The 71,224-nt window shown below is 36.7% G+C and overlaps 8 protein-coding genes and 1 pseudogene across 12 annotated transcripts; 4 read left to right on the forward strand and 5 right to left on the reverse strand.

The window, feature by feature from the left end:
* On the reverse strand, window positions 5,309-6,913 carry LOC18770040 (mitogen-activated protein kinase kinase kinase 1). The gene is made up of 3 exons (XM_020568252.1): window positions 6,858-6,913; window positions 5,955-6,138; window positions 5,309-5,650 (listed from the first exon to the last, which is right to left on the reverse strand). The coding sequence occupies exons 1-3, from the start codon at window positions 6,911-6,913 to the stop codon at window positions 5,309-5,311; spliced, it is 582 nt and encodes a 193-aa protein (XP_020423841.1).
* On the reverse strand, window positions 10,658-15,635 carry LOC18769284 (binding partner of ACD11 1). 4 transcript variants are annotated; one of them, XM_007202351.2, is made up of 8 exons: window positions 15,361-15,635; window positions 15,172-15,275; window positions 14,633-14,708; window positions 13,557-13,628; window positions 13,380-13,475; window positions 12,525-12,868; window positions 11,556-11,679; window positions 10,658-11,124 (listed from the first exon to the last, which is right to left on the reverse strand). In XM_007202351.2, exons 1-8 carry the CDS (start codon window positions 15,373-15,375, stop codon window positions 11,104-11,106), a joined length of 852 nt encoding a protein of 283 aa, XP_007202413.1. In that variant the 5' UTR covers window positions 15,376-15,635; the 3' UTR covers window positions 10,658-11,103. The 4 variants fall into 4 exon arrangements, with proteins under 4 accessions (XP_007202413.1, XP_020424386.1, XP_020424387.1 ...); XM_020568797.1 differs by having other exon boundaries at window positions 12,525-12,865; window positions 15,361-15,632; XM_020568798.1 differs by having other exon boundaries at window positions 13,410-13,475; window positions 15,361-15,631.
* On the reverse strand, window positions 17,269-19,575 carry LOC18769936 (F-box/kelch-repeat protein At3g23880). The gene is made up of 3 exons (XM_007202143.2): window positions 18,462-19,575; window positions 17,916-18,326; window positions 17,269-17,530 (listed from the first exon to the last, which is right to left on the reverse strand). Exons 1-2 carry the CDS (start codon window positions 19,573-19,575, stop codon window positions 17,917-17,919), a joined length of 1,524 nt encoding a protein of 507 aa, XP_007202205.2. The 3' UTR covers window positions 17,269-17,530; window position 17,916.
* On the forward strand, window positions 22,795-26,086 carry LOC18771805 (annexin A13). Its single transcript, XM_007203363.2, has 5 exons — window positions 22,795-23,881; window positions 23,951-24,166; window positions 24,289-24,378; window positions 24,516-25,381; window positions 25,526-26,086. Exons 1-4 carry the CDS (start codon window positions 23,399-23,401, stop codon window positions 24,723-24,725), a joined length of 999 nt encoding a protein of 332 aa, XP_007203425.1. The 5' UTR covers window positions 22,795-23,398; the 3' UTR covers window positions 24,726-25,381; window positions 25,526-26,086.
* Window positions 25,273-25,941, forward strand: LOC18770333 (inactive protein RESTRICTED TEV MOVEMENT 2). The gene is made up of 2 exons (XM_007204743.1): window positions 25,273-25,381; window positions 25,526-25,941. The coding sequence occupies exons 1-2, from the start codon at window positions 25,273-25,275 to the stop codon at window positions 25,939-25,941; spliced, it is 525 nt and encodes a 174-aa protein (XP_007204805.1).
* On the forward strand, window positions 42,618-43,827 carry LOC18770105 (inactive protein RESTRICTED TEV MOVEMENT 2). Its single transcript, XM_007203238.2, has 2 exons — window positions 42,618-42,773; window positions 43,338-43,827. Exons 1-2 carry the CDS (start codon window positions 42,662-42,664, stop codon window positions 43,706-43,708), a joined length of 483 nt encoding a protein of 160 aa, XP_007203300.1. The 5' UTR covers window positions 42,618-42,661; the 3' UTR covers window positions 43,709-43,827.
* LOC109950298 lies at window positions 46,795-48,344 on the forward strand. Of its 2 annotated transcripts, XR_002272608.1 has the most exons (3): window positions 46,795-46,925; window positions 47,257-47,305; window positions 47,777-48,344. XR_002272608.1 is itself a non-coding variant. In XM_020568845.1 (2 exons), exons 1-2 carry the CDS (start codon window positions 46,832-46,834, stop codon window positions 48,124-48,126), a joined length of 444 nt encoding a protein of 147 aa, XP_020424434.1. In that variant the 5' UTR covers window positions 46,795-46,831; the 3' UTR covers window positions 48,127-48,344. The 2 variants fall into 2 exon arrangements, 1 of the variants encoding a protein (XP_020424434.1); XM_020568845.1 differs by lacking the exon at window positions 47,257-47,305.
* On the reverse strand, window positions 59,908-60,407 carry LOC18771853 (stellacyanin). Its single transcript, XM_007202959.2, has 2 exons — window positions 60,305-60,407; window positions 59,908-60,212 (listed from the first exon to the last, which is right to left on the reverse strand). The coding sequence occupies exons 1-2, from the start codon at window positions 60,405-60,407 to the stop codon at window positions 59,908-59,910; spliced, it is 408 nt and encodes a 135-aa protein (XP_007203021.2).
* The window catches only part of LOC18770580, a 15,080-nt pseudogene continuing 5,537 nt past the window's right edge, over window positions 61,682-71,224 (reverse strand).

Consider the following 71,224-nt stretch of genomic DNA (forward strand, 5'->3'; position numbering starts at 1 on the left):
TGGAGACCACAAATGATACAGAATATGTCTCGTTAAAAACCTTGCCAGTAAAAACCCAGTGGGACAAAAACTGGTCAAAGGGAAAAAGAGTACATAATCATGTGTAACATAAAATTCTATGTATATTGACGCGCGTGCGACACTGCCTCGTTAAAACCTTGCCAGGAAAAACCCAGTGGGATAAAAAAACTGGACGAAGGAAAAAGAGTACGGTGTTTGAAGATCTTTATTGATGGTGCGCTCCCCTGATGCTTGGCAAAATATCTTTAAGTCATAATGTTGATCAGCTTTCTGAATATCGTAGTTGACACTGCTTCTGTGAGTCAATCTTGAGCGACACTGCCTCGTTAAAACCTTACCAGGAAAAACCCAGTAGGATAAAAACCTGGATGAAGGAAAAAGAGTACAGTGTATGAAGGTCTTTATCAAAACCATGCTCCCCCTGATGAATATCTCCCCCTGAAAAATTTAGGACTAGCTTTTGTCCAGTAAGCGACCATAAAAATTTTCATGGTATACCCTAAACCCTTGAGCGACACTGCCTCGTCAAAACCTTACCAGGAAAAAACCCAATGGGATAAAAACCTGGATGAAGGAAAAAGAGTACAGTGTGGAGCTGAGCTCTATCTGATCTAGTATACTTCCGGAAAAACATTTAAGGACCAACGGATAATCCTCATAAAAATGCTTCAATACTTTCTTAGTATAAGCAAGAATCTCGTTGGCACAATGCTCGATCCTTAAGTCGAGACAAATATTTCGTGAATTCTGCAGAATCTTTAATGTGTTGCAATCACATCAATGTACTCACTGAGGTAATTTATGCATATTAATATTTAGTACAAATTTTGTGCTTCAAGCACATGTCCTTTAGGGACTTGCTTTATGCAATTGTCAATCCTCTCAACGGATTTTGTCTAAAAGGGATTAAGCTTTATGACACATTATATAGCTTTAACCCAGCTATTTATACATCTTTTAGGGAATCGCTTCTGGCGATATGCTCCGTGCATTTAATAACCCTTAAAGATAATATGTTGGTCTCCGTAATTGTGTAATAAGGGGGGGGGCACAATTGAATCTGTAAATATGGAGAAAACCCAACATTCCTTGTTTCTGCCAGAAACAGTGTGTCATACAAAGTAGGTATATTCCCTTTTATTCCGAACACCCAAGTATAACTTTCAGTATTAACAAATTTTGGGGTTCGTATTGTGGGTTTGTTCTTTCACGTTCATTCTCATTTATAATGGAATTACCTCGTTCCATTTTGGCCAATGATATTGTCGACATTTAATAATTGAACGTGGTTCCAATCAACACAGCCCATTGATGATTTGAGTAGCTACTCCAAAAACAAAAAAAATTGTCATTCATCAATTCATGATCAAAAATTGTCATTCATCAATTCATGATCTCACCATTCTCATGTGCATGCTCATGCATCAATTATAAGCATTTCTTTTCTTTTGGGTACCCAAGCCACTTCAGGGGGCTTTTATTATGTGAGAATGTGGATTATAACCTCCAATGGAGCGTTATTTTACATAGGGCGTGGAAAATCTCCATTTAGGGAGTTGGAACATTTAGAACCCATATATCTGTCATGCTGCAGGTGTGCCACAGATTAATATATACATGTCAATTAATTTCTGGGACTTTAACCCATATAATTTGCTACGCATTAGGCGTGCATAATATCAATATTGACATGTCAAAGGATTGTCCTTTCGGGACTTCAATCCACATTATTTGCTACGCAACAGGCGTGCACCCATATATCTGTCATGCTGCAGGCTTGCCACAGATTAATACATACATGTCAATTAATTTCTGGGACTTTAACCCATATTATGGGACTTTAACCCATATAATTTGCTACGCATTAGACGTGCATAATTCCAATATTGACATGTCAAAGGATTGTCCTTTCGGGACTTCAATCCATATCATTTGCTACGCAACAGGCGTGCATCATATTGATCACTGCTATACCCATATTCTGTTCTTATGGGACTTTAATCTGTGGCAGTGTATTATCAATGTATCCAACTTGCAATCTGTAAAATTTGCATTAATAATTCATGGATACATACAAGCCATTCTTTTGGAACGGACTTATCTTCTCATTTGGTTACCTTTCAAGATAAAATATCAAATAAGCATATAAGCAAAAAATAACACAAGTATTGCTTACATCCTTAGGTGGGAGAAACTTTTCTCAAGTATCATTCAAGCTTGTATCGGCCCGGTAAATATAGCGCTTGATGATCTAGTTATATCCTGCAATAGTAAAATCACAACTCTTTTCTCTATCAAAAACAAATAATCCTCAGAGAGTTACAGAAAGAGAAAAAATGCAAAAAAAAAAAAAAAGAGAAGGTAAGCAATCAGGGAAGGAAGCTGGTGGGAGCAGACAATAAGCTCTCATATCTCCTAGTCTAGAAGGACTTCCGGAGATTAGAGCATAAGATCGCCTTCACAGTTTCCTGATGTAGCGGAAACGTGATCAGGGATAGTCTCGCTTCCTGAATGGATGATCAGAGATAGTCTTGCTTCTCGGGCATATTGAGTGCTTCACTGATAAGAAAAATAAGTAGATATCGCATCACTAGGTATGGAGAAAACTGGATGTCTTCTGCAAAGAAAATTTTGTTAGTAATACATTTATACACAAATACAATGAATAGGTAGAACCGGTGAATTTCAAATTAACCATAGAAAATTGCGAGATTCTCGGGATACTTTTGAAAAAGTAGCTCCGTGAAATCCGCAAAGTAAGATCGGCTTTTGACGAAAATAATACTTTGAAAACGCCGAAAGTGCCGACAAACATTAATGGAGGCCACGTGAAGTTTTGGAATCTGGGAAAGAAAATATGGGGATCCGAAAAGACTGTAGCCATATTTCCTCCTATAGATATTGCCTTTGCAAAACTTGATTGGAGCAACTGCGTTTCAACTTAACTTCCTTCATTTGCTGAAACTCTAGTTTTCTTAAGGCTTTCTTTGAAACCTTCTTAAGAATGGCTTCCTCTTCTTCCTGCCCAAATTATTTCAATTTAAATGATACTCCCACAACAACCAGTGACGCCCAAGTTTGGCGTCCATCCTTTGTATCCAAAAATCGTCATCTCACAGTTAATGATTCTGTGATGATGAATGATGCTACTGCTATCATAGTAGCTAGGAATTGCATTACTCCAATGGATGAAATGTTGTTGACAGGGAGATCAAAGGAAGAGGCTATTGATGATTCAATGGCTTTTAGCATTCAGAGTGCTGTTTCTGTTTCTAACATGGCTGATCGTTTGCGTGCCAGAGCAAACGAGGTTGAGAATTTAACAACTGAAAATTCGTCTCTCCAAAGAATGCTTCATAAGTCTCAACAGGAGGTTGAGAAACTTAAAGGATAGAATAATGCCTCGTTGAAACTGGTGAGTTCGTATTCTGTTGATACACTGAGAAGGCTAGACATGCTGCAGGTCTCCAATGAAAGAATTTTGGGAGACCATGAGAGGCTCATGGCTAAGCTTAAGAGGCGTCATCCTCTTCCTTCAGAGGCTTCCGGAACATAATGTATGTTTATAGATTTTACAGGACCTGCACCTTCATTGCAGGAAAAAATCTATCTGTTGTATGTTCCTGCTACAATAATTGCGCACGTTCTTAAAATTTGCACCTGTGGTTTTTACGTCTTTTCAAAATGACGGTTTGGAACCTTGTGCCTTATAGGTTCAAATAACCACATCAACTCTCCCAAATTTCATATTTCAACGTATGGTAGCCCGGAACTTTTGGCCTGGGCTAAACACAAACTCAAAATTTATTTGCCCTTTTCAAAATGGACATGAAATATGAATTGAGTAAAAGCCACGCTAATATCTCATATATTTGGGTTCATGAGCTTCCGGCCCAGATATAACAAAATATGTGGGGAGCCTCAATTCATCATTTTCTTATGCCAAAGAGATATGTGGCGTACCACAATTTGCAATAAGACCTCAAGAGTTGTCCATTTAATTGTTGGAACTTTAGGTTCTCAACACTGTTAGATTTTGAACTTCAGGCCAAAATCACATATTCTCATGGTATGGACATTCAATCCCCGTAGATTTTGAACTTCAGGCCAAAATCACATATTCTCATGGTATGGACATTTTTACAATTTTCTGTACATATTTCTGGACTTCAAGCCCTTACATAATTGTCCATATTTTGAGGAACTTCTGGCATCTCATTTAATTGCTCATCCATGAGTTTAAGGAGCTGCAGGTTCCAGTACATTTGCCAGTACAGTTATCATCCATGTGTACGGCATTATGAACCAATACGGTACTGTTACATCATTAAGGAACCCCAGGTCCTTATTTACATGTCAGGGATCAAGGACCCTCAAGTCCGATCACATGTTTACAAATATAGTACCGGAGAGACTGCCAGCTCTCATATTGACATCATCATCAAGGATCTGCAAGTCCTGATGTAATTGTATGATGAGGATCAAGGAACTTATGGTCCTGATAAGCATACTGTAAAAACTCATCATACAGCACATTTAATCCATATAATAAGTTGCTGGTAAATAAATTACTGGTATGGGCGATAAACCCGCACCATACATTTAAATAAAAGTAAAGGCGTGGGCGATAAACCCGAACCACCCTTTTAAATAAATGTAAATGTGCAGTAATTTAAATTCATAAATTAAACGTGCGTGTATGGGCACTAATTCTGCTCCATACTTTTAAATGAAAGTAAAGGCGTGGACGATAAACCCGCACCACCCTTTTAAATAAATACTGTCGCATGGGTAATAATCCTACACCATACAGTAAATAAAATAAATGTGCGGTAAAGTAAATTTGCAGTAAATTAAACGTGCTTGTATGGGCACTAATTCTGCACCATACATTTAAATAAAAGTAAAGGCGTGGACGATAAACCCGCACCACCCTTTTAAATAAATGTAAATGTGCGGTAAATTAAATTCATAAATTAAATTGTTAGTATTAGTAACGGTCTCCCACTGATAATATGTTTAGTATTACCGAGGGTCCATTTTTGTTAATGGTTAGTAAAAGAAAAGCAGATGAATATAATATGAAATAATAGAGAAGATAAGGAAGCAGAGATCTTATCGCTTATTCTTTCGGTGGGTCGGTGAGTTTTGCTGTTTTTTTTTTTTAAATAAAAGATGCTTCAGACCCCTTCTTTTTTTCTTTTTTTTTAAATTTAATTATTCTTTCTTTCGTTCGGTGGGTTTGCTTTTCTTTATCGGTGGGAATCTCATCATTTCGATCTGTCTGTCAAAGTTGCCTCTGTCTGTCAAAGTCGCTTTTCTTTTGTCTGTTAAATAATGCCTGTATCCATTCAAGATTAGGGTATGGAAACCGTCTGGTTAACATCTCCAATACAGTGCATCCAAGGCTCCATATATCCGCTAGAAGCCCATATCCCTGGTGTTTCCGATTAACAACCTCAGGGGCCATCCAGTATGCAGTCCCCTGGCTAGATTTGATGTTGTTCATCTGGATAGTCTTTGCCAATCCAAAATCTGCGAGCTTCACAGAACCATTTGCATGCACCAAAATATTTGCGCATTTGATGTCTCTGTGAATCACTCTTCGGTCATGAAGATACTTCAGACCCTGCAGGATCTGTCTTGTGAATCACTCTTCGGTAAGACGATACGTCTTCTTCCCCATTACTTTTGTTGAATAATCTGAGAAAGAGTTGGGGGGCTATCGGAGCGGAGGCTTCTGCCATTGCAGCTCTGTAAGCCTTGTGTTATTTGCAGAAGAGATGATGAGGAACGGTGGCCACACAGTGGTTGATACTGAAAAGCAAGGCTGGGTTTGGTCGGATCCGGACTGTTGTTCTTGAGGTAGCTCGGGTATGAATATCCCCCAACCTTCTCAGACACCTTCTCTGTTATTGATACACCCACTCTACAAGATCGGCGGCAGAGAAGAGGAGCTGGGAGAGGCGCAAGGCAAGACCGCCGTGGGTGCCGGGCATGCCCGGAAGGTCCTTCATTCGGACCCGGAGCGGGTGGGGAACGGCGCCGTCTGTGGTGGGTACATCTTCAACTGGGTGAACCGATCCATGGCTCACGTTCATTTCCTCTTGGGTCGGTCTTCAATTGTTCAGAACCATGAAACAATCATGGTCGTTCTAGATTTCGACTGGAGAGGAATTAGGAATCTGAGCCTTTTTTTTTTTTTTTTTGGTTCTCCTTCGCTCCCTTGGATTCTGAATTGTGTAATAGTGTTTGGAGACTCAACTGAGAGGAAAAACTTAAAAGTCAGTTCAGGAGGCGGGTATATGTTCACCGTTGACTTGACTGGCAGGATTTATGTTGTTTCTGGGTTTTCAAGAAAAGCTCTGCTGCGGTGTGGATGAGAGAGCAGAGGAAGGTGAGATGGGTTGGGTCTCTGAATTTAGAGATAGAGAAATCGTGCTGATAACGTGTTATAAAACTTGAGAGATTGGAGAGGAGATTGAGAGAGAGAGAAGGGAGAGTTTTCTCTTATTGAATGTGTCTCAAATTGTGTACATTTACAAGCAAGAAGGAGAAGATTTTATAGGCATCTTCAGGGGGCATTTTGGGGACTCTTCATGGGGCATTTTGGGGACTCCACTTTTACAACAAAATTAAATTACTACCAGTGCATGAATCAACAATAGTATAGAGATATGCAAGTACGAGGTAGAATAGGGTTGCTCTCTCGTTACACAAGGAGAGCCTTGCGTCCTCTCTAGAGTTTCATCTCCAGTCCATTCGTCATCCCACCACGTGTTCACGTCGCTTCTTCTCTCTTGCGAGGTCATCTCCTCGCGCTCAGTCGTGCTCACCTTCCTTCTCTTAGCCCATCGTCTTCAGTCGCTCGATCACCTTCCACCATCTTCATCGTTCTCGTTCCCTTTCTCTATGATCGTCGTGCACGTCTCATCACCCCCATCCTCCATACCCAATCACATCTGCACTCTTGGCATCATAACTGTGCACCATTTTGTCCCAGTCTGTCACCGTGGTAATCTTTCCCATTCTTCGGGGACTCGTTCGTTTGCTCTCGTCTTTTCCCTTTCTTGATGTTTGGTGGTTTGTCTATTATTTTGGTATATCTACGTATGTGGAAAATATTGAGCAATCCTTTGGTAGCCGCTTGGTATTCACGCCAGGTGAATAGGCTGGTTTGGTTATTGGTTCTTCTAACATTGCAGACACTTTTGTTGGTTTAATCTATGGTCTTGTGGCTCGGGTCCTTATAGATCAGCCCGTCAGTCGTGATGGCTTTATTAAAACCTTTATGTAACTTTGGAAAGGCTCTGTTGATTTCTCTATTAAGGAAATTGGTTTTCAATAGGTTTTGGGTTTGTTTTGTTTGTGATCGCGATAAGAAGCGGGTTCTTGATATGGAGCCCTAGGCTTTTCGGCACTAATTGATTTTGTTGGCTGATATCCCGAATCATGGGAATATGAACTTGTTGCTCTTGACTCTTGGTACCTTTTGGGTTCAACTTCATGGTGTCCCTGCCTTCTGTATGACTATCATTGTTGCTAAAGCAATTGGGGCTATTCTTGGAGAAGTTCTTTGGGTGGATAATCGTGATGGTACTTATTGTGTAGGGCATTTTATCCGGATTCATTTAAGGTTTGATGTCACCCAACCTCTTATCCGCCTAACACCTGATACATTTCCTAAGGTGGGTGAGCGAATAATGAATTTTAAGTATGAGTATCTCCCTGAAAATTGTTTTGCGTGTGGTAAAATTGGTCATCTTACTCAGGTGTGTATTGATAAGTATGAGCTTTCTCAAGGTTCTCTCACTCCATCTTTGTTGGCACAATTTTCCTCCGCTTTTGTTGATCTAGAAGGTGGTACCAACTTGCGGGGCAATTCTATAGGTTCTTCTGCACAAAGTACATTGACTCCTTCACCCCCACATAAGACTCCAGTTCATTCTCCTTAACAACTTGTGTATGTGTTGAGAGTGTTTGTCCCACATTGAAATGTTAAGGGACCTAGCCTGGGTTTATAAGGAGTTGGGCAACTCCCCCCATTGCCAATTGGTTTTGGGGTGGAACCTCAACTTCCTTCAGTATGGATAAATGATGTTTCGAGCGATTGTATTAGTTTTGGCACTCGGTCTTGGTGGTGGTCTTCTCGCGAATAGACCGAGGTAGACGACTCTATCACCCCCCACCCCCGGCCCACCTCTCCGCCATACATTGCTTGACCCAATGGCCTCTCTTCAATGTCAGTCTGAGAGTTCAGTTGCTGTGACGCGTTCTCCGCCAGTTTCCCTGAATGAGCCAGACATCTATGTGGCTCCAGTAGTTCCAACCTTAAATGATCCCATCTCTCAGGCACCTCTCCCAGCCCCCCAAAGGTTCAGCAACCTCTGATCCCTTTGATCTTATGCCCATAATTTAGTTCTCTGCCAGTCATTCACCAGAAAGGGATAGCGGCAGACCCAAGAAAGGGGAGGGCTCCCATTATGTCTCCATCAAGACTCATGCTAAGTGTAAAACTCCAGTTGCACTCGTTTTAGTTGGAGATATCTGGGTTTCTGGGGTAGATTTCATGGCTTCCAAGCCTTGTGCCTTGTTTTCCCTACTAACAAACCTATGGAGACTGGCCCTGTGAAGTCTCCTGGACGCTTTCCTTAATATGTTATGTGGGCATTCCTGGGCTTGGCATCAAGCAAATGCTCTTGAGCCTAATCCCCGTGTTCAGGATTAAGTGACTGAGGCCAGTTTTGTTATTGTTGCATGGTGTCTTCTTCTTTTCTCCCCTTCGTTGACCTTTGATTCTTCGCCTATTTCAAGAATGGTTTCATAGGAGTTTTCTTTGACATTGTTGACATGATACGACATTTTGGGGGGGGACCTTGTTATTTATTTATTTTTTCCTAGCCTGTTTGTGGAGCTAGTCTCGTCTTTGTGTTGCTCCTTATGTCTTGTTCTCCTTTCATCGTCATTACTCCTGGAAGTGATTGGAGATGGGGTACTTAGTGACTGTTTCCTTTTTCCTAGGGTATTGGTGTGCTCTCTGTCGGATGCTCTCACTATCTTGTGGCTGTGCAAAGGACTATGATTTCATAGCAAGACTCTTTTGATAGTTAGGTTGTGTTGTGGTGTTCTCGTCGGAGGTCTATGTGTCAGCCTATTGTTTTTCTTTTCTTGTTCTAACTTTGGTTCTACGTGACTGTTTCAGACTCTCTTGTTAGTCCATGACATGTGTGGTAGACTTTCCTAGCCTAAGGTTTGTTCCTCATGAAGGTTTTAACGAGGCTACTGTTTCGTGTTGTTCTATGTATGCTATCTTGATTCTATGAATGAATTCCATTTCTCCTATTAAAAAAAATGTATCACTTTGGTTGTCGTTTTTATTTTATTTTATCACCACATAATTCTGTTTTAACTCAAAAGACCTAAATGTTATTAGTAGTGGAAAGAAAAAGGAAAGTAAATATTCCTATTACAAGATATATTTCTAAGTATAAGATATTAGTACAAAAAAGAAAGTGTTTGGGACTGTGGAGCCAAGTTTCTGTTCATTCTTTCTTAAGACAATATCTCCATAAATGTGAGGGCAAAGTATCTATCAATTTTGTCTTGAGACCAAATGTCTAGATATCTCGCCAACATAAGATACATTAGGGGTGGGCACTTAAACCGACGAACCGAAAATTCGAGCCGAACCAAACTGAAAAAAAATCGATCCAGACCGGTTTGGAACGGTTTTGGATCCGGTTCCATGTCTTCAAAAATCGAACTGAACCGGTCAAATTGAAAAATATATAATTTCAATATATATTTATATTTAATGCTATATTTTTAATTTCACCCAAAAAAAAAACTAATATTTTTTCAAGTTCAATTTCAAAATATCTCTCTTTTTTAACTTTAATATTTATTTTTATATGAAATTGAATAATTTGTTAATTTTCAAGTAATAATAATAATAATATTTCGATTGAGAATTGTATTAAAAATTAATTTTTATAATCCGATTCAAAACCAAACCGGACCAAAATCGATTCAACCCAAACCAAACAGTTTTTGAAATTTTTTTATTAAAATCAAACCGGATGAATAGTACCTAATCGGTTCTAATTTAGTGTAAAAACTGGTCCAAACCTAACCGTACCCACCGCTAAGATACATGTCAACATTAATTTCTCTGTGAGCCCCACTCAAGTTTTACCAACTTAATCAAATTTTAATGCTCGCACGTATATGAATCAAAAGTGATATAGCTAAGTAAACACAGATATCGTCCCACAATGATTGATTACATTCTTCATATTCCTAACAATTAAACTGAACCTAATTTTAAATTGAGAAGGATGAAATTGATTTGAATTTGTAATTGAGAAAAACTAAAATTAAATAAAGCAATTAAAACAAAAGACAAAGTTGCACGACACGAGATTTTGGAAAACCAAGAGATAGAGACACTAGAGCATCCGATTTCACCTTAACCAATCCTACCAATCAATTAGCATATCAACTCCAAGTAATTCCCCTTATTGATGATCAATTCCCCCAAACCATTCAATGGCCTTGGCATCTGGTTACATATATAATATATTTATTGGTTGGTTTACCCAAAAGCAAACTATAGCGTGATAGAAATCATATAAAATTGTCAAAATTAAAAAAGCAATCACAATATCAAGTAGTAAATAAACAGAAACTACGTCCTTACAAAGACAGAAAGCAACATGTCCTCACAATTCTGACTTCTTTCTTCTCAATCCAATTGCCTTTTCTGTTCTTTTTATATATATAAGTTCTTTCACTCAACAAACTTACAGAAAAATTACAAATGAAGCCACAGGCTCAATACCCTATGAATTGAATTGATATAAAGAAAAATAAAAATGAATGCAAAACTTGAGTGCACACATCAAACCATACAGAGTGAATCATAAAGGGAGCTTGCATGATTCATCCCAATCTATACCAAACCTGCAATCTGTTTTGAGGGGCATCTGTCCTCAAATTGATCACTAGAGCAACATGGTTGTCGAATGTGTTCATGAAAGAATGCACGTCGAGGTTAGTTTCTGCCACCTTAAATCCTTTGGCTTATGCAGCAATTGGAGGTTCCTGCATATCAAAGGCATAATTACAAGATAACAAAGCATAAAATCACTTCGCTTCTGGATTCAGATTATAATACATTTACCTAAAATAATTATAGAGCACCTAAGAATATTTCTACTAATTAGTCATATTTTAATTGCTTAATCATCTTTATATTCTAAATGATAACTCTCTGAAGTTTCTAGCAAAATTTAACCAGAATTACAACAGATAAACAGGGGAACTTAATTCTTAAAGTCCACCTACAAAAAGATGGATGGCTTTGTGGCCCTTTTAAGGGTGGAAACGCAGCAACATAAGGTGTATTAATACAAATTCTAGGTTTTCACATAAAACTGCCATCACATGATTACCAGGAAATAAAAAATCATACAATACAAACGTAAGGGTTCTCATATGAGCAATAATGTAATACTGATAGCGGCGTAACCTACCTTTGCAGTCAAGTTTGACACAGCCATATGGAACTTTTCTCTGGTTTTCGTACCTGCAGCCTGTCCTGCCTTTGCCACCTTACCAAAAGCACCATTTAACCAGGCTGCTCCAGCAGTCACATACCTGTCAACACCATAGAAGAGTTTGTCAACAGACATTGTTCTCGGTTTTATTCTCATCTATCAATAGAGATGATTCTGCTGGAATGAAATCACTCTAGAGAGGTCATTAAAGTGGTTCGTCCTGACTACAAATTCTCTATCATGTCTTCCAATTTTCATGTCATTTTACAAATCTCTCTACAGGTTTTCATTTTTATGAGGGGTAGATACGAGACCATAGAAACATAAAACAAGTTGTGGGGAGAGGGCTGGGAAAAGTTAATGTTTTTTTTTTTTTTTAATAGATGCAGAGTTCACATATCCATCCTCTACTAATAGTAAGTTTGTGAGGAACAAGAAAATAAGAAAGCAAAGAACCTACAAATTGAAACTCTAAAGAATCCAAGGAACAAAAGCAACATCAGAATGAGTGCTACTTGGGGTAAAGATCCTGGTATGTGTATGCACATCAAAGTTGTGGCATCCAACCTAGAACAATTGGCAATGGAGTCCGGATTTTATACATTATGATTCAAGGCATAGAATGCCCAATATAGATTTATATTCTCAACATACAGTATATAGAAGTGGCCTTTACGAGATATTTTGATGTCTAGAGAATGTGTCCTACTGAAATAAGCTAAGCCTAGTACCCTCAAAAACTTCAAAGAAACAGGGTCCATGGATGGCCCAAGGAAACAGGCTTCAAGTTAAACAAATGAAAAATGCATACCACTGCCCTCGTTATTTGCAGATAATTCCTTTTTCACTTTCAGCATCATTCTTACAGAACGTATGAAATAATTAACAGCAGCAGAAAAGTGCAAAATAGATTGGCAGATCACATTTTTTAAAGGGCTCATATACCTGCTTGTTTTGACAGCTGACCCCGTATCATTCAATTTTCTCTCTGCCGCAAATATTGCTGCCATTGTTTTATCTGAGACATGAAGCCTTTGATCAACAGACTTCACTTTCTCATTAACCACGGAAAAGCCTACTGTTAATTTCTCTGTGAGACCCACTCTCTTGTCAAAGGAAATAACCTTCTCTGACGCACTTGCTGTCAACCGATGTTTTTCATCAAATGCTTTAGCCTTGTTCACAGCATCTTGTCCAATAGCTGAACCTTTCGCGACAATACAGGTCACCACATCTTGTGCTCTATTAACATACACCCTTCCATTGGTAGGCGGGCTATTTCTATCCTGCTAACAGAGACATATTTACCCTGAGCCCGTAAAATTGGAAACTTTGAAGGTAAACAACAATAAGGCAATGACTGGACGTTATGACTGGACGTATTGGGAAAATAAGCGTGTCAGTACCATAATATTCAAGATAGACCAAAAACTAGAAACAGTCACAATCCAGTAAATGGATGTGCTAATAGGTATTCTATAATCTATAACGCAGAAAGATACGTAAGTTGGAAAAAAAATTCCATTTCAAATGATTAAGTCATGTATTCTTTCGCTCATTCGGAAGCTGAATGCACCAAAGGAATAAAGAGAGTGACACACCTGAGGACCCTTGTATATCAACATTAAATTTCCACAGTAGTAAAGATCTTATATAGTGATTTAAGGCTTATAATACCCCACAAGGGATTTTTAAATGCCAACTCACAAATTTTCCATTTCCAGAATACTCTAGTATCCACTAAAATGTACTTAATTAGCTACATATGAAATTTCTTCAACTAGGTCAGATTCTTAACACCTTGAGATATGTGGTGGTGTCAATGGCTACCTCAGCATTTGGTGAAAGAATTCCATCAGGAGCAGCACAAACAGCACTTTCCACCATCCTTACTTCCTGCATGAATTGCACGAATGAACTACAAAGTTTTGGCTGCAGGAAAGAAACAGATTGCAGAAACTTTTAAATGAAGCTTACCAGCACATCAGTTTTTGGTACATAATTTTCAACTGGAGATATAATCACAATCTGATCTACTATTGTTGCTCCCTGCAACCAAACACACAGTTTTCATTACGTAGAGCCAAAGAGCAGAAATGCATGCTCATTGAAAAGGAATCCAAATTGCAAGTTCAAAACCCATAAATCATTTAAATGGAAGAAAATGCTTATTCAGCTGATGTCATGGAAGATAAGAAGATAAGGCACAAGTACATTGATAATGTGAGAACTTTAGATAAAACATCTATAAAGACATAGATTGAGTAAGATACTTTCCATACAATTATACCATTTGAACAGAAAATATTGCATGCAATGAACATTCAACAACAAACATGGAAACTGCCTTTCTTTAAATATAAAATTATATTAACATATATCACTTTTATTGCTACTCCTCACATTTAATTAGTTCTCTATTCACCAAAAAATGGAAAATAGGGGACAAGAACTTGAATGAACAACTCTGTGCTTTTGATTTATTTATAGGAAAAAACTCTATGCTTATTTTGCTTTCTTTATATCTCTTACTGTCTTCCACTTCATTGTATACAGAAAAAGAAGGGGGGATAAAAGAATTTTGGCCTATAAGGATTCCAAGATTCAAAGTAATCCCAAAAGATTAAACAACGTGTACAAGAGTGTAAGATACGCAGCAATTGAGAAACCACGTTGCAAGACTGACCTTGACTCATTAGCTTAGATTCAAGTTTCTGATACACCAATATCTTCCTTTTGGAATGAAATCAAATTTGATTATTTATTTTTGTATTACCGAATGACCAATTTTGTCCCACGTACTTCTATTGCTTTCCAAAGCAACTCACATTGAGCAAAAAACTAAAAGCACAAAAAGCCTAGCTTGAAGTTAAAGAAAAGTGTTCAATTAGAGGCTTGCTTCCAATAAGCTGCTTCTTTTCTCAAGTTTAATCAATGGAGGACCCTTAAGAAAAAAGAACAAAGGAAAGAAAGGAACTTGCTTATAAAGAAAATATAATTATAAGGCACTGACTTCAATTGCAAGAAAGTAAAAAACAAATTTGAGAAAATACCGATAACAACAACGCGATTTCGAGAGCTTTGGGATCCTTGAAAGTAACAAATGCAGTCTTTGATTGTCCAGGCTCACTGCACACATCCAATTCAAAAAAACAAGATTAACAATCGCAACAAACACTTACAACTGGCTTGGTTTCGTTGCTCAGTACAATTGCAAGAAAGATGGTAAAATTAAAAATAAAATAAAAACTTGGTTACATTAGCTTTAAGTCAAATTTATGAAATTAAACCCAAGTGAATTCTTTTTTCTTTTATTTTCCTAATATTTTATCCAAAAAAAAAAAAAAAACAGGAAGGTTAAAATATACTTTAAAATAGCTAGATTAAAGTATGCATGCATTTACTTTTTGACCTTTTTTTCCTTCGAAAATTGCCGGGGAAAATATTAAAGTGTTCTTCTCCTTGTTTTTTCCTTAAATTTTCCCGGCAGCCAAACAAATTGAAAAACCCAGTGTTTAGATAAAAATAATATTATAAAAATAAAAAAAACTAAAATTTTGAATTAAAGAAAAAAGAAAGAAAGAAAGCGTACCGTTGGATCTGAATGCGTTCGATTTCTCCAGAGAATGAGAAGAACTCGTGAATTTCTCTATCACTAGCTAGATCTGATAGTTGTTTTACTTGGACTGTCCTCGTCTGCCAAAAATAGAATAAAATTAAATTCAAAATTCAAAACTATAAAATACAAAAAATTAAGTACAGGTCGGGTTTATTTGAAGACCTGCAGCTGCTGCATTGTGATTGTGCTCCAAAAAGCTTTAATATGTTCTATGCGAAGGAGGGAAAGCCTTCAGGGGGATGTTGATGGCGGTGGTGATGATGAAGACAGTGGTTGGTGGTGGTGTTACAGCTGGGACTGACTGGGAGAGAAGTTTCCAAGTGCCAGCCACCAGAAGAGAGAGAGAGAATTTCAGCAGGATAGGAATGTATTTGTGATTCAACTTCACAATCAATATTCGTCCAAAAAAAAAAAATAATCACAATCAATATTTATAAACAATCCTAACTCCTATTGGCGGTCTATAATTTGACTCCTTTTTTCTTCACTTACAATTCTTTTTATTTTTTAATATTTTTTAATCAATTTTGTTCTTTCTATTTTTACCTTATAATAATTTCTTTTTACTTCACTTTTATATTAGTTCTTTTTCTTTATACTTAATTTTCCAACTTGAACTAAATTTTCAGTATTTTTTTAAATTTAATTGAATAAGAAATTGAGTTTTTTTTTTAATTGAGTGTAAGTTGGAAAATTAAATATAAAGAAAAAGAAATAATATAAAAATGAAGTAAAAAAGAAATTAATGTAGGGTAAGAATAGAATAAGAAAGAGAAAGAACAAAATTGATTAAAAAGTATTTAAAAACAAAAAGGAGTGTAAGTAGATAAAAGGAGAGTGGGAAAATCAGCTTCGTAATTTAATATTGCTTTATTTATGATTATTTTAAACTTTTAATTAATATTAACAATTTTTATAATTTTTTTTATAGAGATGGATCAATTAAAAAGTGTTATAACATTTATAACTCTTTTAACTAGAGAGTATGATTGGAGTTAAAATTTTATAAAAAGCTCTTAAAATAGATTTTATATATATTTTTAGTTAAATTGTAACTAAAAAATAAAGAGTATAATTATAGATGCTCTTATATGACACAGGACATGTCAACTCATGTTATCTGGCACACCATCTTTTTTATTTGTGAAGTTTTAATTTCATTATTTAATTGACAAAGTGTGGAAGGGTAATACAGTAAAAGAACAAAAGCACGTTATGATTCTTTTCTTGGTCAATGCGAGATGCATTTCAATGGCTAAAGCAAAACATGCGTGATGCGTAAATTTGTAGTGGAGTCCGCGCGCCGAACGGGACCTGAGTTGGACTAGAATTTTCAATTGTTTCATCTCTACACTCTCTATAAAATATAATAATAAATATAAAAGATAAAAATAAATAATATAATAATAATTTATAAACTTGTATTGCCTTATCCCTTAGAGTGACTAACTTTTTCAATAATAAGGCAAATTGATAGGCAACGTTACGCTCCACCTAAGTTATTATAAGAATTCAAAAACTGTATGTTAAAGCTAAATATATAGTTATTTGTAAACAATTTGTTGAAGGGACGCCATTTACTCAAAACTAAGGTATTTTAACTATTTACATCCTACAACATGTGAATATAGTGGAGAGTTTTAAAATGTGGACTCGACCGTGTACGGACTTCTACTTGTAGCCCATTTCAATAGGAAAGATTCTATAAATTACTCCTGTATTGAAGTTCGCTGATGGAATCCCAATATTTCTTGTGTCAAAAAATAAGACCTTCTGAACAACCACTTCCTCTTGCAAATCAAATCAAATCGGATGCTCGTTTTCAACTTTTCATAAATAAATAAAGAAAAGAAAAGGTCAGATGCCGTTTCTTATTATCACCTGTGCCTTGTGCAAGCCTTGGAGATATAACAGCCACTTATACATTTTAAAAGCCTCAGTCAGCTCAGCGCCCATATTTTTAAAGAGAATTCCATGACATTCTCTACGTTCAGTTTATAAAATATTTTTGTGCAAGCATTGTTTCAAATACAGTAACAATATTTAGCCGCATACCAGTTTAAATCACGACTTCTTAAATTTTATTATTGAAAAAGAAAATACCAAGTCTCGGGATGAGGCATTGAAACGAGGTATCAACCCGTTATTAGCTGACCATATGCCGAAATGATCACTGTAATTTACTCATAGGCTTCAAAACCAAAATAAAAAACCAAAGGGACATTCAACGAAATATATTCACCATGTCATTTTGTGCAAGTAGGTCCTCTAAGATGCTTGAAACTGCTTCCTTCTCATCTTCGGTTTCTTGGAAGTGTACATTCCAACTCCCCTACAAATTCAACCAAAGCATAAAATAAAAAAACTTTCAGAACATCATCAAAGAACTGTAAAACCATGAAAATCGACCATCAACAAGGAAAATAATTTCCTCCTTCGTTTCGAGGGAAGGTGTGATGAGATAGAATTCAAACGAACAAATGTCAAAAGGACTTAAACTTGTTCATTAAAGCAATCACTGGCCCAGTTTAGCATGACTAATCTAGTTGGGACAAGCAATCAAAGAAGAAATAACACTAATATTTAAAAATCATAAACCAAAACAAAATATAATAAGGAAAATTTGTTGGTATCAAACACTTAGGCAAGCCCTTTTCACTTATGCATGAAATTTTTGAGACCATTGCCGTTTGGAAGTTGGGAGTATCAGTGCGCACCTCAAGCAAAGGGACTATCAGAAGCATCGGCAAACCGTTTCTTCATGATCATCCAGAGTGCGTGAGAGGAAGAAGCCCCAACTGTATATGGCAATAAATCTTCAGAGATTCTTGAATTAAGCCAAACCATTACACTTTGATCCCGATCCATCCATTTTTCGAAGGCTGGATTCACTTGATTGGTGATTTTACCATTGGTATCAAACAAAAAAGCAGGTGGACAGATCTCTGTCCCTTCAACCAAACCTTCTACTCTATATTTCCTGAGAACTTGAAGAAATAGCCATTTCCATACGGTGAAATTAGGGCCAGTGAGTTTCATTGGAACCATAATGCTGATGTTCTGAACAGTGATCTCTTGGACAGTGATCAGATGTGAAACAGGAATTGCTACTACTGGCGTTTGTTGATCTGCCAATTTAAGAAATAGAAGAAGAAGACTCTTTAATATGCAAGAAAATACAAGAACGGGATGATTTACAATTTCAGTGGATTAGCAGATCAAAATGAACATATAATTTTCAAATGCATGAAGGATGTAGTTACCGCAAACGATGGAGACGAAAGGTAGCAGAGTCTCAACATATTGAGTCAGGTCATTTCCAGAGTCAAGCCCCTGAATCATATATCGCTCACGTGAAACCACATCCTTTTTAAACTTGTCTTGGTTTTTATCAAGCCATATCAACTCCACATTCTTGGAATTACGATCCCGCATCACAACTGTACCACTTTCCCTAATGAAGATAGGTACATCATTGGCAACCTTAAATAGCACAGTCCATGATTCATACACATTATATTCTCTCATGACCCAGATTTCAAGATATTCAAAATCAGGAAATCCATTAGCCCATGCACACAGGCACCCTTCTAAAAGAACCCCCACTCGTCTGTAACCCAACTCATTTTGTTCACAAATTGGCAACATTACATTTCGGAACTCCTCCTTTGCCAAATCAAAAGCAATTGCTACTGGTTGTGGCCTACATGATGTGTGCAGCCAATGGAGTGCCTCATTTGAAAGAGCCCCCTCACTATGCCCATGGGGTGAAAGGGGAGCTTGAATCTTTTTCCAGGAGTTGGCTCTCAATGAGAAGACCACAACAGGGTATTTGTTAGCTCTGTCAGTTTCATACGTCAACTCCGCGCCCACAACAACTTTGTAGTCATCAATGGTGGATGCATAACCAAAACCATATTTGTAATGCCTCCTAATTTCTTCTGACCCGAAATCTGGGTCAGGTAGTTTCTGCAAGAATCTAGTGGATGGGTTCCAGATATAAAAGCATTCATGAAAATCAAGAGCTACGCACACCAAACCATTGCAGGAGCCCAGTACCTTGACAGCGCGGCCCTGTTGCTTCAATGGGAAGCTGAGATTTCTGACCAAAGAATTTCCACCAATTGCAAACGACGGCGTTTCCAAGTGTACGGATCGGAGCTCAGAGGCAGTGGAGATGAGGAGGCTGGGACTCAGTGTTTGTTGCTCAGAAGCTACTTTGAAGTGGTATTTGGCGAATTGCGGGTCGTACAACAGAAAACGCCAGCGATTTGAGACGCAGATGAATCGGATCAAGGATTTGACTGGCAACCTGGAGAGAATTTTGACTAAAATATCATCAGGTACGTGGGTCTTCTGCAATTTCTTGTTCGCCATTGGCAATGCCCATGAATTTTAGCTGTTGTCGCTGGAACCCTGAATTTGGAGAAGCTAACAATTCCTACAGTTCTCAATCCCAACCAACCACTCAAGAGACTAGTGTTAATTAAGCATGCAATTAATGAAAAATAATTTGTAATGGGGTGGACTCGGTTTGGTTTAACTGGACCGAATGGCGGGAACCGCGCATCCATTGCCTGTATGCACGCCCTTTTTTGTGTCTTAAGACTTTCGGTTTTTTTTTTTTTTTTTGAATTTTAAAATTTTTCTTTTTTCTTTTCCGTTTGATTCGTGTATTGAACTTCTTGAGAATAAACTTCCCATGTCTAATTCTGTGAAATGGGAATGGAGGATGTTCATTCTCATGTTTGGAAACGTTGGAAATTGAGGACTAGCAAATGTCATTTTCTCTCATTCTCGTGTGTTGATTCGTACAGTATTAAGAATGAAAAGACCCGTAAAAAAGGAGAAATGAAAAGATGTTCAAAAATACCCTTGATTTTTTATTATTAAAAGTTATTTGAGTGCCGAGTGGTTAAGTGAGGGCATTTGAGACGGAGTGGAAGAATGTAAATAAAGTGAGGAAATTTGAGTGCCGTGTAGTTAAGTGAGAGCGAACTAATGTTCTAAGAGGTGAAACTGTAAATAAGCCTAATTTTTTTGTTCTTTTATTTTCTTCGGTTCCAAATATTTGTATTTGATTTGTTTTGTAAATTAAATAAAATTAGAATGGCAACAAAACTGAAATTTTGGGAAAAGGTTGGGTCTATAGACCATTTAATGGGCCCAAGCATATTATTTTTTTCCATGAAGAAAAGTGAAACATGGGCTACATTTTGAGAAGAGTAAAAGTATAATTTTTAAAATTCAAACCGAGACAAGCCACCCTCAAAGCCTTCTGAGCGCACTTTGATCCTCAAAACTCAGAGAAGAGCTACACTCTCAAGTGCCTGCTTGTGTTGTGACTAAAGACTAAAATATCGATAAAATCGATTAGATATTAAGGATATTATTATTTTTTCGGGTCTAGAATATTTTGGAACATATTCATACATATATTGTATAAGTATCGATAATATCGAAAAATATCAACGTCGATAATTTCTATTAATTTCAGCAACATTTGGCCAAAATATCGCTATAATATCGCGATAATATCAATAATATTGAGATGATGAAGAAAATGAAAATTTTGAAGAGTTATTTACACTAACATCCCCTAAGGTTTCTTGTGTTTTCATAAAACCCCTTCAAATCTCAAAAATTACACGAACACCCCTTAAAGTTTCAGTTTGTTTTCACAAAATCCTTTTCGTTGATTGTTTGTCCAAAAATTGATATATAAATAAAAAATAAACTTAGGTAGCAGGATTGATATGACTTATCAATCTTGGAACCATAAAATAAAGAAATACGTAGAGAATTATTTTACATGGTAAAACCCCACCTCTAGGGAAAATCCACAGGACTCCTTAGTCCAACTCAAATCCACTATAGAACGATAATTACAATAAGTACTCACACACTTATCCTAGACACATTCTAGATAATGTTTACCGACTTCTTCGTAACTCAACTTCTGTCACGGGATGATCTTCGACACTCCTTATGTTGAACGCAATACTGGTCACGATTGCTTCAAACTCGTCGGAGGAAAACTGCCACCACGATCTTGGTGCCCTCAACTGTATGAGTCACCGAACAATGCAAATAAATGTAATATGAATTATTAAAGTGTTTGATAAATCCCCAAATAAACATGGAACACTTGATGATTTTTCTCAAATATATGCACAGAAGCTTTCATAGAAATTTTAGATGCTCAAAAAATAAATATGTCGAAAGCCCACTGTATGAAAAGAAACGCACATCTTTTATACAAAACTGGTTCTTCCTAGTCAAAGATAAGCACAGGAACCCACCAATCATATCCTATCATGAATATTAGATTGTTATTCACTTTGGATTCTAAGTGAAGACGTCAACTAATGCAAGAAGTGAGGAAACCTAAAAGACTTCCACTACAGCCAATCTTTTAAGGGAGAAACAATATTTATCTAAACAAATTAATTAGACCAATCAAGTAGGAGCTTATTTCAACATATGCAAGTCATAATAGGAAAAGATAATATTTTAATTTAAATTAAAATAGAGTCCAACTAGGAGAGTAATCTCAAGAGGTAAAATCTAATCCTATTAAAAATAGGACTAACATAAAATTGCTTGAGTAATCTGTAAGAAAAAAAAAACACGAACCCTAGCTGCACTCTGATTCTCTTTCTCCTTGCTAACAACCAATCTCGAGGAAGATAAGGGGGGGAGGTGGCCACTGCCCCTTCTCTCCTCCGCCCATCTTCCCCTTCCTCTCCTCATCTCCCCTTCTTTTTCTCCCATATTTTCCTTTCCTCTTATCCCTTCTTCTCCTCCCCTTCCCCTCTCCAGATAGTCTAGATCTGTTTGGATCTAGGTCTATTTATTTTGTTTGGTTATTTTTGCAGTGTTTTAGGTGATTGGTGTTGTCTTTATCTCGGCGACGGCTATGGTATGACTTATAGTTTGTATGGGTGTCAAAGGACTATGATTTTGCTCATAGAAGACTTCTTTTGACAATTGGGATGTTCTGCGGTCCTCTCATGTGGGTTTACTATTTGGAGTTTCTACGGTTCTCTCATGTGAGTCTACTGTGTTGGTCTCTAGTTGCGGTTCTCGTCGGAGATTTTTGTGTTAGGTTTTGTTTTTGACTTGTTAATTTATTATAATAGTCCAAAGTGACCTGAATTGGACTCTCCTGTTAGTCCATGACATGTGTGGTACTCTTTCCTCTCCTGGGATTCTTGTCCTAGAAAGGTTTTAACGAGGCCACCGTATCATGTCGCTCTTTGTACTTCTGTGGTTTTATAAATGAATTCTCCTTCTCAAAAATAAAATAAAAGTGCTTGAGTGAAAATAACTCCAACTAATAATCCTATAATGAATGCATGATTATGTCATGATTTACCTGAAATCAAGTTCCTCATATCGATCAAGTCATACTTCGAAAATCCGGGATTGAATGTGTTGCACCAAACCTTCCAGTAAAAGATATTCACACATTAATTCCTAACCTATGCTAGAGTCTAGAAAATGACAATACAATTTTCATACTAACAGAAATAATAAATAAATGATGCCTGGACTACAAAGAATTTGAATTGTTAAAATGGTATTTCTACATTGGGTATCTAGAGATTGCTTACAATATTGCTCGAACTCAGGTGTCTTTGGGAAGGATTGGGGGAAAAGGACCGCTTGTCTGGCCGAACCCAATGAGAACAATTATCTAGTAGGTCAAACTCATTGTAACAAATGTATAACTTTTCTATTATCATAATGAGAACAACTACCAACAACAACAATGAAAATAGAAAAACAAAATGATGATGTATGAGATGGATGAGACTCCAACAATAACAAAAGAATAAAAATAAAAATAAAAATAAAACTCAAAGAAAAGAATAAGAAAAAGGAAGATGAGGTTGGAATGGGGTTTGGAAAAGTTGCTAAAAAGGAGGTCAATTCATACTCATTGTCTAATAGGAAATCCACCAACCTTTGGCTAAAAAACAAAATTCACATGGTTCATGGACAGCAACAGTCCGAACTATAACACATCATCATCAACTGAAGCTTCATTTTCCACTAGACTTACTCATTGTCCACCACTATCTTACCAGCCCTTAACTGGCATGCCCAAAAAGCGAAAATCCCTTCCTTGGCCTCCAAGTCATTTGCTTTCATAAAAGTCCATGTAATATTGTTGCTCTACCTAAATGCTTCTCCTATGGGCACCAAAATGCTAAACATGTCAGCCCCCAATCTGGAAAGTGAATGCAAAGAGATTCATGATTCTTGGGGACAGCTAAACCAATTGGCTCTGGCTTTGGCTGGCCGAACCCGCCTTGAAAGGCAACAGATTAGAGAAACTTACAAGGCAATTTATGGAGAGGACTTGGCAAACAGACTCCAAAAGGCAGATCAAATGGCTGACAACAGAAAACAGGCAGCTGCTGGTGTTGGGGTTTCACCAAAATTATGTGCAGCCTTGTCCATGTGGATGATAGAGCAGCATGAACGCGATGCAATTGTGGTCCGGGAGGCCCTTGATGATCAGCAAGGTGACACAAACTATGGCGCTCTTGTAGAGATTTTTGTTGGTCGAAAATCAAGTCAAATCCTTCTCATCAAACAAGCATATCAGAGAAGATTTAGGAGGCAGTTGGACCAAGATATCATCCATATTGAGCCTCCCCATCCTTACCAAAAGGTGATTTAATTAATTAAGCTTGCTATATAGTAATGAAGCCAAAGACATAAACACACAATTATGTAACAGATACTGGTGGCATTGGTTGCATCCCACAAGGCACACCAAACAGATATTAGCCAACATATTGCCAAGTCGGATGCACGGAGGCTCTACGAAACAGGGGAGGGGAATTCAGGGCCCATAGAAGCTGTTGTACTAGAAATACTAAGCAAACGGAGCATTCCACAGCTTAAACTCACATTTTCTTGCTATAAACACATTTATGGGCATGAGTATACAGAGGTAAGTAACTAGCATGATTACTTTTCTGGAATTTCCACATTTGGCTTACTTTTCTGGAATTACCATTATCAAATTAAACTAAAGAAATTTGAAACCATGGCTAATTACTTGGTATGCTGCAGTACCTGAAGACCAGAAACTCTGGAGAATTTGAAAACGCAATGAAAACAGTCGTCCAATGCATCTACAGACCAGCTACCTATTTCGCTACGGTAATCATCATTTTCTCTTCTATTTCCTTATGAGCTAATGGTCTCAGTTTGGTACGAAACAAGGAAGAAGTGGGAATTAAAAAGGAAAAAGGCTCAGACTCACAGTTTGGAACATGGTGATACTAATACTTGAGCAGATATTGTATGCAAGCATCAAGGGGTCCATGACCGATAAAGGCGCGTTGGCACGTGTGATGGTGAACAGGGCTGAAGTAGACATGGATGAAATTCAAAGGGAGTTTAAGAGGCAGCATGGGATTGAACTCAGAGATGCATTATGTGACAGTGACAAAATCCCACCTGGGGATTACAGAGACTTTCTTGTTGCCTTGACGGCCTCCAAATGAACTGCCACCACAGGCTAAACCTATTAAAATATATTATATATAATCATCGCTTGATTATGTTTTCAACAACTTGAATTTGTTTATTGATCGAATATACTCATTTCTCTTTTCATTTTTCATATTAATTAATGTACATTTTATACTTTAACTAGCTTGCACAAACACTCCGTCCCTAATTCCTAGTATTACTCTTCTGAAATTTACGAAATTGATATTGTCATATAATATAAGAAGTGCATATACTGTTGTTGTCTGCTAGATTAGTACCTTGGCTGATGTGTTCATGAGGTATTAGCATATCTTGAGGACAAAGAAATTATTCCCTCCCTCAATGTATGCACCAAGAACAAAACTCCGGGAGAAGTAAACAAAAAAGGGATTTATTCTCTTTCAAAAGGAAAACTCCGGGACAAAGTATTAGCTTCTAAATGCCCTTTTCATCATGTATAAGATAAGGAAAGAGAGGCCCTCATTTGGCCAAGAAACTTGATAACATTTTCTTTACTTGAAACCTTAAAAAGAAAACAAAGAAAGCATAAAATCTCCAATGGAAACCAAGCTTGCAGCAAACGATGAGCAGTGTTACGAGGTCTTTGAACCGTTTTGCCAGTGGAAGAAAGAGGAAGGACTTGACATTCTTAAAGTTCATCTACCAGGTACTGCTATATCATGTTGATTCTTGTCTGAATACGTAAGCATTTAACTAACAACATAAGTGCGACAACAGAACATTATGTTCAGCGGGTTACATTCCATGTCATGTTTCTCTTTTATTTTGTTTTACTTGTTGATGCATGTAGGTTTCAAAAGGCAAGATGTCAGAGTTCAAATCAACAACAAGGGCATCCTAACCATTAGTGGAAAGCAATCTATGGAAGAAGAAACTGCATCTCCACCCAGCCGCTTCCTCAAAGAGATCAAAATTTCTACAAATTGTAATACGAGTGGAATCCGTGCTAAGTTTTCGAATGGAATTCTTTCCATATCTATGCCTAAGAAAGTGACAAACCTTTCAACACAATTATCAGGCAGCGGAGACAAGATTAAGGCCGCTGAAATTGCTACATGGTCGTCAATTAATTACTATTTACTTGGTTTAAGAAGCAAAGTTTTAAGCAAGGAGATGGTTCTGAAGATGGCGGGGGTCGCTCTGGGAATGGCTCTTGGAGGTTATGCAGTATATAGATATCCAAAGTCAGCTTGTGTCCAAAACTGAATTAACATACGATGGACATTATTTTCAGATCAAATTACACTTCTTTGATTATTTTTCAAGTTGGCTGTTTTTATTTATAAATAATCTTTAAACCATTGCAATTATGGTCACAACAAAGCAGAATTTCCATCAGATGAAGTTTCCAGAATGCCAGTGGCACATACTGTTGCAAAGATATTGCTATTGTTATCATGATACTTGAATTTAATCCTCATTGATATATATATATATTTTTTTGGGTCAATTTAACACTTGAATTCTTTACAAATAGCCAATTTCACCCTTGCCATCAAGATTTTCCATGAGGATTCACGTGCTTGGCATGTGAGAAATATTTTTTTAAAATCCAAAATTACTAATTAACTAATTAAATTTAGTATCACGTCCTTCCCCTCCTCTATATTTCTTTCTTGAGGTTGGTTTGAATACTTTAGGTTAGTTGTATTATTTTTCATAAGGAGTATATATAGGAGTTACAAGGGTGCTTTACAAGGAAATAGATATAGTAATTAATTAGGAGAATATCTCCTAATTATACAAGGATGTGTAAACTATATAAAACAATGAAGTAAATCACCTAATTAACTTACGAAATAAATCTCCTTGATTTAATAGGTTATCTCACGTCAACACTCCTCCTCAAGTTGGTGCATACACATCACCGATGCCTAACTTGGTAATTGAGTCATAAAACACTCGTCCACAAACAACTCTAAATGACCTTCTGATTTTACAAAGGGTAGACAGATGATCTTGTTCTCAATTTTTTCTTTAATGAAATGTATATCCACCTCAACATGTTTAGTTTGATTACGTTGAACTGGATTGGGAGCAATATCGATAGCTAACTTGTTATCACAATGTAACTCCATTGGCTTCTTTGGTTTAAAACCCAGTTCTGTCAAGAAACCTCTGATCCACAAGAATTCACAAACTCCTTGAGCCATTCCTCAATACTCTGCTTCTACACTAGACCGAGCAACCACATTTTATTTTTTACTCCGCTAAGTGACTAGGTTACCTCCAACGAATGTAAAGTAACCCAATGTAGAGCGTTTATCTATAATGGAACCAGCCCAATCAGCATCTGTATATCCAACAACTTCAAGATTTCCATTCTTAGAGAACATTAATCCCTTTCCAGAGGCTAACTTTAAGTATCTTAAGATTTGATAAACTACATTCCTATGAGAAATACTGGGTGAATGCATAAACACACTAACCACACTCACAACATATGCAATATCTGGTCTTGTGTGTGCCAAATATATCAACCTTCCAACGAGGCGCTGGTATTGTTCATTATTGGTTGGCAACCAGTCCATGTCTTCACACAACTTGTGATTCATCTCAATAGGTGTGTCAGCAAGCTTACATCTAAGCATTCTTATTTCAGTTAGTAGATCCATCACGTACTTCCTTTGAGACACAAATATACCAGTTTTTAACCTTGCTACTTCAATTCCGAAGAAGTACTTCAGAGCACCTAAATCATTCGTCTCGAATTCCTGAGACAAATACTTTTGTAGCTTCTGTTGCTCTCTTGTGTCGTTCCCAGTTATGACTATGTCATCCACATAAACAATTAATGCAATGATTTTTCCTCCATCACACTTCAAGAACAGGGTGTGGTCTAAATTACTTTGAGTGTATCCAAAATTCTTCATGAACTTAGTAAATCTACCAAACCATGCCCTAGGAGATTGTTTTAACCCATATAATGATTTACTGTGCTTGCAAACTTGATTTTTCTTGTCATGAGCTAAATTACATTCTGGTGATAAACCCATGTATACCTTTTCTTCTAAGTCTCCATGTAAGAAGGCATTTTTAACATCAAACTGATGTAGTGGCTAATCTATATTTGCTACTAGAGAAGTAGGACTCTGATAGTGTTGCTACTGGGGCAAAGGCCTTTTGGTAGTCCACCCTATGTCTCTATGTGTACCCCTTCATTACCAATCTAGTTTTATATATTTCAATGGATCCATCTGCTTTGAGTTTCACAATATAGATCCACCTGTATCCCACTGTCTTCTTTCCATGAGGTAAAGGCATGAGCTCCCATGTGGCATTCTTCTGAAGAGCTAGTATTTCTTCATTCATGGCTTCTTTCCATTTTGAGTCTTCTAATGCTTCAGTTACACTATTGGGGACATATATATCGGCCAACTGCTTCACAAAGTGTACATGTGACTCAGATAATATGCTTAGAGATATATAATTATTGATGGGGTATTTTTCTTTGGCTTTAAGATCTGCTTCGTACTGTACTCGAGGTTTACCATAGTTCTTCCTTTGTGGAAGTTGGTATATAGGGGTATATGTATCTTTTATGCTTTCTAAAATCAAATCATTATGGTATATTTCACTAGTGTTATTAGTTTCAGGGGTAAATGTTACCTGAATGACTTCCTCATAAAGTGACTGGTGTGGAACTAGAGATGAAGGCGAGTCCGGGGTAGGCAAAATCTCATAAAATAATTCAACGTCCTCCTTCTGATTTTGGCAGCGTGAAGTCGACCGGTCGTTTTGACATAGTGGCTCTGCCTATGAAGGAATAAAGAGGGGCAACCGGTCGTGTGGGAGAGGCGATTTGAGCAGGCCCCAAAACATTAGAATGAATAAGGGAGAAGGGAACTCAACTTTTATTTGTACTTAATGGGAACTGAATACAATGCTCTTAACCAATTCACAGGTATCACTCTGGAAGCTAGAAATATCAAAACAAGAAAATAATGATGGAAACAACTTCTTCAGATAACCAAACAAGGCATGCTCAAAACGTTTATCCCATAACCAAACTTTGTCTCTCGGCCTCGTAGAACTAGCTCCACTTGTTATGAAAGTTTGACCAACCTTGGTCTCACTATCTGATGCCCAGTCGAAGTGGTAGAGTTTGCCCCACCTAGTACCACAACCAATCGTCTTCCTCGTGATGATATCATGAAAAACACAATGATTCGGCCAAAATGTTGTAGTACACCCCAAAGTTATAGTAAGTTGCGCAATAGACAACAAGTTATGGTATAAGGATGGAACAATCAATACAGAATCAATATGTGTGGAGTTAGATAGAGATAGAGAGCCCTCCCCAACCATAGAGGAAGGGGTACCATTAGCATTAGATACCACCGACTGAGTGGTTAGTTTGCGACTAATAATTGGCCAGGATCAAATGTCATGTGATCCGTAGCACCTAAGTCAATACTCCATGTAGATTTTGGAGAGGACGTATGAAAAGCAGAACCTTTGGTGGTGGCGATAGAAGCACAAGTCTGGGTAGCCGATTTAGCAGGATTGACTGCATGCTTTTGTGAGTCAGCAAGGAGGTAGAGAATCATAGGGGGGGTCCTAACATTGTTAAATATATGCCCTAGAAGCTAATATAAAAATGGATAATTTTAAGGAAATAATATATAATAATCAAAGGGGCAAGAACATTGCTTTAGATACATAACGTACACAAAGTAACAAGTCCATGGATTAAGATATAAATGGAAAGAGGTCTAAAGAAGTTAGATGCACGAGACCTTTCCATACATATGAATACCGTATCCTAAAATTCCTAAAATGTTCCTAGTCATAGGATCACCAATTGGAGAATGGTGACCTGCAAAGACTGGTACACATTATCTCTGCTCAATTAGGAGGATGACTAGTCTCAAGTCATTCGTGTAGAGACACTGAGACATATGTGTAGGTGCTCTATAGAAGATGGAGTCCACTGACTGTGATCAACTTTAGAATTCTTGTATGGAAGTCTTACTCACAAGTGTCAAACAAAGAATTCTAAGTTGTGATAATGCAAATTAATCCTTAGACCTGAGACATCGTAATTGTTTTGTGTATATGTTGTTTCTCTTTGAGAGCATTATACGGTCGTATCAAAATAATGTGACTTAAAGGTATTCCTCAGGATTCTCAACATGTACGCAGAGACAAGTGAATTTACAACAAGGAATCGCTGCTCTTAGTAAGAAGAGAGAATACTCTAAAGATATGATTCGTGAATCTTTGGCCAAAGTATCGGATGAAAATTGGAACAAGAATGTTTGGAATTTCATCAAATTTCATCATATAATCTAGAGATGTCATATTAGAGATTTTGACACAAGTTTACCATATCCCGAGAATATGACATAGAGTACTGAATTAGAGAAGGATCGAATTGCATTGTAATCACAAACTGACTAGGTTCTCTAAATGAATTCTTTTTAGCTTGGGTAGCCATGACGTACTACTTGGTGTCACTCATGGCTTGTGGAAGCCCTTTAAGGATTAATTATAATTAGCATTCGCCAATAAGGAGAATTGTATGGAGGGATACAATTCACACTTGATTCAGAGTGAATCATTCATACCCACTACGTCGCTAATTAGAACCTATAAGATCGTACACCGAAAAGAAATAAATTGGGAAATTAAGAAGAGAATGAATGATTTTGTGACTTGGTCAAAGTCAATGTGAAAGTCATGGTCAAAGTCAATGTGAAAGTCAAAGGTCGAAGTCAAAAGTCAAAGATCAAAGGTCAAACAGTTGACCCGACACTTGATACGGTCAACTAAGGATGACCGGGACCAACACTCGTTAGACAAGTGAGTGATTAAAAAAGGATTTGACCATATGGACTTAGGCACATATGTGACACATTATATGATTAATGTGTTACTCTCTCTCCCTAACCCCTTAAATAAGTCACATCAAGTGAGGGTGCTAGCACCACTCTTCACTTGTTGTCTACTCATTCTCTCATCCCATTCAATCCTTGGTGAAGAGCTTTGGGGGTGCATATCTTTGTACCTATTTGGAGAACTACGATGTGGAGAATCAACATCAAAGGGAGAGCCAACAACGAAGGGACCACTCCCTCTACTTGAACACCATTCTTGGTTTCAAGATTCGCTCCAAGGGTATGAACATCTTATATTTCTCTCAAATAGGATTTAGAGAGTTTTTTGTGCACATTTTCATAGACTTATAAAAATTGGGACTAAATGGGACTTGCATGAATCCCTAGTTTATTTAATGCTTCCGCTCTTACTTTGATTTCATATTAGATATGGCATGCTAGGTGATTTATACTCACAAAGTTTGGTTATAGAGTTTTTAGAAATCTCTATACAACACCATTCCCACAATATTTCCTTCAGACATCATAGAGGAATTAAGATTTGATATGAGTGTGTGTTTGTGATTAAGGAGTTGATTTAAGAATTTGAGGAATTTGATGTATGAATTTGATTTGAGAGGTATGTGTTGAAGGAGTTTCATAAGAGGATTTGATTTGAGAGGTAAGGAATTTGATTTGGGGTTTGGGTTGGAATTTGAGAGTATGATTTGATGGCTTAGAGACAACCTAGGATCGATTGCTCTGATACCATACTAAAATATAAATTTAGTTTGAATACTTTAGGTTAGTTGTATTCTTCTCCATAAGGAGATATATATATATATATATATATATTTAGGAGTTTACAAGGGTGTTTTACAAGGAAATAGATATAGTAATTAATTTGGAGAATATCTCCTAATTATACAAGGACATGTAAACTATATAAAATAAGGAAGTAAATTGTAACACCCCGACCTAGTTTAATCATCTTATCCAATTTATTTTATGTGCACAATTACGTTTTTACCCTCAAGAGTAAGGGCACTTTGGTAACTTTTTGTTTCGGAAGGATTTTGGGGAATTGAGTGGCACCGTTACGTAGAGCTTGCTCTCCGAGTTTGTAGACATGTAGTGGGTTCAATTTGGAGTTAAAACGATATAATCTATGGAAGTACAGTAGCACAACCATAAATTTTGTAAAGTCAAAATTTTTAAAAATCTGGACTGCTTCTCTCTCTCTCTCTCTCTCTCTCTCTCTCTCTCTCTCTCCCCTTTCCCGACTCTCTCTCTTCTTCCCGAAAACAGACCGGCCACTTTGGCCGGCTTTTTCTCCTCTGTCCGATCACGGCTAGCGACGACACAACCCACAAAACGTTCATCTTTTCCTCCTCTACACGTTCATACCCATTTCCACCTTTAAAACTACAAGATTGGTTGCAATTTTGGACTGAAACTGAGCCAAAACCCTCTTTCGTTGCAGATGGTGTTTGTGTGATTTTCGGTGGCCAAAATCGTCAAATCAGATATGAAACTTCATCCTCTCATCGTGCTCTACCTGTCTATGTGCTTGGTTTAGGTTAATTTTGAGGTTTTAGAGATCGATTTCTAACCCCCAGTTAAGCTGACGGTCTCGGCTTAGATCCGGCTAGTTCCGGTCAGTTTTTGGCCGTAGTCCAAGAACAAAAGTTGATCCCCTAGGTAGTCGGATTATAATGGTATTGGTGTTGACCGGCGATTTGGAGTTTTCCATCACCGAAAATTACTCAAGACACCTACACACTGTCGGCCGCAAATGGCGGCGCATGATCCACTTTGTGGCTGCCCATTAGGTTCTAAAATGTTCCCTTTGTCGTCCTGAGCATGAAAGTATGCTCAGATTTGGAACTGGTTACCATTTGACAGTTGAACGGATATTGCACCTATTATGCGATATCGGGGTTCGATAGGTTTGGACCGTTCGATCGGCCTCAATTTCAAATATGTTGTTCCATGTACCTCTAGGATCATGTAAGATCTTGTGGATCGAGAATCGGAGTCTCGGATATTCCGAGTCAATGATTCCAAGGTTAGACAAATCAACCGTCGTTCGATCATGCGATTTGCTTAGATCTGACCGGTTGATCGAGACCAAACCTTCGGGACTTATTCAGTAGACTTTGTTGGACCTATAGTTACTTTCGAATTGAAAATCGGAGGTCTTGGCCCCAGTGGGACCGATTGACCCATATGAAAAGTTTGACCGCTCGGTTGACCGTGAGTTTTCCGAGACCATCTCATCCTTCAGGAAGTATTAGAATGACCCTATAAACTTTCTTAAAGGTTGTGCACACTTTGAGACTAGGGAACTAGTGTTTGGAGTTAAAGTTCGTTGTCGGGTACGTTTATTAATTATGCCCGTTTATTCTCTCAAATAGATACTCTTGCTTCGCGCACTCTAGAGCAAGATCTCTCTCAGGATTGAGCAGCGTTGGACTTGTCGTAAGTGGACATTTGTTTTTAAATTGCATTTATTTTTCAAATATGGAATTGCTTGCATAAATGTGATTGGATTGGAAATCAGTTTATTTTGGTTAATAAGGTTATTGGATCTTATTGTCGGGCTAGTCTTAGCTTTTACAATGTAATATGTTATTTCAAGGGATTATTATTTTAATATATAATATTATATCTATTAAAGTATATGGATTTAGGTCTCGGACTTTGGTGATTTTGGGATTTGGGTGATATTGGGTTTGTTTATGAAATTTGAACAAGGGATTTGGTTTATTTGGATTTTGGATATTTTTATCATTATTTTATGAGATTTTGGTGTTGGTTATATCGGTTAAGTTGTGAATTTTGTATAATGAATATTATTGTTTCAACTATGATATTATCGAGATGTTTATATATATGGGTTGGGGTACCTTTGAATATTTGAAAATTGGATTTTGAAGGTGTATTATGTTTTATTATTTATATTAGTTTATGAAAGTGGATTCTGGATCTTGGGAATGACACACCATTATATGTACCTCCCTTATTACTATTACTTTGGATATTTTTGACACACGGTAACTCTTCGGAGGTGTGTCGGGAATAGGACACCCCTGACCGGGTGTACTGAAGGCCTTGATGAGCTGTCTGTGTGCGTATGACTCATTTCAGCAACACGTGTATTGAGGATTCAACCGTACTAGTCTGGGAAGCAATAGCCCTCGGTTGGAATGCTCATTCCCTAGCCACATGAGTATTGAGGATTCTGCCATGTGGTCTAGTAAAACTAGGAGTGGGCACGGTACGGTATTTAGCTCGTACCGCTACCAATACCGGAAATTAAAACCAGTATGGTACGGTATGAGATTATCTTTTGTCAAAGTTGGTACCATACCATGCTGTGCCAAATCAGTATCGATACCATTTCGGTTCCAAAATGACACAACTAAAAAATGAACCAATTCAATATTCAACATATTCATTCACCAAAACAAGTGATGCCTAAGTTACAGATTCAAAGATTCAACATATTCCATATCCAAATTCTAATCAACCAACTCAATATCCATCAACATATTCAATATCCAAATCAACCAAATCCAAAGATAAAATGACATAAAACAAAAGCAATAAAATGACATAAAACGAACAACTTCGCCAAACTTCTGTATGCTAAAATCTCAACCATGTTTGAGGTTCAAACCTCAGAAAGCTTAAAGAAGCTTGTACAAACAACATAGCTCTTACAGTAGTATATATAGATAGAAATATACATCTTACTAAAAAATTATTAGTTTTGCATGAAACTATGTATCCAAGTCTCAGTCAATCTGAACAGCTAATAGAATATTCAAAATCTTTTTTAACTTTCTAGCTTACATTTTCCAAAAGGATGTGGAGCACATGCTTTCTCTGTAGATATGACTGAAAGCAATGCAACTAAGCCCTCTAAAAGTACTTTCCATAGCAGAATATATAGATTTCTCTGGCATAATGCAGTAAAGTATTGATCTCTTGGAAACTGAGGATAGATCAAAATATTATTCTTCAGTATTCGGTACGGTACGGTATTGACTAGTACCAAATATTTGATACCGCTACCATACCATACTCTATTGGTACGGTACCAAATATCTCCCCATCCCAAATGAAACGGTATGAAATCGATATGGTACGGTATGGTTAGTGTACAGTTTCAGTATTTCGGCTTTAGATGCCCACGCCTAAGTAAAACAATCCCCGTGTTGGATTGTTTCCCCTAGTACATATTGATGATTTGTTTATTTTTGGTGTGTGTATATTTATAGTAATGTGCATTGAGACTACTCTACACAGGTATGAATATATATATATAGGTATATATGTGGATTTACTTTCCAGGTTTTGAGGTTTCTTGAGCATGTGCATTGAGACTACTCTGCACAGGTATGAATATTTGAAATGGAGTTCAGATTTGAGATTGGATATTTGGGAATTGCTGGGCATATTGTATTTTTGCAAGGGTTTGGTTACAAGAAAAAAGATTTTTGGGTTTTGTTGGTTATATTTTATATTAACAAGATTACTTTGGAAGTTTCGATTATACAGTTTTACAATTATGATTAAATGCATAAATTTACGTTTCCCAAGAATTTGAGGAGTATTAATTAAATAGTTTTCATTATCGTATATCTTGATATAAGTATATTTAATTTAATTATTTTCAAGTATCGGAAGGTATATATGTCCGTATACAAAAGGATTTTGTTGCATATTTTTTTGTTGGCATTATTTTCTAAAACGGAGGGGGTTATTAGTTTGAATAGAAATTATGTTTACAGCTTTGTTTTCATCCACCCACACTATCAGTTTTGCGCCCCCAGGTCCTAGATATTCGAGATCGAGACCACCACGTCGAGGCATCACCATTGTCCACACTGTAGGAATTCCTCCTTTATCTTTCTCTACTTTACTTTCCCCTAGTTGTAAACTAAATCTTTAGTTGCTTTGCTTGCTCGTTTCGAGTTTTGGTTGAGAGCGTGAAGCCCTTTGGTTTAGTCTTAACTGTTGTGCGTGCTTTTACCTTGTGCATGCTGGAAGTTGGGCCATTCTGGTGTTGTTTGCAGGGACGGTAATTCGGGAATTGTTCCAAGTACAGGGGAGATCCTGCCAAAATTTCAGTAGAAGTCAAACTATTTATCCTTTTAAATTAGGGCTACAAGACTTTTTAGTAAAGTGGGTTCAACATCAGGGTAAATGTCGGACGGGGAGCAAGGTTCATCGCAGATTCCAAAGTGGAATACAGGGCGGGTCCTGTCATAAATCACCTAAGTAACTTAGGAAATAAATCTGCTTAATTTAGTAGGTTAACTCATGTCAACATGGAGTGTGGATGTGGTGAGGGGAATGCTCTCAACAGAGAACATGGTGGGTTTTTTTTGGTTGAAGGAAATGAAAATTTTTTTGACCAAGAAAAAGGAAATGAATATTTCATTCCAAGCAAAAGCGATACAACAATCAGCGAAACTACGAGTTAGCCTAAATATCATAGGTAATTCATGCAAAAAGAAAATTAATCAACAACATCAATTGAATAAATTAACGGATAGGTAATTAAGAGGCTAGATTGCTTTATTAGTGGTGGATTCGGTGTCCTAGTGCTTTTATATATTTGTTTTCAATCCCTTTAAATATTGTGTGTTTTATTTGCTTTGGTTTTTAAGTTTTTGTCAACTTTAGTTCAATCAATCAATCAATCAATCAATCATTTGTTTAATTAGGTTTAGTGCAATTTAATTGATTAACTTGTTTAATCCATCCTTGTTGGTTTGGCTTCGTACTTGCATATCTCTATACTATATTATTGATTCATCCTCTTACAAGTAATTTAATTTGTGAATTTTTTATGTTTTTTTCTAGATGTTTGAAAATCTACATCAAGTTTTTCCAAATTTTTAAATATTCTTTTCTTGATGTCGAATTTTGAACACCTAGAAAAGAATATTAAAAAATCACAAATTAAATTACTCCCTAGTGCATGAATCAACAATAGTATAGAGATATGCAAGTACGATGTCGAACCTAAAAGGATTTATTAACCAACTTAATCACCTAAATTGCACTAAACCTAATTAAGCAAACGATTGAGTGATATTAAACAAAAATTGACACAAAAGCTTAAAAGCCAAAACAAATAAATATATGATAATTTAAGGGGTTGAACGTCAATTTATAAAAGCACTAGGACAACGAATCCACCACTAATAATCTAATCTAACCTCTAAATTACTTATCCGTTAATTAATCCAATTGATGTTGTTAATTATTTTTTGTTTTTTTTAAAAATTACCTATGGTATTTAGGCTAACTCGTATATTCTTACATGCAATTTGTCTGTGGTATTAAGTACAAATAGGAATATAGACTCTTTAAGCTTTGTGAAAGTTTTGATAACCATGTAAACCCTATGAGTATGATATTTACTTTAGATGAATTACAATTCCTAACTACAAGAAGCAAGCCTCAAATTAGGTGTGGTATTATTCTAATTTGCATCAAAGAACTCAACTTAAAACCTAGATAGTAGCTAAGCTTCAAGACATTCAATCAAGTCTATAAGCATGGTGATTAAGAATCTAGCATCAAAAGGCAATCAAAGGATAGGCAAAATAAGAAAACTAGATCATCATATTAGGGTTTCATCTTACCCTAGAAAAGTATTTAGTTACACATAGTTATAATAAAAATCATAAGAAAAGTCATGAAAAAGATAGAATTCGGAAATCAATGGTGATGCGCACGCCTGAGCTCCACGTCCTCTCTTGAATGGAAATTGTATAAATGGTGGTAGGCTAGGTAGAGAGAGCTTAGGGTGGGCTTATATAGTGAAAAGTAACTAAAACCTACTCTAAAAAGGTCCGGAAAAACTCTCCCAAAGCAAATCAAAATCCTAAATAACTAAGTAAACAAACTAGGAAAGAATCCTTCTTTCACTAGGAAACCCGTCTTGCTTGCATGTTTTGGAGTCATTTCAGTTCCTAGAAATTTTGAAAAAATATTTAAATTTTAGCTGTATTTCTTAGCTTTGTAGGCATATAACGCTAATTCAGCTTGGGCTGTTTTGATTTCAAATTATGGGACAATTGTCTTCAAAAAAAATTCTGACAAATTGACACAATGATCTTCAATGTCATATCTTTCTTATCCAATTGGCTTGGCTAAAATTCCTTCAAAAAATTGATTTTCCATCTAACACCTTGTAAGAGCATAGCAAAACTGAAAATAAGTTAAATAACATAATAATTCTCTTTTTAATTAACTTTTCCTACAAAAACCAAATATAAAGGGTATAACAATAATGCACCTATAAAATACCTGCATCTTAAATTTTGCTAGTCCTTGAGGAAAACAAAACATAAGAACGAAGACTCGAAACAAGTGGCCAACGCGCCAAACCGCCACCAAGTGTTTTGGAACTTATTGAACTGCCACTAAGTGGCCAACATGCCACCACCCGCCATGGGCAACGGTTGTGGCTTGAGTAATTTTCGGTGATAAGAAAAATCCAAAACCGCCTATCAATACCCATACCAATAGAACCAACACACCAAAGGGGGACAAATTTTGCTCTTGGACTATGGCCAAAAAGTGGCTAGAACAGGGTCAATCGAGCCCGAACCCGTGAGGGTTTTGGCCGAAATTTCCCGGACTCAATATAGCGGCTACGGTGATAATCGACGTCCAGACCATAGGGGAAACACTAAGGGAGAGGAGAGCTACCTTTTCCAAGTGGTGGCGCAGCCTGAAGTCACTAGAGTTGTCCCAGGCGATGAGGATCGGTTTTAGGCGATTTTTTACTTTGATCTAGAAGGCGTTCCACTTGTTTTCTGGGCGGGATATGGCGTGGGATGAGACGGGGAGGTGGAGGCAAGTCGATTGGGACTGATCTAGTGGCCTGAGATGGCCAGACGACAACAATTGCTGGTTGCATAGTGACGAGTTAGGGTTTGTCTCAAGGGAGGAGAGAGAGAGAGAGAGAACTGGAGAAAAGAGAGAGAGAGAGAAAGCGTGAGGGGCAAAACCGGGTTTCTGGGTTTTAAAACAATGTTTTTTCTAAAGGACCAAATTGCCTTTTTTTGTTTTTAGACCCTTATTTAACTGTCATAACTCAGAATTGAGCGTGCCGCCTCTCCATGAACTCGTATCGACAAGCTCTACGCAACAGTGCAATTCAATTCCCCAAAATCCTTTCCAAATTAAAAGTGACCAATTTACCCTTACCCTTAAGGGTTTAAAAAAAAATGTAATTCCTTAATTAAATTTTTAATTAATATTTATTTTAGGTCGGGATGTTACATCTTGAGGCATAGAAAAGAATCAATCTGAGCCAGCTTCCCTCTTAGAGTACAGTGGTTTGATTAGAAGTCAGTTTATTCGAAGTGCATATTATTAATATATTCATCTTTCTATTAGGCTATTTCTCGCACTAATGGTGGCACGCTCACACAATTAAATCTCTTACCCTATTTATAGGACTAAGGCAATTTTGGGATTATGTAATTGGTACTTAGGTGAAGGGGGTAAATTAAAACCCCAATGGATAGATGTATGACAATAATGATCAAATAAACCTAGAGACAATATGATTAGTTAATAACTAGTCATAGGCCGGCTCGCTTCCAATCGGGTTAGGAGGTTAGAAGTCAGAAGTCGGGGAAAGCGCCCTATCTTGTTGGTTCTTCGTCTTTCGAACCTTAACCATGAAAGTCAGTCAATGTTGGCTTCCTCGATTACACAATTGACCACACGCATTCAACGGTAGCATAACACTTATGCAAAATACATCAAATATTCAAATCCCTACAAGCCTACAAGATAACTACGTGACAACCTAGGCACTCAAAAGGACCAGTCAATCTAGGCATCCCTTATGCTAGCAACAACTTGAGTGATAGGTGTGTGAAACATTCATCAACATTTCATATATAACGCAAACAGTATGACTAGGCATATAAATCAAAGAAACACCCCAGAAATGTTTACCTAGAAACCCACCATTGGGAAAAACTAGGGATCATCACTCCGACCAGGCAATCCACCAAGTTAAGAAGGTTATTACAGAAAAAGTAATCACAAGCTCAAGCAATCCTAGGTCTATTTAGGAAATGAGCACTACCTCCATATGCACCCTTCTTCTCCAAACTTAGTTGAGATAGTAGCTTGTCCTTCATGGAATTGGCAGCTAGTCCATAAACTCCTTCATCCCATGGCAAGAATCTGATCTAGATATGAATGAGAATGTGGTTAACTAGCCTAGATGCAGATTTTGAATAACAAAGATTTCAAAAAAAAATTTGAAAATCTCATTTTGGAAACCTCATATCTCACTCATCTCACCATTTGCAGAGGAGAAGAAGAAGATGACTCTCTTTCTTTCTCTAAAAAATGATGAATGAATGAGTGAAGAGGATTTTAAATATCAAAGCAGATTTTAAAAATCATTTTTCAAAATCTCATAATGAAAACCTAGACTTCACTAAGAAGGAAGAAAAACAGAGAAGAAAGGCTCTCAAAATTCTATTTTTCTGTAAAACTGATGGCTACAATGTTGTAGCCTCCCTTTTTACCCAAAAAGAAATCTGCCCTAAATTCTCCTAGCTAGTAGCCACTCATTGACTTCATAATAGACAAAAACTTCATCAGGACAGAAAACCTATAGTTGGTAACCCATGAGAAATTAAATGAGCTGGCAGTAACGAATGACTAGTCATCACATTGACTCGATATGTCCTAATATATATGCAATGCATGATTTACCTTTGAATATCTTGATTGCATCGTGCCACTATTGATCTCAGGCACATTAATCATCTGAAACTAGACTATCCTAGTCTAATTAACCTAGAGGTTGATGAATTACATGTGCAATTACAAAGTTGTCAAGGGAAGCTAAAAGCCTTAGCTAAACATAACCTAACATGTTAACACTACTAAGCACATAAGCATAAAAGCTTGGGTTTTTAACTATAGAGGTCCCTGAACTTTACCTCGAGTTTCAGTAGTCTCAAAACTTTTTTATGAGGCAATTAGATCGGCCAACTCGATAAATTGTTTTGATTGAATCCTTTCGTCACACTCTGTCAATATTAAGGGTAAATTAGACTTTTGACAACACAAACCTTATTCCCAACAACACCCTCATATCCCCGCGATTTGCCTTGCACTCTAACCCTTTGCAAGTGCACCCATCTTTCCTTTTGGGCTTATTTCAAAGGACTGGTCTAGATTGGGTACATAAGCCTTGCCAGAGGATTAAGTGGGAGCCTTTGAGTGGTGCTGCAATGGGCTGATTAGCCCTTTCATTGGTTTTGATTTTGTTAAGGGATGGTCTTCCATGCCCATATGTTTGTTAGTGTTGGTTGGCTTTTGTGGTTCTTAGTACTGTCTCTGGGTGGCTTCTGGTCTTTCAAGAATTACATTACACTTCTCCTTTATGGATTTTACAGTATAAATGGGATATGGTTGTTGCGGAATAGAAAATAGAGAAATTAGGAGAAAGGAGGAGGGAAGGGTTAGTTTTTTTTTTTTTTTGTTTGTTTGTTGAAAGCATGGCTAGAGTCTAGAGTATGATGTCGTTTTAATTGGAAGAGTTGGGTGCTGGAAGAAGCTTCTGAGCTGATAAACAAAATGCCAATGGAACCAAGTTCTTGGGAATGGATGGTTGGCTAGGTCAGCTTAGGAGACACCTGCTCTGGAAATGATGCTTTTAGCCCTCACTTTGATGACCAAATTGATAGACTATCACTGTAGGAGCTAATTGCAACTACTTGTCGAGTTGGCAGACCTAATTGCCCCAAAAAAAAGTTTCATGACTCAATTGAAACTCGAGGTAAATTTATGGACCTCTACAATTAAAAACCCTAAAAGCTTTATGATTGCAAAGTGGCTACACAAATGTTTATTTCTTTGATTTGGCATTACTGAGTGATATTGACGGTCTTTTTCATTATATATAAATGCGTAGGAGATTTTGATGAATAACTAAAGGAAAATGCTAAGGAAACGAACTTTAGAGACCAACTTGTGTACTATTTCTGCAATAGAGATGTGACCCATTGTATGGGTGGGCTCCACCTCTATTATATATAAGTTGGTATCTAAAGATGGTCTCCCTAGTATGACCTATAATTAAAAGAGTAGTCTTATACAAAGTATTTATCATTGGAAGTTTACAAATACCAAGGGCAGCCCAGGCATGGTGCAAGTGGAGCCACTCCATAGCCCCGTGCTTTTTGAGGGCCGCCGAAATTTTTTTACTTTATATTATATAAATTAATTTTATAAAAACGTTATATATACTCCATCATACAACACATTGACATAAAAAGTGTATTTGGTGAAGCTTGTTTCTAGCGCATGTCCCTTTGTACCAGACAAGGCCCAAGTTCGAGTCTTAGTGATGTCATTCTATTTGTATTTTTATTCTTTTTTCATTATAGCAACAAAATTTAAAATAGTTTATAGAAAATAAGCACTTGGAAAAAAAAAACACAAAGAGAAAAGATCCAACTAAACAAACAGCAGTATATATCACACACAAAAAAAAGTACTTTCTTCCATTCAAAACAATACAAAACAAAAAAATTCATGCCTTCTTCTTTCTCTTGAACTCTTATGAATTTGAGTTGTGATTGTTATTACATGCTAATTGATGATAAATTTTTGTTATAAAAAAAATTGTTTTATGACATTAAGTCATGACAAATTTATTTTTAGTATTTACATATTAGATTATGTTAGGGCTCTAATTTAAGTGTTGCACAGCCAGGCGCTCAAAATTTCTGAACCAGGCTTGACAATACTACTCAGTTATATTGATCACTTACTTCTATTTTAATATATTGTGTTAAAAGGGCATCAGCTAAGTTTCTCCGCATGCCTTGTTTTAAAGAAATGCAAAGACAGAAAAGAAAGACAGGTTAGGAATATGAAACATGCTAAGAAATATTCTCTTCTGGACCAACCTACACGAAACCTGTAATTCCATCCGTTCCGGCTATATATATATATATATATATATATATATATATATATATGTGTGTGAGAGAGAGAGAGAGAGAGAAAAAGAAAAGCAAACTTAAGCGGTTGCCATGGATTCCAACGGTGAAGTCGTTAGCATTATACGTTCTTATGAGGATTTCATGCCTTACTGCAAGTTCCAAAGAGAGGAACGATACGATACATACCAGATTCCTCTCCATGGTAATTTCCTATTTTAATTTTTTTTTTTCTAGATATCCTTGTGTTTATTGTTTATAGTTCCTTTTATTATGGTCCGGACGTGATGCATTGCTTTATAAGGACAATATGCTTGAAAATGCTATGATAAAAGGAACAAAAGTATCTGAATATATAAGCTTGGAAAGGTATTAGTTAGGCTAGTAGGAAAGTCAGTGATATTGGAAATTATGGATACGTATATTAATCGCCAAATGTGTAATTTAATAGTATTTCCTTCTAATGTACCCACCACCCGAGTTCGAATCCCTCAACGTGTAGATTAGAGTAGTATCATTATCATCTTGTCCAAAAAAAGAGAAGAAAATACAGTACTATAGCTTGCAATTTACAAATTAAAAAAATCAACTTTTGAATCTAAAGAATAAAGCTTCATTAGAGGAGAATCGAGGAAAGAGCAAAATATCATCTAGTGAGTCTATATAAAGTTCACTCTCATTAATCTTTGTCTCAAGAAATTGAGTTACTTATAACTAGGTTTGGAAGGTAATGATTTCTTCTTGTATAATTTGCATCGGTACGTATTAGGTTTCAAGATTGCGCAATTCAATGTATGCTTGAATGAGGAGAAAGAGACCATAAACATTGAAGGCCAACGTCCTGTGGATGGAACCAGATGGATTCGTTTCCGCCAAGAATTCAAAGTGCCTTGTGATGTTTATAACACCAAGGATATTCATGCAAGGTTTGGTTATGGCGTTCTTTCCATAAGGCTGCCAAAAAAGAAACCTTCAAATGACGCATCTGATTCAGTTGTCAACAAAAGTTTGCTTTCGAGGCTGAAAACTAGTAAAATGGCGATCCTGAGAATTGCAATAGCTGTTGTTGTGGGCGTGGCTGTTGGAGGTTACGTAATCTTCAAATGCTTTCCATCTAAGCACGCTATTGAGAAGCACTAATCAATTAAAACTCGTATGAGTCTAGTGCCTTTGTTAATATTCATATAGGCATTTCTAGTTGCATATACTTGCTTTATACAAACGGGTAATATTATAATATAGCCTTTGTTTATGGTTCATTTTCTCTGAGGGTTCTATGGCTGTGGGTCCTCTCATAATCTAAAAGTTATGCCAATCAATTTTCATATATATATATATATATATATATATATATATTTTTTAATACAAGCTATAGTAACTACAACACGGGGTAGTGGCGGAGGCAGAAACCTTTTACAGAGGGGCACCTTATATATTGAAATATATTTTTCTTTACTGTGACATTATAATTAATATTTTACTTGATACAAAATTGTTAAATTTGATTACTATACTCTATTAATTTAAATATCATATTAATTATCTACTCATCAATACTAGCAAAAGATATTAAATGTACTTCGTTAAATATACACACTAAGAAAATACGAATTATAGTTTATTACTTCAATTTTCATTTATGCTGCAAAATTTTCCTACATTAACGATCTATAGAAGCCATATCATTCTCCAAAAAAACGTCATATCACTATTAGGAATACATATTCATGAAGGGTTTTTAACTTAAGTAATTCCTGAATTTATACCTGATTTATAATTTTGTCCTCAAATGTGTTTTTGGAGGTTATGGGGTCTCCCAACTCTTTCATTCATCCATATTGAGTGCTTCAGTCACATTCCATCAATTTGGCTATCAATTTGAGGGTTAAGACAAGCCATCTTGCCTAAAATATTAATAAATAATGAAAATTTAAAGCAAAATATAAATTGAAAAGAAAAATAAACCAAACCGTCCATCTACATTTTCTGTGTAGCGATATGAATAGGGTTTGGTATGAGGATGAGATATTATGAAGATGAGGCTGGGTTGGGAGGTCACTTCTGTTAAATTTCAAAGAAACGGGTCAACGACTCACTACTAACAACACTGATATTATCTCTAACTTAACCACCTACAAAGCCCAATAGGTGTGCGGTTTTATCACAAAAGGCTTCGGTGATATTAATATTGAAACCATTCATTATATCTTATATTTTATTTAGTCAAGTTTCCGATATGGAATTTATATTCTTCAACACGCCCCCTCACGTGGAACCATCACATAGTGAGCCACACATTGAGCCAAGTCAATATTGGAGTCAAACATTCAAGCCCAACATGTGAACACCACATATTGGGTAAGGGGTAGAGGTAAACATTCAAACCCAACAGTGAACACCACATATTGGGTAAGGGTAAAGGCCCAATTCAGGCCCAGTCAATCTACTACACTACGGCTTTCTAAGACTGTCAGTGCGTAGTAGGGGTGGGCATCGGGACCGGAAAACCGGAACACCGAACCGAACCGGTGAAAAAAAACCGGAAAAAAAAGCGGTTGACCAAAAAAGTCAACAAACCGGACCGGAACCGGACCGAACAGGTTCCAACCGGTTCCAGTTCTGATTTTACATCTCTCCGCACCGGACCGGACCGAACCGGACTGGTCATATATTTTATATTTATATTTTTACAAAATTTTAAAATCTAATGCCATTTTTTAACTTCTATAATCACTAATTTTTCAAGTTCAACTTCAAAAAATTTCTAAATGTATGAATTGGATTATTTGTTCATTTTTAAGCTAAAAAAATAAGTTATTTATTATAATTTTTTTATTAAAAAAAAATAATAAATTAATAATCCGGTTCAAAACCGGAACCGGTCAGAACCGAACCGGCCGGTTTTCGAAATTTTTTTTGCCTAAACCGGACCAAACCGGACCGGTTAAATAATACCGGTTTCGGTTCCGGTTTGAGGTGAGAACCGGACCAAACCGGACCGCGCCCACCCCTAGTGCGTAGCCTTCATTCTACTATACTATGAAAAGGTTACGAAGTCACTTAGCTCAACGACTTTAGGAGAGTAAGGGGGCAACGCCATACCTATGCACCTCATAATTTAAATATGCTATATATATATATATATATATATATAGAGAGAGAGAGAGAGAGAGAGAGAGAGAGATTTCAAATTAGCTTATTTGAGAGACACCTTTATATGGCTCATTTTTACATAACGAGTATAGATAAATTATCTCTTTTTAAATAGGGTAGTTTAGAAAGTGGGTTTCCTTCCTATTTCTTTCTTAAATTTTTTAAATATTGTCTGAGTTTCGAGAAAAATCTTAGATGTAACTTGTTGTATGCAACCATTTGCCTATTCCTCAACTAATCATATGAGAAATTAAGTCAACTGGCCAACTTAATAAAAGAATTTGCAAATGTACCATATATATGACTAACTTCATCAATTTAGTCCAAAAAGTAGTACATGCTTCGCGCACCGCACTTCAAGAAAAGTTTTTTTTTTTTGGTCAAGCACGCTTGAAGAAAAGTGTACGTTGATATTTTGGACCTCAAAAAAAAACAAAAAACCATTGAAAAAGAGCCACATGCAAATGGCATGTTACGTTTGGCACAAAATTAATATGGATGAAGGCTATATAGGTGGTTCATTGCAATAAAATTTTAGTTGCGGTGGGAATGTGATTCAATTTTGAATTTTAATTTCCCCTAATATTTTAAATAGAAAAAATTAAAAATCCCTAAATTTGAATTGATTAAACTAATAATAAAGCACTTTTGAGAAATCAATTGGCTCTTTGTTTAATGATATTTCTCTCTGTTAGTTTATTAATTTTATAAAGGTTTGAGGTTTTATTTCCTAAATCAAATTTTTTTGCTAAAATACGCATGTTACTTGTAAATTCTATTTTAGAGTATAGTATCAATAAACATATATTCATATTATAAAACGTGGACCGAAAATACTACGTGCTAGTGCAGTGGTGCTGGATAAGAAAGAGAGGTTAAGAATAATTACGTAAACGTGAGCAAAGGAAGGCCCATATATATGCGAAAGAGCTACCTAGCTTTCGAAACAAAGCAAACGAAAAGAAAGGAATGATTCTATTACCATTTGGTAAAGTCTATATAGTTTGCTTTGTTGGCAAAGTATAAATGGACCTATACTTAATTCATAGCTAGAGCACACTTAATATCTCTCTTCCATAAGAAACTAGGTATTAATGTAGGCATCCTCCCATGGACACCAAATCTAATTATTACGATTATTTTGAACCCTTTTGCAAATGGCAAAGTGGGGAAATCAGCAACACTCTGAGAGTCCATCTCCAAGGTAATATAATTTACTCATCCCTTTGAAGTTTTGGATGGGCAGAGGTAGATATTTCTTTTTCTTTTTCTTTTCTTAATTGGCTATGTAATTAAGGATCGGGGATTTCAGAAGCCCTAACTTTGCAGAAAAACTTGCTTGCAATCAGGATACCTTTGTTTTGCTATTTCCGGCCAATAATACTATGACACGTGAAAAAGTTACTAAATTTAAGTAGGCACTAAAGACTTTGATTTCTCGCAACGGTATAGATTGTAGCTAATTCGGTTAAAACATCAAGATTTTATTAGATTTTATTTCTTTTTGCGGTTTATTGTTTGGCTGAACTGTGTAGAGGTTGGAGTGGGCTCTAGCGAATTCCGATTTGGTGCAAATTTGATAAGGTACCCCTACTCTCCCACATATATTCGCCCACCCTTCGTAAATTTTATAAGCTACGTAACCCATATACTCCCACAACTCTGCAGCCACTGATTGTATTTTATTCCACAAAGCCAAGAATAAACTTGTTTGGTTTCTAATTTCTCTAGAGCAATTGAAGAATCTATTATAATATAGAAGAAAGAAAAACAAATTTTGCCCAGCCCTCCTATTTAAATTCCTGGTTCACCCTCCTAATCCCGAATTATTATTATATAAGTATATAGCATGATTTAAAACCCAAATCTTTCTTAGTCAGTGGGGAGGTTGGGGGTTAAAAAGAGGGGGTTTGGATTAGAATAGGTTAAGAGTTTGTATCCATCCCAGTGTATAAAATAAAATAGCAATCTGATCTCTTTCCAATCTATGATTTTTCCTCATTCCTTGGGCGCCTTTTTATTAAGTAGATTTCAGTTTCCTTTGAACTTTTGCAGGCTTCCAACGGGATCAAATAAACGTGCAGGTCAAGTTTGGCAAAATATTGATCGAAGGAGAACGTGAATATGTTTTGGAAGGAACCTCAGCAACAAGATGGAAGCGCTTCAGCAAAGAAATACCACTTGAAAGAAGAGAATACAAGCTGTGCAATATGAAAACAAAATTTGAAGCAGGTGTTCTTTCTATAATTCTGCCTAAGAAAGTTCATAAAGCAGATCAACTTGGCCTGAGTAAATTAGTCTCAACGTTGAATGTTACGAGGACTACTGTGGAAGTCATGCTAGCAGTTTCCATGGGGTTGGCTGTTGGGGCATATGGAACATACAAATTAATATTCCCAAATTAATATTTCTTTTTGGTGTTAATTTTTTTTAATTGATTTGGGTTGTAGATGTAGAGTCTGTATAAGCTGATCAAAATTACTCATCAATATTGACGCTGAAAAGTTCATCCAATATGCCTCGAATAAGAGACAAAATTGAAGACCGCCTATGGTCGGCTTACAATTTTCACTATGTTGCCAATGCAAGTATGGTCGGCTTAAATATTATGCTTTGGTACACATCAAGTAGCATTATATTGTAAGACAATTCATTGTCTTAATCCACGAATTGTGGTCTTTTAATCATATGAGGACTCAAGTAGTTTGTTTGATCAAGAGCTAAAACTCTAGCTTATCGGATTATCTCTTGTGCAAAGCTAGTTTAATTAAAATATAAGAGCTAAGAGACTTCCTAATTCTATATAGATTGAAAACAACCTAATCTAATGCAAATAGAACACTTGGCTGCTACTTGATGGGCAAGGCATTCGAGTAATGCAATATATAGTAGTCCCTTCCATTGAAGCAAAACACACTCAAACAGTTTCTCACCCCCATCTAGAAAGAGAGTACCAAGGTGTTGCATAGGTGAAGAAGATCCTCTATTTCAATCATGTTGGATCAAGGTTAGGATTAAGATATAAAGTCTAGTTAAGATTTACATATATTATATAGGCTTAATTACTGTCCTTGAAACTTAAAGCGACCCAAAGTGCTCCCTTGACCAAGGTTTGGTGTTTCATTTTGCCCCCACCGTTAACTTTGTTAAAAATTCTGTTAAAAACACTGACATAGAACGAATGGGACCCATCTTTTTGCTGAAATGTATGCCATATAAGTGTAGGAAACATGCATCTAATGCTTAGGAAATGAACTTTAGCCACAACCTATACAACAAAAACATTCTAAATGGCGGATTCATTTTGTTTATACTAGTTGAGCTAAACATTTTTCATTTTAAACCAAGTATCTTAGCCTAGTCTCTTTGAACACAAATAGAAAAGGGAAAAAGGGAATAGATCTTTACCCTTTATGACATTTTCTTGATTTATCAAGAATGAACACCTTTGTTGGAAAGGCCTTTTGTTTCTCTTAATTTTGACTTCTTCACCTTAAGACTCCAAGATTGAAGTCTTCTACCTCACCACACCAAATGCTCCTACAGATGAAGAGAAGGCAATCAAGAAGTACGGATGCTAATCTACTTCTTGATTGGACCAATTTTTGGTTATGCAAGATGAGATACAAAGATAATCACTCATCAACCAAAGTAGGAAACCAAAAATCATAGCAAGGTTCTCTCCGACACTTAGCTTATATAGAACAACACAAAAGGCAATTGGGTGGGTATTTGGAGCTCCGATTGGTTCATGTGTCATGTCATCTTATGCCACTTATCCCTTGGGCCCAATAGCCTTTTGGGTAATTTTGTCCATTTTCTTTTAAATCATATTTAAAAGCCCAATCCAATATTTCTGTATCAATATTAATTCCATAATTAATCTTTTAATTGTAATTTAATTTTAAATTATAATTATAGTCTTACTTAATTGACCCAGTAGAACTATTTGACTTTGGTCAATTGCTCCGGTCAACATGTTGACTTTTGACCGTTGACTGTGACATTTGATTATCAACCATTGACTTGTATCTTCTCATTTCATTTCTCCTCATTTGTACCTCTAATCACATTCTTTGGGTGTGCAGATCCGTAAGTTCCCTTTAGCAAGGTAGTGGGTTGACTCAACTTCTCAAAGATGATATACGAATTAAATTCCACAATTTAATTCTTCATATTAATAAAGGTTAATTGAAACCTTTTAGGACATCCACAAACCATGGTTGTCGCCTAGCAGCAAGTCATGGTTATCCAAGCTAAATGAAACGTTGTGAAAGAACCTATTCAAATTGGAATGACCACGCAATTGAATCATTCTCTTATGTCAATACTCCTTATTCACATTATTAGATTGTGGAATCCGATTGTCAATATCCTAATGTGAATCATTCTTTTTATATGATTATCCTGGTAAGATTTGAAGACTTCTTTTTTCAAGTCTTATCTACTACTCTACGCAGAGATTTGATCAATCATATCTTGGAGTATTCTCTCTCCTTTACTGAGAGTAGAGATTCCTTATTGTACCTTCATTTGCTTCCATGACTTTATTGAGAATCTTGATGAGCACCTTTAAGCTATGCCTAATTTAGCATGACCGTATAGTGCCCTCAAAGATTAACAATATACCCACAAAACATCTATGATTCCACAGGTCTAAGGATTAGTTTGCACCATTGCAATTTATGAGTTCCAGTTTGACATGTGAGTAAAGACTTCCACGCTGTAACTCATGTGTTGGATCGCGTTCAGTGAACTTGTTCTTCTACAAGCACCTACACACATATCGATGTGTTTTCACACTTAATGACTTGAGACCTTGACATTCCCTACATATAAACAAGATTGTGTGTATTGGTTTTTGCGGAATATTGATGCCCAATCAATATTCCTATGACCAGGAACATATTCAAGATTTAGGGATGGTGAGAAGTCTCCGTGTATGCAATCTCATTACATAGCTCTCATATCTACTTGAGTATTCCTTGGACTATAGTTGTTCTAAATATTGAAAGATAATATAGGATGATTTAATGTATAAAACAACCTTTCTTGCCTATTGATAACATAATATGTCTTTTATCAAAGATGTCCTTAACTCTAACTATTATATAATTAGTTGACTTTAATAGCATATTTCTAACAATAAGTGCCACATGTGAAGAAAAAAGAGTTTAAAAAAAAAAAATTAACAAATAGGAAAAAAATAATATTTACAAAATTACTTTCTTCTCTCTCCCTCTTTCTTTCTCTGTACCAGAACTAGACCCCCTCCCCCACCATCTCCCCACCCAAACAATCACTTACCCATGACACACACCCACAAACCCACATCCACCCGACCAAGGCATGAGTGGTCTCCTGCAGCCGCGACCAAGGCAGTGGATTTCCTAATGGCGCTCACTTGAGATGGAGATGGCTTGGTATAGATGTGGAGCGCTGTAACCGCTATAATCATGGAAGATATCACATGTATCCCTGACGCAGTTGTTTTCAATCCATTTATGACTCCCTAATTCCTTCCTCTTCCTCCTTTATACACAATTCTTCTTATTTATGGGGGTTTTTGGATCACCAACTGGTTTATCATCAGTTTCATGGCTGATTTTGCTATTCTCTCTGCTACTTTGAGTTTTTGAAAGGTGATTAAAGAAGAAGAGCGGGAAGAGTTTGTTACGTTTATTTGATTTAGTTTTTTTTCGTTTTTGCTCGGTCTGATTAACTGTAAAGGGGAAGCTGAGTTTTTTTTAGTTTTTTTTTGTGGTCAAACTGGAAATACATTACCAGGGCAAAAAGCCAAAGATACAAAGCTAGAGTCCAAAGCTAAGGACAACTGCAACCAGGAAAACAGGACATACAAGAACAAAGACTAGGGGAAGAACAGGTAGGAGACGACCCAACCAACAGGTGGTGGCATCGTCAAATTCCTCTCTAGCCTCAAACTAATATTGGGGTGGACAAGGTAACCCGTCCTTATTAAGAATGCCTACCCCTCGACGTTGCTATCCTGGCCAAGTGGTCTGCTGCCAGGTTTGCGGTTCTAGGAACCCAAGACCACCTACACTCCCTGAATTCTACCTGGTTCTTGTTGATCAAGGTGAGCACCAGATATACATGCCACTTGCTTCTTGAAATGGACCGTTGAAGAGCATTGATAATCTCCTTACAATCAGATTCAATTACGATGTGATCACAGCCTTGCTGCTTGGCAAATTTGCACCCCTCAAACACAGCCAAAGCTTCAACAAGTAAGGGGGAATCAGCCATAATTGGAAGAGCCCCACCTACCACAAATTCCCCTGAAGCACTACGAAGGACAATTCCCACCCCTGCCTGATGAACATCAGATCTCGATGAAGCATCAACATTAACCTTGATTATATTACTTGGGGGAGGAGACCACCGTTGGGGTGGTTTATGAACTTGAGGAGCACCATTTCGACGTTGATTGATGAACTGTTGAACCTCCAAAAAATCACCACAAGAGGTTTGGATTGCCCTTATAATTGAGAGGGTATGCGGGGCCTTATGCTCCATAACGGCTTTGCAATGGGCTTTCCATATGTGCCAACAAGTGTGGGCAATAAAAGTACTCATCCATTCTCAATCGGACACACTTAGAACCACCTCATTTGTTATTGACAACAACCATCTGTCCATACTTGTGATAGCTCCCTTGTCAATCTTGATATTCAATTGGCCACCAAACCACACAGGTTCAACCCAAGGACAAAGCAAGAGCAAGTGTTCAACAGATTCGACAAATTCACCGCAAATGGAGCAAATAAGGGAAGTGCTCATCTTCCTCCGAAATAAGTTCTCCTTCGTGGCAATACCATTTCGAACAGCTCTCCAAATAAAGTTACAAATTTTCGGGGGAGCTGTTATTCGCCAAACAAATTTCCAGCAAGCCACATCAACATCACGAGAGGAGGAAGGTCTATTTTGCTGACGAGAAGTTGAGGAGCTATGCAGCCAGTGATATCCAGATTTTACAGAGTAGCATCCATTCTTTTCGAAAAGCCATACCAATCTATCTTTATTTCTCGGGCTTGCAAATTTAATTTTGGCAATGGCTTCAGCAGCCCTGTCATCAATCAGGTGTCGAATGGGGTTGAGGTCCCAATTACAAGTATCAAAATTAATAATGGAATTGATTGTTTGCTCTAAATCCACCATACCATTAGTCGCAGGTTGCAGCCTTCCACCCTCAAAACCTGGAATCCAATTATCAACCCAAAGCCTAACCTGAGAGCCATCCAGAACCTGCCAGTGAGCGCCTTGTAGCAGAATATCCCCTCCTTGTAGTAAACTAGCCCATGCCCAGGAAGCCCGACTACCTTTTCTGGCTTGAAGAAAGTTCTCATTTGGAAAATAAAGATCCTTCAAAGTTTTTGCCCAAAGAGAGTCAGGTTCGGTGATGAGTCTCCAATATTGCTTAGCTATCAATGCCAAATTAAATTCATGAAGGTCACGGAAGCCCATACCGCCAGATTGTTTTGAGAGACTCAAAGAATTCTAGCTGATCCAGTGTATCCTTTTCTCATTTCCATTTTGGCCCCACCAGAAATTTACCATTAACAAATCAATTTCCTTACAGATTTTTGAAGGGAACACAAAAATGTGCATTGGATAAGCAAGAACTGCTTGAACCATTGCTTTCAACAGAACCTCTCCACATGCCTGCAAAAGAAGTTGTTGTTTCCAACCTTGGATTTTAGACATAATCTTCTCCTTAATGTACAACAATGCCTCACGCTTTGAGCGGCCCCAAATGGTAGGGAGACCGAGATACTTCCAGGATTATCAACCCGAGGCATCGCAAGGATATGGCAGATTTGGTGGCCCAAATTTGATGGAGTATTGGGGCTAAAGAAAATAGTTGATTTGGCCAAACTAATTTGTTGTCCAGACGCCCTACAATAGGCATTTAAAAGCTGCACCATGTTTGTATAATTCTGCTCAGTGGCCCTTAGGAAGATTAAAGTATCATCGGTAAACATGAGATGGGAGAGGGTAGGTCCTGACCTTCTTAATTTGATGCCTTGCAAAAAACCAGATTCGCACGCCTTAAGCACTAATAAGGAGAGAACCTCACTCACTAGTAAGAACAGGTAAGGGGAGAGAGGGTCTCCCTGTTTCAATCCCCGGGTGGGTTTGAATCCTCCTCCTGGTTGTCCATTGAGGATTACAGAAAAAAAACACAGTTCTGATACAGCTCATAATCAACTCCACCCACCTCACAGTGAACCCCATTCGAATCATCATTGCCTCCAAGAAATCCCACTCCACACAATCATAAGCTTTATTCATATCAAGTTTTACTCCCATTTCGAACACCTTCTTCGATTTCCTTAGTTTCAGATAATGGAATACCTCGTGAGCCAAGATAATATTATCTTGAATCTAGCGCCCAGGGATGAAGGCATTCTGGCTATGATGAATGAGGTCAGGCATGTGAGATTTGAGCCTATTCGCCATAATTTTTTAGAGAATTTTATGCGAATAATTACACAACCCAATTGGACGAAATTGGGAAACAGTCTCAGGACAAGGGATTTTCGGAATCAGTACTAAGTGGGTTGAGTTGAGGGAAATTGGGGAGACAGCACTTCAAAAAAATCTTTCATTGTCCCCTGCACCTCAGCAAGAATGGTGTCCCAATATGTCTGGTAGAACATTCCTTGAAACCCGTTCGGCCCCGGGGCTTTCATACCCCCCATTTGGAAAACCGCTTCTTTCACCTCGACCTACAAAATTGGGCTTGTCAACGTAGCATTCATCTAACCACTAACAATACAAGAGACACAATCAAGTACATTCCCCAATCTCTGTGTCCACTAGTTGTAAACAAATTTTTGAAATGTGCCTCCACAGTTTGTCTAATTCCTTCTGCATTTTCAATCCAAACCCCATCGTCATTCTTGATCTTGGAAATGTTGTTGTTCCTCAGGCGCAGCTCAGTTTAGCGAATGTCATGAAAGGCGTACGCCTTGAAGTCGAGGCGGTCCGAGGCGGCCGCTAAACACAAATGCGCTGTAAAAGGCGCAAGCCTCGCGAGGAAGACAGACTTCCTTTATTTGAAAAATCTGATTCCAGACGACGTCATTTGCACGGGCTGTGTTGTTTTGTTTCCCTTTAGTTAAGCTGTGCGTTTCAGTTTTAAGTTTTAATATTAGACACGCACCGTTTTGTTCAAAGGAAACTAGTTTACCCATTTATTCCTTCCCTCTCCCAAAAGCCAAAGTTCCTAAACAGACCAACAGAAACCGCCTCCCGCCTTCCACCATCAGTTCAGTCCACCTCCATAATCTACTCTTTTATCTATTCGAACTAGGTAGAAAGGCACTAGACTTAGAGAGATAATTTAACCAAAAGGATATATAGTAAAGAATTGAGCAATAGTAAGAGAAATTTTGAAATAAACATGCTTTGATGGTTAATTTATATTCTAGAGTGGCATTTAATACATTAAATAGCTGTTTTATATTTTTGTAATTATAATAACTCAATACCCGAAAGGCTTACGTTTCAACGCTTTAAAGCTTACGCCTCGCCTCATAAGGTATAAAACGCCTCACTCTAACGCCTCGCCTTTCAAAACATTGTTGGCATCACATGTTGTTAGCCGATTGACACGGGACCTTTGCTTCCATTAACTATCCTCCATCGCCCATAGATCATTAATTTTGCCCACTACAGGTTGAATCAGCTCACGGTTTTCCTGCCAATTCTTTTGCAGTGATCTTAAGTAGCTCATTGTACTCTCGACCTCGTGCCGATTGTTCTTAAACTTCGATCTACTCCACCCCTGAAGCTGACCCTTGCACATTCTCAATTTTTTATGCCACCTCTTAATCCAGGAGCCACCAACTTGGGATTGCCAGCACCTATTCACGATTTGATAGCTCTCCTCCTCCTTAATCCAGTGAGCCCCAAACTTGAAAAGCTTGATGTGTCTGTTACCACTTGGCTTACAAACAAGGACCATAGGGCAGTGATCTGATCCCAACACCGTTTCATGAAGCACTCTGGTGTTAGGTCAAGTGACTTGCCAGGCTGCATTTGCTAAGCATCTATCTATTCTCTCCTCTACTATTTCATTAGTAAATATGTTTTAACTACTATTTCATTCCCAAAAAAAATTAAAGAAAAAGTGCGCAAAATAATTAAATTCTATTTATTTAGTGTTTTGTGAAATCGTTCGGGTGTCTTAATTAAATTTCTCCATGGCCCAAGAGCCCTATCCGTTACTATTAGGCCATTACTCGAGTAACTATTGTCCCTCTTTGATTTTTTTACTTTTCCAAAATTATTATCCGTATAAAGACCTTGGTACTTTCACGTTTAATAATGTATTATACACGTCCGCACGTATTTCTCATGTGTAATACAAGTATTCTTTTACAAAAATTTCAATAAGGCACACAAAATTCATGTATTATATTCATATTCTCACATATTATTGAATAAAAATAATATATATATACATTTTTTTTCCCTAAAAGTATATCCGCACGGCTATACTCTGTTTTAGCTTAATTTTTTTATCTAAAAATAGTACGGCCGTGCGGCTCTACTTGTTTGACACGTGGCGCATAGGCGCTGGGGCCGGCTACACTAGATTCTTTTTAAATTTTTTTATTTTTTTTAAAAAAAAAACGACAACAACAAATAGTATAGCCGCGCGGCTATACTCGCAATCCGTCGAATCCTACACGATCCTGAAATCATGTAGACCGACATATCCGAAATTCAGCGCGATCCGACAATTTGACGACACTACACCCAAGGATCGCGCGATATGGAAAATCCGTTCGGGGCTCAAACGGACTCCGAATCGAGATCCGCGAAATCCTACGCGCTCGTGATGACACGAGGATCTCAAAACTGCCCAGAGTTACTCCACCACCCTCGCCCACGCGCCCCAGCACGCGCGGGCAGATTCGGGTGTCTAAAGCAATACCGAGTGGCCGAAAAATCTCGGAACCAAGACTCCAAACTCCTACCCTAGGTAAAACACCCCATTTGAAAAAAAAATTTAAACAGTACAGCCGCGCGGCTCTACTCTTTTGACACGTGGCGCACAGGCGCTGGGGCTGGCTACACTAGATTCTTTTTAAATTTTTTGCATTAAAAAAAATTAAACAAATAGTATAGCCGGGCGGCTATACTCGCTTCCTTCTAATTTTTTTTTAAAAATAGTACAGCCGCGCGGCTCTACGCCTTTGACACGTGGTGCCTATGCGCTGGGCTGATCCTTTTTTATATTATAAATAGTATAGCCGTGTGGCTATACTGTTTGAAATACAATTTTATTCCTGGATTTTTTTAATTTTCAGAATATAAAATTAGTTTCCTTTACTTTTTGTTCCGTTGCCCAACTTCTTTAATTTATTATATGTAACTAAGTAATATCTTACCCTCTTTGAATTACTTTAATTAGTAAATATGTTTTAACTACTATTTCATTCCCAAAAAAAAAATTTAAAGAAAAAGTGCGCAAAATAATTAAATTCTATTTATTTAGTGTTTTGTGAAATCGTTTGGGTGTCTTAATTAAATTTCTCCATGGCCCAAGAGCCCTATCCGTTACTATTAGGCCATTACTCGAGTAACTATTGTCCCTCTTTGATTTTTTTACTTTTCCAAAATTATTATCCGTATAAAGATCTTGGTACTTTCGCGTTTAATAATGTATTATACACGTCCGCACGTATTTCTCATGTTTAATACAAGTATTCTTTTACAAAAATTTCAATAAGGCACACAAAATTCGCGTATTATATTTATATTCTCACATATTATTGAATAAAAATAATATATATTTTTTTCTCTAACAGTATAGCCGTCCGGCGATACTCTGTTTTAGCTTAATTTTTTATTTAAAAATACTACGGCCGTGCGACTCTACTTGTTTGACACTTGGCGCACAGGCGCTGGGGCCGGCTACACTAGATTCTTTTTATATGTTTTATATTTTTTTTTTTTAAAAAAACAACAGCAGCAGCAATAGTATAGCCGCGCGGCTATACTCGCTTTTCCCAATTTTTTTTTAAGTACAGCCGCGCGGCTCTACTCTTCTGACCCGTGGCGCACAGGCGCTGGGGCTGGCTACACTAGATTCTTTTTAAATTTTTTGCATTAAAAAAAAAATTAAACAAATAGTATAGCCGGGCGGCTATACTCGCGTCCTTCTAATTTTTTTTATAAAATAGTACAGCCGCGCGGCTGTACGCTTTTGACACGTGGTGCCTATGCGCTGGGCTGATCCTTTTTTATATTATAAATAGTATAGCCGTGTGGCTATACTGTTTGAAATACAATTTTATTCCTGGATTTTTTTAATTTTCAGAATATAAAATTAGTTTCCTTTACTTTTTGTTCCGTTGCCCAACTTCTTTAATTTATTATATGGGCATACGATGGGGGATGGTGGAGGAGAAGGAGGAGAGAAGGGCATCCCAGTATAGGGAAGGAGAAGGAGGGGAAAGAGGAAGGGGAGGAGGGGTAGTGCCCACCTCCTCCCCTAATTGAAAGAGGGCTTTGGAGTATCAAAGAGAGAGTTTTTTGGGGAGACTAGTTTTTGGATTCCCGAATCTTTACATTTAGTTATTGTGCATTTTACATAATTAATATATAGGGGACGGATCCGTGGCACTATATTTTTGACACAATTTTTGGGTCCTTAGATTACTCTACTTTCAATTAATAAGATTATACTTGATATTGCTTTTTGATATAAAAAAAATAAAAAAATAAAAGTAATTTTCTCTCTCTTCTCCCTATTTTCTTGGAAAGATAAATTTCTCTCAATAAATCATTTTTTTTCTCTCTTTCCTCTTCCTCTTTTCAACACGTTCTTTACTATCTCTCTCTCATCAAACCCAAAAAACAAAAAAAACCATCTTGCTGTTCACTGTTTCTTTCTTTCCATTTATCTCTTCAATTTTTTTGCTTCAGCTGCTCAAACCCTTGTGTCTTGATGTTCTAATGAAATCCTACATATTCGGTGAAAAGTCCCAATTTTTACTTTGTTTTTCGTCTTTTTTTTTTTAATTAAAAAAATGCCAAGTTGGATTACCTTTCAACAAGCTTGGATATCATGGTGAAGAAGAATGATACCCAAATAATATTTTGAATTTGCACAAACTTCCTTACTGCTACTATTTGTAAGACTTGAGAATTGGTGGTAAAATTGATTCGCATAACTTTAATTTACAAGTTTCTTTTTACAAGACCAGGGCGATATTATGTGTTAAAGTTTTTAATGGCTTGGTTCAAAGTTGAAAGCGAAGATTAAAATCCATAAATCCTAAACCCAAAGATTCAGAAACATTAACAACAATTTGAAACCCATTGATATGAGTAACTTCATTTCTAGAGAGGCACCTGTTCTTGCAGTTAAATAGAATGAAAGAAAGAGAGAAAGGACAAGAAGGTTTTTTTTTTGTTTTTTTTTTTTGTCTGATAAAAAAAAGAGTTAGAAGAGAACGTGATGGGGAAGAGAAAGAGGAGAGAAAAAAAAAAAACTTTGGTGAGAGAAATTTACCAACCTGAGAAAATAGAGAGAAGAGATAGAAAAACATTTTAATTTATTTTTTATGTCAAAAATCCATGTTAGATTTAATTTCATCCATTGAAAGTGGAGTAATCTAATGGCCCAAAAATTATGTCAAAACTTGTGTCAAAAACATAGTGCCACGGATCCGGCCTCATATATATATATATATATATATATTTACTTGTTTCTCATTCGTCAATTTTGTATAAGGACTATCGAATGACAGAGGCTTCAAAAGTAGAGCATTGAATTACAGGCGCTGTAGTATATTTGAGGAAGCCTTGGCTTTCCTTGTTATTTTCCTTAAATCATTTAATATTGGAGACTTCAATTGTACGCTTAGAATAGACACATGGTGTTTTAATCTAACAAACAAACAGACGTAATTGTCTTTGAAATTCAATCAATAAAAATGCTTCTTACATGATAAAACGGTTGTAGAACAAAAACTTCAAGTGCCCCACTACGCAATTCTAGTTATTGAACGTAAAATTCAGAAACCATAAAATGTACGGTGTTCTTTTTTTGTTTTTGCAAAGTAATATTGTAAATTACTCTAATGTAAATCGAACTCGGATGCAAGCGGACCGAAGTAACGCACATCTCTATAAAATATGGGTGTTTAATTAATTACTGATTGTATTATGTGGATAGCCGTGATGACGGCCATGAAAGCTTGATATGAACCAGATAATGTGATGCCACGAACAGCGGACGACTCATCGGAGACGGTAATGAAGAGCTTCATGCCCAAATCACAATGATTCTTAACAGAACAAATGTACCATTTATTTCCAGAGATATTTAGGTCTATTTTGTCATTTCCACTGGAAAGTGGTGCTTCGTTTTCTGTTGGCTTAATGCATTCCTTGAACCCAGTTCCGTTCACCTTGAACACATTGTGATTAGGAGCCTTGTAATTGAACACTGTAATTAAAATGTAAAACCAGTCACATTAAGTTAATTTGGTTCTCATAAAACTATATAATTAAATGCATACAATTTGCAAATGTACATACCTAGTGTATCACCAACACGAAATACTTTGTCTTTGGCCCAAGCTTCGTAGTCAAAATTAGTTTTCCAGCCGCTGTCATCTCCGACGACGAATTCTTTCGCCATGGCGATTGTCGGAAGAAGAACCACAAGGATGGTGATAAGGGTGACAAATTTATTCCATGCCATTGGAAACTTCGATAATATATCTGTCTGTTTTAACAAGCCTTTTATTATTAGCTCTCAGTGGGTATAGTATGATGAGATTGAGGTACGAATAGGGTCTATTTATAGTAGTTTAAGTTGAAAAATTCACCCAAAGCCTCGAATTAGAGACAAAATTGACGACCGCCTATGGTCGGCTTACATATTCACTATATATGTTGCCAAATATGGTCGGCTAATTATGCTTCAGATGTAAATCTAATGAGTGAATGAAACGAAAGAGCTGGGAAAAATATGTAAATCTAATGCTTTGTGTTTAAAAGGGATTGGAAATAAAATGTCTAAATTATGATTTTTATTACCTGCTTACATATACTTTTGCAACTTTAGTCCTTAGAGAGAAGTTTATGGATTTCATGAAAAAAAAATTAAATTCATTAAAGATGATATGTGTTTTGAGACAAGCGTTATTGAGAGAGAGGGGATTCGAGACCTCAGGATAATGGTAACAGTTCTTAACCACTTGAGCGATCAGATCCTTGCAAAGATGATGTGTGTTGATTTAATATTTTAAATTTGAAGATGGTCATACCCAAAAAACACAAACACAAAAGGATGATATATATCCATTTTATGAGATTCCCAATATCGTATGTGCAACTTTTGATTAAGCTGGTCTTTCGAAACCCTATATGTGCAACTTCTTTTGAAACAATAATTCACGAGCATAACAACTGATCAACTTAGAAGCACATATGACAAGTAACAAGGTCCTTTGGTCACCAACAAAGTTTATGGCTGGCTACCCATTCAAGCCAAGCTATATAAAAACCTACGCGGCTAACATACTTCTACAAGTCATAGTGAGGTTAACATCTATTTCCATAGGGTTCGCGGCTAACAACCATTTGGTTCAGTTACATTTATGCTAATGACACTTAGAACATAAACAAGAATCAACACCAAAATGATATGTATTCTTCGGACAACCAAAATCGTCACGCGTATGCGACAAGTAATTAAAGTAAACAAAACCATCTAAATACCAGATGGAAGAAGTTGCTGATAATCAAAGAGTTGATAGCAGAAACTCCCACCCAAGCACCAATGGAAATAATATTCGAGAAAGCCATCCACATCCCAAAAGACTTAAGCTCATAGTGATCAAAAGCTGACAGATGGATTTCATAACCCACATACCCAATAAGACACCACGTCCAATCTCCTCTAGTTATTCAAAGCTCATCCTCCATCCTCAAGTACTCTCCAATATCTGTCTGGTGAAGTACCACAATTCCATTGGGGTCCAACTTCCTACAATCCTGGGTAGAGTTGGCCGCACACTACTACAAAAAAGCAAAAAGACGACGGTAAATCACCGTCGTGTATTTGGTTTTTCAATGGTCGTGGAATCCACTGTCATCTTTTCCCTCATAAACCACGACGCTAAATAACCGTCGTTGTTAAACAATACAACGTCATCAAAAAATACAAAACGACGTCTTTGTACTGCAAAAAGATCTAAAAAAAGCAATCGAGGATGATAATAGACGACCAATTCTCTAAAAAGACCGTCGTTAAAAAGGGAAAATATGACACATATTAAGAGAACAAGGCCGCAAGATAGACATACAACGACGACAATAAAAATACGCCGACGTTAAATATAATTTTCACGACAATAAAAAATATGACGTCTTTAAATACATTAGAAGACGACGTTATTGATACCTACTACGTCGCACATATAAACACAACCGTCGTACAATTAATTTTCCACTTCGATTTTTTGATAAAAGATGACGTGGAAATAGTTGTCAGTGTCATTATTTACGACGTATGTGTTTCTATAGTAGACGTTGAAAAACTAAACAACGTCAGTTACAAATATATGAGAGTCGTATTAAAAAATTTATACGTCCTATTTTCAGAAACAAACAACGACCATAAATATTAGACGTTGTTAAATACAACAACGTCGGAAAACAATAAAAACAGACGTGTTTAGTCTGCTAAAGTTCTACAACGTCTCTTATTTACAAAAAACCGTCGTGAAATAAATTTTCCACTTCGATTTTTCTAAAAAAGATGACGTGGAAATAGTTGTCAGTGTCATTATTTACGACGTATACATTTATATAGTCGACGTTGTATTTATATGTATTCATTACTCACGACGCACTTAATAATATAGACGACGTTGAACGTCTAAACAACGTCGGTTCCAAATAAATGAGAGCCGTATTACAGAACATATAGACGGCGTAGATTATGATGGGAGCCGTATTACAAATAACGTCGTTTAATTGTTATTAGACGGCGGTTATAATGAATTTCCGTCGGAATTAATTTCGTTCCTCTTCGTTTATAAAAGAACTTGCGACGTGGAAAATGTATGATGACGTCGTATTTTTTAACGTTCAGATTATATATCTCGTTTTTTAGACGTCGGTATTATGGGATTGGAGTCGTGTTATTTTGAATTACATGGCGGTTCTTTATCCTTCACCGACGTGATATCCTGAATAATTGCTTCACAATAGCGTCGTGGTTCTTCATTGTTACGTTGCTTTAAGACGTCGGTAAATATGCTGAATAACTGATTCACAATAACGTCGTGTTTTATTTGAACGTAGAAAGTGAAGAAATCACATTACAATATATTACAAAATTAATGTCATACACTGCCAATTACATAAGCATCATTCAATCCATATATCTTCACACCCATCTCGAATATTTTGACCGCCTAACTCACCTACCAGTTCATCAAATGTGTCAACATTTGGCATCCCTCTAGTAAATGGCTCACACTCAATTATCACATCACCTAATACTTCATCACCAATAACATCATTATATTCTCTACTAGGCATTGATAACACTACCGACCAACCACGATGCATCGGGTCGTCAACAAAAAATATTTGTTTGACTTGAGAAGCCAAAACAAATTGGTCATTCCTACGTCCAATTTTACTCAAATCTACAAGGGTAAATCCAAGTTCGTCGACTACAAGACCAGAACTATCTATCCAATCACACCTAAAGACTGGGATTGTAAACTTTTGGTAGTCAAGGTCCCAAATTTCTTGAATGACACCATAGAAACCCATATTTGAGAGAATTGGGTTTTTATCCTTGGCACTAGCAACTTGCATGGTATGTGCAAGTAAATAAACTCCACTATTTTGAGTTGTCCGCACATCATCTTGTGCCTTGATATTGAATTTAATACCTTTAATAAGATAGCTCCTATATAATGGCACTGACATGTTTGGACCAGCTGCTAGCCACCTTAAATTTTCTGATACGCCATGATTGTCTTCCTCAACTTCACTTTGAACCTGCAAATTAATCATATCTTAATTCATCCTAACATATAAATAAGAAGAAAATTAAAAGAGAAATACGTTATTCAACAACATATACCTTGAAGCGTAGCCATTGAATGAAAGTGCTATTGTGCTTATCCTGCAGCCACTTTGTTCTCTTTCTAAATTTTGGATAAGCAGTCTTGATGTGGATCATATGTTGCCTACATGACACGAAAAATTCAAGCATTACGGTCCCAAATATATAAGATAAACATAAGAAATAATTTTAAATGGAAACTTAAAGAATAAAACTCATACGTACTCGATATAAGGTAGGACTTCCTCCGTATTCTCCAAGACATATAGATGTGCTTGATTCAACAGGTCCTGATCAACTACGCTCACTGTGCAACCTGATAATGGCTTTGAAACTCCCATCTTTTGGCTTGAAGGCACTCCAACTGTACTAACATCAGATAAATGCTGAGTACAAAACTCTACTGCTTCTTCAGCTATATACCGCTCAGCAATGCAACCTTCGGGACAAGTACGATTCTGAACATACCCCTTCAGCACTTTCATATATCTTTCAAACGGATACATCCACCTAAAATATACTGGCCCACATAGACGAACTTCTCTGACAAGATGTACTACTAGATGAACCATGATATCAAAGAATGAAGGGGGAAAGTACTTCTCAAGCAAACACAGAGTAACTACTACATCTTCTTCCAACTTATCTAGCTTGGAAACATCAACAGTCTTTGCACATATAGCATTGAAGAAGAAGCACAAACGAGTTATTGCATACCTTGCAGGCTTCTCCAAAACAGAACGAATTGCCACAGGGAGCAATTGTTGCATTAAGGTATGACAATCATGTGATTTAAGGCCAAGAAGTCTTGAATCTTGTACAGATACAAGATTTTTAATATTTGAAGAATAACCTTCAGGGACCTTCATACCATAGAAAGAATTGCAAACCTCTCTCTTCTCTGCTCTTGACAAATTCCAAGGCCCAGGAGGCAAACGAGTACGTCTTTCTCCATACTCGGGTTGCAAATCAGTTTTGACCCCCATGTTCAATAAATCTAATCGAGCAGCAATCCCATCTTTATTTTTTCCAGGGATCTCCAGCAATGTACCAATGATACTATCGCAAACATTCTTCTCAATGTGCATAACATCTAGGGCATGCCTCACAGGAAGGTATTTCCAATACTCGAGATCAAAGAATATTGATTTCTGCTTCCAACAAACTCTGTCACCATTTTCAACCATATGCAGCACTTCTTCTCCGGTTAATGGCTCTGGAGGTATGCCATATTCAGGTTTCCCATTAAAAGCTGCACGTTGCCTCCTATATGGATGATTGATTGGTAACCATTTTCTATGCCCAATGTAACAAATTTTGTGGCCATTTTTCAACCTGTGACTAGGTGTATCATCGCCGCATATTGGACAAGCTTTATATCCTTTAACAACACAACCAGATAAGTTTCCATAGGCGGGGAAATCATTAATTGTCCACATTAATGCAGCTCTGAGTGTAAAGTATTCTCCATTATGTGCATCATACACTCCTCTAATCCCAACCCACAAGGATTTTAAATCATCAATCAAAGGCTCCAAGTAGACGTCTATATCATTTCCGGGTTGTTTAGGACCGGAAATCAATAAGGTTAACATCATGAACTTTCGTTTCATGCACAGCCATGGAGGGAGATTATATGTAACTAAGATAACCGGCCAACAACTATATCTGCTACTTAGAGAACTGTGGGGATTGAATCCATCAGATGAAAGAGCCAATCTCAAGTTTCTCGGCTCATTACCAAACTCAGGCCATTTATCATCAAGAAGTTTCCAAGACGGGGAATCCGCCGGATGAGACATCTGACCGTCAATTGATTTTCTAGCAACATGCCACCAAGTCAAACTCTTAGCTGTCTCATGTGATTGAAACATCCTTTTAAACCTTGGAATTGGGGGAAAATACCACACCACCTTCGCTGGCACACCCTCTTTCAAGATTGCATCTTTGCCTTCCTTCCACCTTGAGATACCACAAGTAGGACAATTAGTTGAATCCTCATACTCCTTCCTATACAAGATGCAATCATTGGGGCATGCGTGCATTTTCTCATAACTCAGCCCCAATGCACACAAAGTCTTTTTAGCCTCATACATGGAGGTTGGTATTGTATTTCCTTCTGGAAGCAAATCGCCTTGAAGTATCAATAATTCTGTAAAACAGACATCACTCATCCCATGTTTTGCCTTCAAATTATACAACTTCACTAATGCCGATAACTTCGTGTACTTTCTACAACCAGGGTACACTGGTTGATCTCTATCCCCAATCACATTGGCAAACTCATACGGATCCGAACCAAAATCACCAAAATCATTATCATCCATATCAATTTCTTCAGACACAAAACTGTACCTACTATGGCCATCATCTTCTTCAACATTTCTGCTAGCATTAGTAGTTGCTTCCCAAGGTTCTCCGTGAAATGTCCAATTCTTATAGCTTTGGTCAATTCCATTAAAGTATAAGTGATCCCTTATAATTCCAACCCCAAACAACTTCAAATTAACACATTTAACACATGGACAACGGATATGTGTTGTAGTTAGAAGATTTTCTACAGCAAAGTTCAAAAATGCTTCCACCCCAAACTCATATGCCTTCGATCTTCTATCCGAGTGCATCCATGACTTATCCATCTCCGACACTATAACCTATTATCTATAATAAAGTGAAAATACAGGCAATGACCATCACTATAGCAGATTATACAATGATCTAATCGCAAGTAATAAACAACAGAGACGACGGGTTTTAATCAAAAACAGACGTATTTGGCATATATAGACGACGGATTTTCAACAGACGTCGTCTATTATACGTAATACAAACAACGGTTTATGAAAAAACCGTCGTGTATAAGTAATACAACGACGGTAGTTTAAAAACACCGTCGTGTAATCGTCGTCGTACGCCTTAAAATTCGTCGTGTCTCAGTTTATTTTCAAGAACACAAAACCCATTAAGAACACAACATATATATGAAACCAAGCAAGAAACCAACATATACATGAAACCAAGCATGAAAACAATAAATCCATTCCCAATTCAACATAACATAGGGTGATTAAAAGATACGACAAAATTAAATCCATTCCCAATTCAACATAACAGATAATGTAATCCATGAACCCATTAAACAGAAAATCCATGAACCCATACCTATAAGCATTGGTGCACTTTGCACCTTCTCCAGAGCGGAAAATGACAAGATCAAATAAAGGTGTCCTTTTGCTGGAAATCATTTGGAAGTTGGTGATGTGTCTTTTTGTGTTGATTTCCAGCAAAAGTACACATTTATTTGATCTTGTCATGAACCCATTAAACAGAAAATCCATGAACCCATACCTATAAGCACATTATTAACAGATCGCAAAGCATATACCTAAAACCCTTTAACAAAACAACCTAATATCATTCAATGAATTTACAAGGGGAAGATAGGGTTTGTACTTACAGGTTGGACGAGCTCACAGATTCGACGAGCCTGGAGAGTGCAACTTTTAATTAGAGCAGAAGTGAGAGAGCGAAATGTTATGTCGCGTGAAATCTGAAATTTTAGGTTTCAGGGATCGAAGTATAAGACTAAGAGCCAAATCTAAAAAAATTTAGGTCGCGCGAAAATTTTTAGAGCGCGCGCGTTATAAAACGTCGAAAGAAAAACCAAGGCGAAAGTTCTACAAGTACCGACGTAAATTTAATATTCCACGACGGAAACTTCATTTTTCGGATTAAGAACGTAAGGCCGTTCATTTTTCGGATTAATTTTAAATTTATTTTGAATTTTTTATATAACGACGACTGAAAAACCACGTCGGTGTTAAGAAATTAAAGACGTTGTAAATTATATAAACCGACTTACATATTAAAATAACATCGTTTAAAGCGTAAACCATGTCGTATGTTTTACTGTACGACGTAAAATATGTATTCCACGACCCAACCACCGTCGTTAAAAATTAATACACTAAACCCATAAAATTAAATTATACAATTTAAAAAATTAAGTTTATAAAAGGTTTTATGGTTTTAAAGCCTAACATATAACATAGACTACCCAAAAATTATACTTTAAAAATAAACCCCAATAAATAACAACACTAATCTCTAAACCCTAGACTCTAAACCCTAAACCATTAAACTAGAAGTGATTTTATGACTCATCAAAACAATTTTGTTTTGGATGGTCATTTTAAATTTTTGTTATTCAAAATGAATTTTTTCAAGGTTTATGTGGAAGAAAATATATCAATGACTTCATAGGAGTTGACTTTTCAATTTTCTGATTTATTTTATATTTATTTTGAATATTTTGATATAAAAATAATAAAATATTCTTACCATACAACAAACCACGTCGGTGTTAAATAAATTGTAGACGTTGTAAATTGTAATAGACTACTAAGTCGTTAAAATGACGTCGTTAAAATGAGAAACCACGTCGGTGTTAAGAAATTAAAAACGTTGTAAATTATATAAACCGACTTACATATTAAAATGACGTCGTTTAAAGCGTAAACCATGTCGTATGTTTTACTGTACGACGTAAAATATGTATTCCACGACCCAACCACCGTCGTTAAAAATTAATACCCTAAACCCATAAAATTAAATTATACAATTTAAAAAATTAAGTTTATAAAAGGTTTTATGGTTTTAAAGCCTAACATATACCCTAGACTACCCAAAAATTATACTTTAAAAATAAACCCCAATAAATAACAACCCTAATCTCTAAACCCTAGACTCTAAACCCTAAACCATAAAACTAGAAGTGATTTTATGACTCATCAAAACAATTTTGTTTTGGATGGTCATTTTAAATTTTTGTTATTCAAAATGAATTTTTTCAAGGTTTATGTGGAAGAAAATATATCAATGACTTCATAGGAGTTGACTTTTCAATTTTCTGATTTATTTTATATTTATTTTGAATATTTTGATATAAAAATAATAAAATATTCTTACCATACAACAAACCACGTCGGTGTTAAATAAATTGTAGACGTTGTAAATTGTAATAGACTACTAAGTCGTTAAAATGACGTCGTTAAAATGAGAAACCATGGCGGCTATTTAACTATACGACGTAAAATATATATTTTACGACTTAACCGCAGTCGTTACATAAACGTCGTCGATTATACCCTGAACCCTTAAGAAATTGAAGATATTGTAAACCATTAACGACTCAATTGTTCAAAGAACGTCGTCTAACTATTTTTTTACGTCGTATTTGTTTAAAACACGCAACAACAAAATACGACGGTTATTGACTTTATTAGGTCGTTGGAAAAGTATTACACGTCGGTTAAGCAATTTGTATGTTTGTTTTTTTTTTAATTTAAGAAAACCTCAACAAATTTTTACATTACATATTATAGAGAAAATTGGTACATTATACATAAATATCAAGTGTTCAATAATTGCCCTGTTTAATAATTTGGAAAACAAACTCTGCCCATTCATTCCGGACTTCATCAATGGCTTCTTGGGGGTATGAAGCTTCCTGGTTTCCCTTGGCATACTGCATAAACAATGACTATTAGGGTTTATAAATAAAAAGAAATTCAATCACAGACGACGATATTTTTCATAACCGACGTAGTATATCCATTCAACGACGTTAATTTTACACGACCGTCGTTGATAATACAAAAAACGACGTGAAATGTATGAAGGTAATTTCTTCTTACCTTATTCTCAAACCCCAAGGAAGGATCCATGATGATGTCCCTCATGAAGCGCATTACATAATACCCGCATTCGACATTGCTGGGTTGCTTTGGTGTGCCTGAGAGAGTTTTCCAAATTACATTTTTACGTCCTGCTCGGGCTATGTGGGTATTATATAATTTTAAAGCACTGTTCACGATGTTTTTGGCCTCTTCATCGACCACACGATTTCCTGGCAGAGGATCCAGAAAATAGACGGTTTCTCTCTTTGCTCTTACAATCAGCAAAATCCAATGACGGCTGCACAAAATTAATATAAAAACGACGGTTATTTACAAAAACGACGTATTATAGTATTTCACACGACGAAGTAAAGTAGCTAACGACGACATTATATATTTATCACGACGATAAATAAATACCGACGTGGTTAGTAGTTTCAAACGACTAAATAAAATAAAACACCGACGTGGTTAGTTTATAAGCTATCATTTATTGAAAATCATAAAAACAAAATCCTAAGGAGACTAACCCTGGATTGTAAGGCATCATGAAAATCTGTTCACCGTCTGTCTTCTGAAGTCGAGCTGCTACCAGTCGTGATCTGGCAGTTATTGTGCCAGAGTTGGCACTAACTGTAGCAGGGTCGATAAAGCCAACCATACTGCACATATTGGCTTTTTTCAAAACATCGTGTAAGTACCTAAACAAATAAAATAATATAAACAAGTCAGCACACAAAACACGACGGTTACGTATAAAAAAACGACGTATTATAATATTTCACACGACGTACTGAAATAGATGAGGACGTTATAATATATTTATCACGACGGTTGTTAGTTAAGACGACGTGGTTAGTTAGTTAAGACGACGCAATATATAAACCAACGAGTTATTATTTTAGAAGTACAAACCTCATATATACAGCCAATACAGTAGCTCCAATTTCTTCCATGCCTGCAAATTGTGTAATATCTTCAGGCAGGAGGAAGGTATCGCGCTCACCACCAAACACCTCCTTATCAATTGTAAATTGGACTGTCTTATCCTCAGGCAGGAGTGTCGTTTCCACAAAACGACAAAGGGTTTTTAAAGAAGATGGCGCCTCCATTTTTGAATAAGCACCAACTTCAATAACCTGTTTAAAGAAATAAAAAAAATGACGTGGTAATTCAATAAAGACGACGGTTTAAGGAATAAAACGTCGTTTTAAAAGTATTTAAACGACGGTGAAAAAATTGTCGTGGTAATTTAATAAAGACGACGGTTTTATGAATAAAGAGTCGTCTGAAACCTTTTAAACGACGGTGAAAAAACCGTCGTTTAAATATTTTATTACGTCTTAAAAAAATTCCGCCGTCTAAGTTGTAAACAAACGACGGATTAAATAAAAATATCGACGTCTGAAATTTTGAAAAACAAATAAAAAAGTTATGTTAACATACCTTGTCGTCATGCTTTTCTTCATCTTCTTTCTCCTTTTCTTCTTCCTTCTCTTCATCTCTTTTTTCTTCTTCCTTCTCTTCATATCTTTTTTCTTCTTCCTTCTCTTCATCTCTCTTTTCTTCTTCCTTCTCTTCATCTGGCTGATGTTTCCCCATTTTGGCAGTATCATCCTCCAAATGTAGGGATCTCACATCACCTCCAGAGCAGCTAGCTTTGTCAGACATTGGATTTTTGGGGCT

This window comes from Prunus persica, chromosome G7, assembly GCF_000346465.2.
Source record: "Prunus persica cultivar Lovell chromosome G7, Prunus_persica_NCBIv2, whole genome shotgun sequence".
In the NCBI taxonomy this organism is placed as follows: Eukaryota; Viridiplantae; Streptophyta; class Magnoliopsida; order Rosales; family Rosaceae; genus Prunus; species Prunus persica.

Excerpts from the sequence above, each read along its gene's own strand:
- LOC18769284 (XM_007202351.2), bottom strand. Across the intron at positions 14,709-15,171 it reads GAACGCATTCAGATCCAACG|TGAGCCTGGACAATCAAAGA; the intron begins GTACGCTTTCTT and ends GGATGTGTGCAG. Across the intron at positions 12,869-13,379 it reads ACACCACCACATATCTCAAG|CAGGATAGAAATAGCCCGCC; the intron begins GTGTTAAGAATC and ends TGTCTCTGTTAG.
- LOC18771805 (XM_007203363.2), top strand. The coding sequence starts at position 23,399 with ATGGGCACCAAAATGCTAAACATGTCAGCCCCCAATCTGGAAAGTGAA. Across the intron at positions 24,167-24,288 it reads ATGGGCATGAGTATACAGAG|TACCTGAAGACCAGAAACTC; the intron begins GTAAGTAACTAG and ends GGTATGCTGCAG. Across the intron at positions 24,379-24,515 it reads CAGCTACCTATTTCGCTACG|ATATTGTATGCAAGCATCAA; the intron begins GTAATCATCATT and ends ATACTTGAGCAG.
- LOC109950298 (XM_020568845.1), top strand. The coding sequence starts at position 46,832 with ATGGACACCAAATCTAATTATTACGATTATTTTGAACCCTTTTGCAAA. Across the intron at positions 46,926-47,776 it reads TCTGAGAGTCCATCTCCAAG|GCTTCCAACGGGATCAAATA; the intron begins GTAATATAATTT and ends GAACTTTTGCAG.
- LOC18771853 (XM_007202959.2), bottom strand. The coding sequence starts at position 60,407 with ATGGCGAAAGAATTCGTCGTCGGAGATGACAGCGGCTGGAAAACTAAT. Across the intron at positions 60,213-60,304 it reads TCGTGTTGGTGATACACTAG|TGTTCAATTACAAGGCTCCT; the intron begins GTATGTACATTT and ends TTTTAATTACAG.
- LOC18770040 (XM_020568252.1), bottom strand. The coding sequence starts at position 6,913 with ATGAAGATGGTGGAAGGTGATCGAGCGACTGAAGACGATGGGCTAAGA. Across the intron at positions 6,139-6,857 it reads GATGGGCTAAGAGAAGGAAG|ACCGACCCAAGAGGAAATGA; the intron begins GTGAGCACGACT and ends GAACAATTGAAG. Across the intron at positions 5,651-5,954 it reads TCTTCTCTGCCGCCGATCTT|GGTCTGAAGTATCTTCATGA; the intron begins GTAGAGTGGGTG and ends CAGATCCTGCAG.
- LOC18770105 (XM_007203238.2), top strand. The coding sequence starts at position 42,662 with ATGGATTCCAACGGTGAAGTCGTTAGCATTATACGTTCTTATGAGGAT. Across the intron at positions 42,774-43,337 it reads ATACCAGATTCCTCTCCATG|GTTTCAAGATTGCGCAATTC; the intron begins GTAATTTCCTAT and ends GGTACGTATTAG.
- LOC18770333 (XM_007204743.1), top strand. The coding sequence starts at position 25,273 with ATGGAAACCAAGCTTGCAGCAAACGATGAGCAGTGTTACGAGGTCTTT. Across the intron at positions 25,382-25,525 it reads TCTTAAAGTTCATCTACCAG|GTTTCAAAAGGCAAGATGTC; the intron begins GTACTGCTATAT and ends TGATGCATGTAG.
- LOC18769936 (XM_007202143.2), bottom strand. The coding sequence starts at position 19,575 with ATGGCGAACAAGAAATTGCAGAAGACCCACGTACCTGATGATATTTTA. Across the intron at positions 18,327-18,461 it reads TTTCGTCTCCATCGTTTGCG|ATCAACAAACGCCAGTAGTA; the intron begins GTAACTACATCC and ends TTAAATTGGCAG.